A 71460-nucleotide genomic window follows, 5' to 3' on the forward strand; every position below is an offset into this window, starting at 1 on the left:
CATGCAATGTCGCTTTTGTTCTTTTCTATTCTCCTCTTTATTTTACGCAACTGTGATAATTTACAGTTTGCCTTTCTTGGGATTTTCCTTTTAAATTAATAAATTGTCCTGAGTTTCTGTTTGAGTCAGTCTTTGTCCTCCAGACTCATGTATCTTTTCTTAAATTTTTTTATTAATGAAACTATGAACCTCAAAAGTAGATCCTGGCATCACATGATGGCTCTGTTGGAACTTCCCAATATTTCCTTCCTATCCCCACCCCCAAATTTTGAAATCTTTGGAGACACTGAGAGGAGCTCAAAGGCTGCTTTGGGTGCAAAAACCCATCTTCTAAATGTGTAAAGTGAGGACATGACCCCTCCGAGATATGGCTGAAGAGAAGGTTTTTGTTGTAGATGTGAGGGAAAGTACTGTCAGTGGCGTATGGAAGAGTCCATAGCAGGGAGAAATGGTAGTAGATGAAACATAGCCAGAAAACTGAAGTGAGCCATGTGAGAAGAAATTGGGGGTGGAGTGAGAGGAAAAGAGCAAAGAGGAGAGAGGGCCAAGAGAGAGGGGCAGAAGAGGACCAAGAAGGCAAAGAGACTGAGGGCCAAAATGGTAGGGTTATATAGGAACAAGAAGCTGTGGGAAGGATGTTGTGGGTCTGGGGTTGCTCAGAGCTTCATCATGACCATGAATAATTTTAACAAATAAGATGCTTTATTAAAGACTGGTACCAGGTCTGCACCTGAGAGTTGGGATTCTCACTGTTCATCACCTAGCCATCTTCATCCTGGGCTTCTAAAAGAAGAAACCGTGAAGTTCCAAAGTTACAACTTTAGGGCTGTCAAACTATCTCACATCCTGAGGTGCCTAACTTTTACAATAGACATCATGTAGATGCCTCAGTTATCTACAGCAAGCAAACTCTTTTTACGTAAGCAAAACTGGGATTTAGTCCCCGGGACCCATTGTCCTGCAAGAACAATAGAGGCAGTAAAATTTACAAGGATAGGCAGTTTCTTAAGATTAGCCCAACTGCTCATTCTGGGAAGTCATCTATCTTGCGCAGGTTTGCTGACAAGATACATTTCACAAACTAGTAGTGGCTTACAAGCTGGACCGATTTTTCTCATGGATTCCTTAAATACCATAGTGTTCAAATTTTGAACGTGTTATTCACTATCACAGGGAAGCCCATGAGCTGGAAAAGTTTAGGGTATGGGGCAGGGTCAAAAGAGAGGAGAGGAGCCACATGCCTGCCAGCATGGATTCTGTAACAGGTACATGAGATGTTGGGAAAGCCTGGATGCCAACATGTCCTTTGGCACCACAGCCATTTGTCCCCAGTTTCTTTTGGATCAGAAGCCAAGTTCCTCTATGGAAGAGAAGTGATTTAGTAGCAATTCTCCTAGAGCCCCGGATAACAGGGACCACCACCACCACCCACTAACTTGTGAGAATGAAACCAGCAAGCATACTGTTGTGTTCTTCAGACTTTGCATTATTGAGGTCTCTGCCACCCATTCAGGCCAACATTCAACCTCCCTCCCCCTATTTATTTCCCTATCCCACCCTTTTCTCTCTTCTCACTCCTGCCTCCTTTCCCACCTCCTTTTGTTTCCTTCCCAGCCCCTGATTCTTCTCTCCTTCCTTCATTTGCCTTCCTTCTTTTCCTCTTCTCTCTTTCACCTGCCATCCAAAACTGTCCTCTCTGCTTGCTTTTCTCAGAAGACAGTATACTAGGCAACAACAGGGCGAAATTGCTTCAATCCACCATGATATTGCCTAAGTCTTTCAGTTGCTCAAATGTTAAAAAAAAAAAGGTGGGTGTTGATCTTATAAAATAATACTTAATTGCTTTGAAAATTATAAGATACACACAGAAGTGCTCAACAGATGGTCTCCTCCAGTACAGTGCTCAATGGTTTCTATCTGCTTGTTTTATTTCTCATCCTTTCACTTCCTCCTCACCTAAGTTCAGGGTATTGAGCAAAGGGAATCTAAAAGGTGAAAGTCTACGGCAGCATCACTCTGACTCTTAAAGAAATATGTCCTCTTCAGTCTGATCTTAGCATCAAATAATTAAAGATCTGTCTTAACTAGGTCCACTACACAGTGGCCATACTACTTGACCAATCAAGATTCTATGACCATGTACGAAGATGCCTTTCTAGTCCTACAAAAGTTAGCAGTGGATGCTCTGATAAAAAGCAAGCGGTTTGTGTTGGAGGGCCTTGCTCTAGTTGCAGAAGTTATTTTCTTATTGTTTTAGTCGGGGGAAATACCAAGTGTTAGAAACAGCCAAATATTTTTTATAAAAATTGATCAAAGATAGTTGTGGCAGGACACAACTGTAATCCTAGGATACTAAGGCAAAAAGATTGTGAATTCAAGCCCACCCTGGACTAATAATAATAATAATAATAATTTCAGAATTGGTAAGATGTGCCAATCACTATTTGGCACATTAGTGTGGTCAGAAGGGGGAGACCCCATATTGTTTGTGATCAGTTCAGAAATTGAAAATGCTTCTAAACCTTTTCAACACTTTGGTATTGTCCTAATTGACAAGCTCTTCTCATTTGAGAACCCAGCAATACGGATGTCCTATTGAGTTGCACGAGGCTGGAGCTGCTTATTGGTAATGCAGAAAGGATTCACTTGCTGGCCAACTAAACACTGAATGGAGATGGGTAAAGGACTGACCCTCTGCATTAAATAGATTGAAAATCATGCTGTCGTTTTATATTGTTAAAGAGTTCATCTGTCAATATTCAAGGGTTAATTTTTAAAGTAGAAACATGTTTGTATATTTCTCAGGAAAAAAAAAATGTTTTCATTTTTGCTCCTCCCCATCAAACCTCTGGCTAATGGAATGTTGGCGCTAAGCGGTCATCTTTGAGAGCTTTCTGCCATCTTGTGGTTGTAGATGATGGCTGTCACAGATTGTCTTAGCCCAAAGCGCTTAGATAATCTTAGCCCCAGAGCAAGTGCCTCAAAGAAGCCTTTAAGTTCATTTTCAAACAACGGAATGGACTGTGGAAACAGGAGAGAAAAACAACTTCCCCTCTCTCAGCTCATCTACTTTTGAGATTGTATCTCAGACTGGCCTGGAACTCACTGTGTAGATCAGGATAGCCTCAAACTCTCAGAGTTGCCTCAGCCTCCCAAGGGCTGGGATAAAAGGTATGCAGCACAACGCCAGGCTCTCCCAGCTCTTTAAACATCTGCTTGATCTCAGTATACTCTATAGATGCCTTTTAAATAAATCACTTTCTGCCTTGCTGTATGGTAAGATCATGGGAGATTTGAGCCCCCATCAGTGGGTACAAAACATTCTCGTTCAAATTACGAATAAATGAGGATGTAGGTTCGAGCACATTAACTTTGCCCGGTTTCTAAGGGATAGGAAAGTATGCAGTGACTAGACGACTGAGAAGGGGAAACTACAAACCCCAGAATGACGAAGCAACAGCCTACAACTCCCAACATGCCCAAGGGTCAACACGGTTACGCAGACCGGCGCGCGGGTGTTCCTGGGACATCAGCATGGCGGCGTTCGCCGATTTGGACTTAAGAGCGGGCTCGGACCTGAAGGCTCTGCGCGGACTCGTGGAGACTGCTGCTCACTGTGAGTCCACTGGCTTCGCGCCGCGGGCCCTGCCCCTCGCTGTTCCCCATACCATCCAGCTTTGCCCGCTAATTTTTTCAGGCGCCATTCCGTTCTTTGGTGGGGTCAGCCTGATGTGTGATAGCTGAGTGTTGGTCCTGATCCCCAGTGTAGGAAACTCCGCGGCTCTTGAGAAAGCGGTTGTTGCTCGGTCTTGCCTAGTCATTCATGCAGAGGGAGAAAAAAAGAGTCCAAGGGGTCGAGGCACAGAGCCTGCGAGCTGCTGAATGGTAGAAACCGGGACTGGACTCCAGGTGTACAGTTCCCTAATCCGGTGCATTAGGATCAGTCCTTTTTTACTCACACATCTGTCAAATACGGAAAGCTGGGTCACAGTCAGGAACTGCTGTGGAAGCTTAAAGAATGGGAAGAGTGTTACCTTGTTTCTCTCAAGCATCATTGAGTTCCTTGAGGGTGAGCATTGATCATATGTGCTCTCCACTGGCAATAAGGCCTGCCAAATTATGGATGCTCAGATTCCTTCGAGAAAAAGGAAAGTAGGGAGTTCCTGGGCTGATAGGAGGAAGGAACTACCATAAATTATCTAATATTAACACCCTATCCTGTCGGTATTTAGACAACTTAAAGAGTCGTGATTTAAATGTATTGGGGACAAGGCAAGTGTCCAAGTAGTACTAAGTGTTGTGATGGTAAGGCAAACGTCTAGCTTTCCTTGTCTCTTGTTGACAAGTACCTCAAAAGAGGTGTGAGGGAGTCATCACTCCATTTCATCGTAGGAAAGGGAGGATATATAGAAAGGGCATTGCAGAAGAAATGAATGCTAGTCAAGGTGACAGAAATACATAAAAACTTGATGGAATAAAAATGAACAAAGGGACAGGAAATCCCAGGAATGTTGTTTGGAGAGCAGAAGCACAGTTTTTAGCATTGTGTTAACATAAATCACAGCCTAAATATGTGCCTGGCACTCTTCTGAAATGCAAGTGCTGTTTCACCTAGTTTTCATGCCACTTGAAAGTGCCCTCTGCTATTAACATCACTTGGCAGATGAAGAACCTGAAACCTGACATTAAGTAACAATAAACAGTGGAGCTCAGATCTGCCCTCTGCCCCACCCCTTTATTTTCCAGATCTGGGGGCTGGACCCTGAGTGAGCACTCTGTATGCTAAGCAACATCCCTAGCCTCATCTCATACTCTTGAATCTAAGATCGGGATGCTCATGACAAACAGAAAACTATTTCTAAAATAATCTGTTTTTCTTTTCAGTGGGATATTCAGTTGTTGCCATCAATCATATTGTTGACTTCAAGGAAAAGAAACAGGTAAAATGGGCTTTCTGGGGCTAAATAATTAATAAATATAAGTATTTGTAAATATTTGTGTCTGTTGGGAATATGGGACTAGAAGCAAGTATTATATTAGGTGCTTTTCTTGTTGCTCTGACCACATACCTGACAAAAGCAACTTAAGAAGGAGGAGTTTGTTTTGCTTATTCTATGGGGGTACAGTGCAGCAGGGGCATGAAGGGACTGGCCACCGTCCTCTTCTGTTGGGAAGCAGGAAGAGATGAATACTGGGGCTCAGCTCACCTTCTCTTTAGTTAGTTCGCTCAGGACCCCAACCCAGGAAATAGCACAGCTCACATTCAGCGTGGGTCTTCCCTTCTGGGTTAATGGAAACACACAGAGATGTGTTTCCATGGTCCTTTCCAAAGTCAGCCAAATTGGCAGTCATCATAAGCATGTTTCTTTTGTGAGACAGTATCTTATATGTCCCAGTCTAGCCTGGAACTCACTGTGTATGTTGCCGGGGATGACCTCCTGCCTCTGCCTTCCAAATGCTGAGATTGCAGGCCCATAGCCAAGGCCTTCTGCGTTTTAGAAAGTGCTCTGCAGACTGAGCTTCATTCCCACCCCTCAACTGTACTTATTAAAAATGCACCCTATGCTTATTATTTTCCTTCAGCAATTGAATTGGTATGTATTCATACAAATGATTTTTGTTTTGTTTTGTTTGTGAAAAACTCTAATCCAGCATAAGGATTCCTAAAGTTGAATTTTTATTAAGGAAGTTACTTTTAAAGATGTTTAAAAGTACTTTGCTGTTAAATGAACTGTAACTACAGCATCTTGTTTACTTTGTTGCCTTGGTCTCATTAACTGGTTGACTGATCTCTCTTTAATAGACAATCAAATATATAGTTTCTTTTTAGGCAAACAACTATATATAGGTCATTTCTGTCTTTAAATTTTGCTTTGTTTTTGGAGATTTTTTTGTTTGGTTTGGTTTTAGTTTTGCATGGTTTTATTTGTTTGTTTGTTTTGGGGGGTTTGGGAAGTCTTTTTTTTTTTCCTTTGTTTTTTTTGTTTTATCAAGACAGGATCTCACTACATAGCTCTGGCTGTCCTGAAACTCACAATATAGACCAGGCTGGCCTTGAACTCAGAGATCCACCTGCCTCTGCCTGTGAGTGCTGAGATTAAAGGCGTGTGTCACCACAGCCAGGCCTTTATTCTTATCCTCTGATATTCTCTGCTCTTTAGTTTCTTTCCTTAAAAAAGAAAGAAAAAAGCTATTTAGTACATTTGAATACCAGAAAGTAGCTTTTTTGATTTTTTTTTTTTTTTTTTTCTGTAATGGCCTTAAAATGTTTTGTTGTGCTTCATTCATTAGCATGTAACCAGAGTGGCTGCTTTTCCTTTGTTGTAGGAAATTGAAAAACCAGTAGCAGTTTCTGAACTCTTCACAACTCTACCAATTGTACAGGTAGGCAGTTTACTGTTTAAGTGTAGTCTCTATTCATGTAATTCAGTCGTGCCCACCTTTTGTGGTATTCTCAAATTCAGCCTGCCTTCTTCGGCCGGTTTCACCTTCCCATCAGGGATCACCACCTCATCAGCTTCTTTCTGTCCATCTGTACTTGTTTGATACCTTTCCTTCCTGAAGTCCTACAGCTGTTACGTTATCTTATCCAGTTTGTACATAGTGTTTTCTTCAACGACAGGACTAGTATGTGTTGTTGATTTTTACTGTCCTTTGTAGCTTTTACTATTTTCCACTGGTAAAAAGCCAATGAATCAGTTATGTTTTATCTTTTTAATAATGTTTGTTTGTTTTTTCACAGGGAAAATCAAGACCAATTAAAATTTTAACTAGATTGACAATTATAGTTACAGATCCGTCTCACTGTAATGTCTTGGTGAGTTTATTTTTCTCCATTTGCCTTCTAAACTATACTAACTAATGTTAATATTGTCTGTTGCAGAATATTTGATCCCATTGTGAACCCTGAGATTGTGAACTGTAAAAACCTGTTTCTTCTTGGTTCAGCCTTAACACACACCTTTAATCCAAGAGGTTTCTGTACACCAGATTTAATAAGAGTTAACCCCAGGTCAAAAGGCAGAGCAAGAAACCAGCTGACAGGGATCAAGGAGAAAGGAGGGACTTTGAGAAAAGAGTATTTAAGACAGCATGGAGAAGGAGGAGGAGCTTTTTGGCTTGTAGCTTTTGGCCTTTTCTTCCCATGCCATCAATTGAGCCAGCAAGCTTTTAGCTTTGGGAGTTTTGGTTTTTTCTTTTTCCTTTGGGACATGAGCTGAGTAGGAAGGTCAGCTGAGTGCTTTCTTAGCAAGTTTTCACTCCAGTGTCTGGCTCCTGAGTCATCATTGGTAAAATCCAATGAGTTGGGATTTTCTTTCATTATAACAAAATCTGTCATATTTCTTCCCACTCCATTCTTTCATCCACTGTATCCGTGAAATTCATGACACCTGCCTGCTTCCCCTGTGCATAGAAGCCACACAATGTAATGTGTCTCCTCCAAAAAGTTAGAAGTTGCTAGGAGATGGGGAAATATCATACGTTATTCCAGCATTCAGAGATTGTCCATTTTAAATGTATTTTTCCATTCTCGTGTACAGTATCGGGTTTGAGGTTTTCCTGTTAAGCAGTAACTGTTTTTATTGATGCATTCTCCCATCCTAGCCAAAAGTATTTTCTTACATCTGGCATTTTAGTTTATATTGAGCAGTGTTTTCATTGTGAAATGAATGTCACAGTCAGTGAATTACCCACAATATGTGAAACAGCCTCATCTAGCTAGGAAAAAAACAAACAAACAAACAAAACCTAAACTAATTCCACTGAGGGCTGTCTTGGTGTTTCTCTTGTGATAAAGCACCAGGACCAAAAGCAACTTCGGGAGGAAGGTATGTATTTCAGCTTACAGTTCTACATCATGGTCCATCATTTCATTAAAGTCAGCCAGGGCAGGAACTCGAGGCAGAAACCTGAAGGGACGAACTGGCGCAGAGACATGGAGGAATGCTACTTACTGTCTTGCTCCTCATGACTTGTTCAATCTGCTTTCTTATAGCACCAAGATGGTGATCCTATTATTGGCACTGCCATAATTAGGATAATTGACAATTACATCAATCGTCATTCAAGAAAATGCACCACAGGCTTTCCTGGAGGCCAGTCTGATGGGGGCATTTTCTCAGTTGAGAGTCCTTCTTCCCAAATGCCTCTAGCTGTCAAGCTAACATAAAATTAGCCAGCATAATTGAACTCTTGTCAGCTTGACACACAAACACAACACTATTAAGTCATAACCTTTGCTTTCTCATTCATCCTGATATCTCATATATGTAATAATATCAGAATAAAAGGCATTCTAACTTTTAGAAGTCCCATAATCTTCAAAAATTCAAGTTTAGTCTCTCCAGACTATGTTGGCACAAACCTTAAATCCCAACACTCAGGAGGCAGAGGCAGGTAGATCTCAGAGTTCTTGACTAGCCTGTTCTACAGAGCGAGTTCCAGGACAGTCAGGGCTACACAGAGAAAACCTGTCGCAAAAAACTAAAATAAATAAAGTTCAGTCTCTTGAAAATGACCAGAGTCTCTTTCAAAGTTCAAACTCCTTAAAAATATCCAAGGTCTCTGTCAAGTCCCAATGTCTGCCTAGACTCAGAGTCCCTTGACTGTGGGCTCTGTAAAATAAAAAGTAAGTTACATTTTTGTTCTGAACCCAAGAACCTGGGCATTAGCTGTCTCCATGTTTCCTTTCCCACACACACCGGCAGGCTGATAGCTTCCAGAGGTTAGTTCATGCACATGTGCCTGGGTTGACGGGTCATCTCTGCATGTATTCTTGTTCTAGTCTACAAAACAGGGAATCTAGCATTTCTCTGCTTGGCTTCAGGTCTGGGTTTAAAAGGACCTTTGTTGAATCACAGAAATCCAGCCATGACCAATGACATTTAAGTTTACGATTTCCTGTGTCAGCTTTTGAAACACAGGGACTTGAAGCCAGATATAGTACCTGATAACCCAGCACTCAGGAGGCTGAGGCAGGAGGATTCGTTTGAGGCTGCTGAGTATTGCTAGATAACCAGCATCTGCTTATATATTTTATTACTGTGTGATACCATGCATTTTGTCTTACAGAGAGCAACTTCTTCTAGGGTCCGGCTGTATGATATTGTTGCAGTGTTTCCGAAGACAGAAAAACTTTTTCATGTAAGTGACAGGTGAAAAAGAGAATAGTGTTTCCTTATTATGTAAGTCTCTTGTTATACCAGGTGTCCTGTTCCTCCCAGTTCTGCTTTCATTTCTGTTGTTGTGATAAAATAACCAGATAAAAAGCAACAGGGGAAACCTGATTAGTTACTGTCTGTCATTATGGGTAAGTCAAAGCAGGAATTTCCAACAGCTGCTGATAACATCTATAGTCCAGAGCAGGGAGAAATGCATATGTGTGTACTTGATTGCTGGTGCTAAGCTCAGTTTCTCCATTCTTAAACAATTCAAGACACCACCATCACCACCCACCCCCTGCCTGGGTTCTCACTTCCCCAATGCTTTGACCCATTGGTACAGTTCCTCATGTTGTGGTGACGCCTAACCATAAAATGATTTGCGTTGCTACTTCATAGCTGTGCTTTCGCTACCATTCTGAATGTACTGTGAATATCTGATAGGCAGGATATCTGATATGTGACCCCTGTGAAAGGGCTGTTCAACACCCCTAGGGGTCCCGATCTACAAGCTGAGAACTGTCAAGGGGCATATTGAAGGGGCATGTTGGTTCGTTTGGTTGAGTCACACTGGTGGACATTTGCTGAATTCAGTGTGAAGTAACTCATGACTTTTCACCTGTTTCTTTCTCTGTGCTTTGTTCATGTGAAATTTCTTCTTGGTAAATTTATCTTTCCATTCAGTTTCTGGCCTTATCCATTCCTGCCTACAATAGAAGAAAAGGGCAAGCTCCTCTCTGGTCCAGCTTCCTCCTTTGCAGGCTCTGAGATGTAACCCATATGCCAGTGTGAGTGTCAGTCCTTCATCTTTCTGAAATTCCTCAGAATCAATCATACACCAATATGCCTGTGTGATTTTCAGGACAGGCTTTCCTTGGCTGTCCCAGACTCACTTTGTTAACCAGGCTGGCCTTAAACTCACAGAGTTCTGCCTCCCTCCAAACCTTCCCATATTTCCTCTCTGCTTTCTTTCAAATCTGTGGCCTATTTTTTTATTAATTTCTATTGCATGTATATATGTTTCTAAGTAGAAATTGTTGAGTCCATACAATGTTACTTATATGTATGTTTTCAGGACAGATCATTTTTTTAAGCAAAATTTGTTGTAAAACTGTATACAGATCTTTTTCCCTACGTTTATCCAGTAGAGGGAGCCATTGAGTAAGCGACTGGTGCAGTGCCTCTGTGCTCGGCATAAGCCGCTAATTATGTTACCAGAGGGAAACAGAACCGGAGCCTATCCAGAATGCCTGTGTACACACACCACATCACCCTGTTTTGGTGGCTGCTTTTATGAAATGCATGATTATATTAATTCTCAAGTATTTAGTGATAGATTAAGGAATGATTACACAAGTAGTTAGTCACCAGAGACCCCTGTGGACCAGGTGTGGTGGCACAGGCCCTTACTATCAGCACTCCATCACCAGTGTTTTGGAGGCGGGGTCAGGTGGATCTCTGTATTTGAGACCAGCCTATTCACATAGTGAATTCTAAGACAACCACCACCACTGGCAAAGAAGTAGCTTTAAAAAGTTCTGGTTTGGGCCGGAGAAGTGGCTCAGTGATTAAGAGTACTCATTGCTCTTCTGAAGGTCCTGAGTTCAATTCCCAGAATCCAAATAGCAGCTCACAGAAGATAGCTGTCTGATGCTGTCTTCTGGTGTGCAGATGTTCATGCAGGCAAAGTGCCAATATACATAAATAAATGAATGAATGAATGAATGAATGAATGAAGGTATTTTTTAAATGTTCTGGTTTGTTCTGCCCCCAAAGTCTTTTAAACCTTGCCTTTGCAGGGCACTGTTGTAGAAGGTCTTCACACATCTTTCAAGGCAGCATTCTCAGGAGATGGTCTGAGTCTTTCAGCTTCAGATTTACTTGGGATAATTATTAACTGCAGATTATTAGGTCTTAGTAAAATGAATCACTGGAAATACAGCCTCTCCAGCCCCACCTGTGGTAGTTTTTAGGTATATATATAATGTCTTTCAGCAGTGAAAGACATTCAGGGTGAAGCGGTAGCAGTCCTATGCTCAAAATATGCATGTGTTTGTCCATTTTTATGGGGACGAACTTCTTAAACCATCATAGATGTTTCTGTCCCCTCCCAAAAAAAGATTAAAGATGGCTAAGTAAATTCACACACAGTCCACCAGTTTCCAGAGAAAAGGGAGATACTTAGCTCCAAAGTGTTTTAGACATACCTCAATCATTTTAATGATTTGGGGAATATTGGATTAAGCCTCCCCAGTGCTCTGAGCATGGGCATATGCGTCATGTAGTTCTTTGAATGAACCAGTTGAACATTTGGATTGGTGAAAAGTTAAATCAGCAGGTAAATTCAATTTGAAACATTTTAAATTCAAGATGTCAGAGGAGCCAAGTGAAGCTATCCTCTGTGGCTGAAGCTGAAAGGTCCTTAGTGTGTGTGTCCTTCAACCAATGTAGATCTGCAACCTATGTGGAATTTATAGTGATAGAATATACTTCTAGAGTCTCTATAAAATATGTCTCTATAGGTAATAGTGCTGGTCCGAACATATGAATTTTCAGTGGTTACCAGGGCTGTGGTTCAGTGGTAGGGCACTTGGCATTGTCAAGATCCTGGTCGGATCCTCAACAACATGAAGTAAAATGTTGGTGTTACAAAAAATAAGCAGGCGCTGAACTCAGCTCAGTTCCTCTTGAGAGCTTTCCTCATTCTTAGCAAAGTCTCAGGTGCTCTTTTGTGAGTTGGACAGTTGAGATGGGGCCAAGTGTTTCTGCCAGAACAACGTAGTTTCCCCAGGCTTACTATGTGACGGTCTTCAGGCCAAATGGTCTCTGGTCACCATCGGGCTGGGGCCAAAATGACTGAAGCTGGCATTCTGAGGGTACAGTGTGACATCTGTCACTGCTAAAGAACTGTGCCCATCCTACAAGTATTGCCAATACTTTGTTTCCCCCTTTCCTCCCATGTTCATGCTATACATTGGCTTACCAAGTTTGCTCATGAAGGCAGCATACATCAGCACTCTCAGTAGGGGTGGGTTTTATTTATTTTTCTTATGTGTATAAATGTTTGCCTGCATGTGAGCATTTGTATCACATTTGCCTAATGCCCATGGAGGCCAGGAGGGGGTATTGCATCTAGGCCTCTCCTGGCAGTATCTTCTGTCTTGCACTCTATAATCTTCCCACAGTTTTACCTTCCTCCCTAATTCTTCTGTTTATCCTGGTTGCTTTATATGTTTTCATTTATTTTTTTATGTGGTTTATACAAGTACTTTCAAAACTCTTTTAAGAGGTAAGTACAGAGAATTGGTCAACAAACGATGCTAAAAATGAATGCATTCTCATTTGAATTCTCTCAGCCCTGCTGTAAGCCTTTGTTGAACTGTTTCTGTTACATACCATTTCTTATCCACAGTATAATCTGGTTGGAACTACAAGCCTGGACAATTCCTGGCAGAAAGGTGTTCAGTAAATGCCTTATGGTAAAAATGAATTCATTTTGGCTTTTTAATTTTTTGGATTTCAGAACAGTTAACTTCTGCTTTCTGGAATAATTCAAAGTCCTATCTACATACTGATCCTAAATCACCAAATAGTCATATATAAAAACCTTTATGAGTTAGAAGGCCTTCAGGCCCTGGCTTTTGAGAATTAAGCCATCCAAGCCAAGCCTGAAGACTAGTAAACAACTGGCCTGTAATTGGTTTCTCGCAGTTTAGACAACCATCATGACACCTATGGAGTAAGCCATACTATTTGTGTTTCTGCATGTTGAGCATGACCGAGTCTCTCATTCCAGTGAGGGCCAGTCTCCTATTAATCTACTTTTTCTCCTTGGCAGGTTGCTTGTACACATTTAGATGTGGATTTAGTCTGTATAACTGTAACAGAGAAATTACCATTTTACTTCAAGAGACCCCCTATTAATGTGGTAAGTGCATCTCTTTCTGTTCTGAACTTGGATCTGTAGATACTTGGATCTGCAGACTGCACAAAGGAAAATATCTGAGCTGATTGTGTCGGTACTCCAAACTACTTGAGGAACTTGAGCCAGAGGTCCAAGACCAGCAGCAGCAACAGTGAGACCTTGTCCCAAAAAAACAAGAAAGGGTTCAATTAACTATCAAGATGAGTTTTGAAAGGCTTAGGAACTTAAATTTATGAAGAATATTTGTCAAGTTGATACTTAATAATGATAGATACTTAAAACATTGATATTAAGATGGAAAAGAAAAGTAAAGACACCAAGAGTCCTTGAGACAGCAGAAAGTTGAGATACAAAAGGAAATGGTGTGACCTCACCAGGGAGTGGAAAACGAAGTTACGGTATGCTAGCTCCTATAGGAACCCGTACAACAGGGTAGCCATGTGTTCAGAATCTTTTTTTCCCTCTTGACATACTTTTTCTCATTACCCTACTATATAATTTTCTCTTTTTACTATACCTTTCATCTTCCATCTGCCATATTGCCCTCTAAGCCTCACTTCCAAACACACCACACACACACACATACATACACACATACATAAAGAATCTAGCCAGAACCTAGGAATATTGTTTGGCGTAGTAACCTCTAGAACTCAGTTATGTTAGTAAAAAGCATTACCCAAGAAAAAAGATTTAGCAAGCATTCCAGATCCCATGTTAAACTTATTCAGGATTCAAATATTTTTTTCTTTTTTGTTTTGTTTTGTTTTTAAGATGGAAAATTACTTGTATTTGTTCTAAGGAGAAGGGCAGAGTCTCCTCAGAACTTCTGAAAGTGCTTCTTGGTGCCAGCAGCCTTGGTGACTTTGAGCGTGTTCAATTGCATGATCTTGCTCAAAGGTCTGCCCTCTCCCACGGTGACAATGTCGCCTATCTGTGCATCCCTGAAATGGGGAAACAGGTGCACAGACATGTTCTTGGGTGCTTCTCAAAGCAGTTGTACTTCCGGATGTAATGGAGTTAATCCTGGCAGATGAGAGTGGTCCTCTGCATCTTCATCTTGGTCACCACTCCAGACAGGATCCGCCCTCGGATGGAGACATTACCAGTGAAGGGGCATTTCTTGTCTATGTAGGTGCCCTCGATGGCCTCTTTGGGCATCTTGAAGCCTATACCGATGTTTTTGTAGTACTGTGGGAGTTTTTCCTTGCTATTTTCTCCCAGCAAAACATGCTTCTTGTTTTGAAAGATTTTAGGCTGCTCTTGGTAAGCATGCTCAGTCTGAATGTCTGCCATCTTCCTGGCAGCCTGAGAAAAACAGAGTCAAATATTGTTTTCAAAGTAGACAATTCCCTTATTCTTTACCCATTGAAGAATTACATCTTTCTCACTTTTTGCCTCCCTTTTCTCCTAAGGGATTTCTACTTGATCTTGGGTATTAGGGACAACAATGAGAGGAGTAAATTGTCAGTTTGGTATGGGAAGATGTTACATGACTTATGTTCTAACCCTAAACATATACTACTAAGATGGTTTCTGAAAAGTGCAAAGTATGTGTGGGAAACCGATAGAACAGCTCTTCTGAGCCTGCTGCTGAACCTGAGCCCCACCGTGTTGGTGACAGCACTCCTAAATAAAGAGAACTTTCTCAACCGCTCATACATCACAGTTGGGGATCTCTGTTACTCAGCAGTTCACTTATCAAGTAAAGGCTGTCAGGTCATCCAGCTTCAGTCACAAGCTTTGGACAGAGCTGATTGCTGCCTGACCGGTAAGACCTCTGTGATCCACACATGGGAACAGCTCCTAGCACTTGGTACTTAGGGACTGTTAGGTACAGAGGACCTAAGTTTATGGCCATCCTGTTGGCCTCATGTATTTATTTTTTCCTGTGTTGAAAAAGCAATCTCTTTCTTGTAAGTTTGACTCAGCTTTTTACCAGCCTCAGACTGCCAGTGCTTCCCACAAAACTGCATCTTAGGAGTAGATAGCATAGCCACTGTGCATAATTTTTGGACTATTTTCATCGTAATAACCTAGGAAGCCCATTTTCTAGACAATTTGTGTGAATAAGCTTATGTATGGTTCTGTGTCCTGGCTGGGAGGATATGGTGATGCGTACGGTCAAAGTATGGAAAGGAGCAATGCGCAGCATATAATTCCTTGCAGCACATGACAGTGCTGTGGAAAATTGGTTACTAATATCTATTATTAAGCCATATAATGGTTACGGTGGTTATTCTTTAACTCACTACCATATCAATAAAGAACACAGACACCTGTTCTGTTTTTCATATGCCTTAAACCTGGGGCTGCATCTCTCCAGGCTGATCCTCAGAGCTATGTCCTCCCAGCCACATGGTTCTTTTTCGCCTAGCCCGTTGCACCTCCCTTCCTTCTTCTCTCTTGTCCCTGTCTCTCCCCTTCCCGTGATCCTTCTGCTCTCCAAGCCCTTGAACCTTGGCTATATCTACCTCACGTCTGCCCTGCCCAGGTGTAGGCATTTTATTGCTCAAATGGCTATTTGGAGGCAAGGTTACATAGCATTACTTGGGGTATGCGATGGTCTGCTTGTAAAAGAGAGCAAGCAGACCTCGGGGAGCAAAATAATTAACAATCAAATACAAAGCACCAGACCATGCTGTTACATGACGGTGGTCAGATTCCTGGAGACTTGCTTTAGTGAGGGTTTCTAATTAAGTCTCTTGTGAGCATGTTTTACCATGAAAGCAGCTCTTTTCCAAATACCCAGTGCTAGCCTATAAGACCTTCATGAAATACACCATTAAATCATTGTATCTACTTTAGTGTGTATCTTGGGAAGTGTGGCCAAGATGCTTGTTATTATTAGTCAGTAGTTGTCCGCGTTGGTCGGAAACATGCATGAGGGAAGTGTGGTAATAAGAGTGGCCCTGTAAACAGGCACCAGGACACCGCCGCCTGCCAGTTCCTTCTAGAAGTGCAGAGAATTTGCTGTTGAGTATTTGATATTTCTGGCATGATTCTCACATTTTCAGTTTAAGAGTTCTGAAAAGTAAAAAATTTGACAAGATGGATATGCAATATTTAACACTGTCTTTAAAAAAAAAAACTCTGGTATGAACGTTTTGCATATGTTGCTTAATAAAAAGCTAGACAGAAGTGTGGATGGAAAGACTGCACAAGATTAAATTTAGTCTTCATGTGGTATAGAAGATTGCAGTGTGAGCTGGCCAGGAAGCAGGAAAATCCCTATTAATTTATTCATTTACTTTCATTAAAGAGAGAAAACTGAAAACAGGTGCCCATGTTTTTGTTTTCGGCAAATTGTACTATGTAGCTGTGTGAAGTGAGACAGTCAGTACCTCATGGTAAAAACTGTCACAATGCATGCATACCACATGTATATTTATACTTTAACAAAACAACAGTGCTCACTTCATGATGGCCTGGAAACTGAAAGAAAATGTGCTGACATTCTTCTCAGTAGCATACCCCTAAAGACATTTCTTCCTTCCTTAAGGTTTGTATCAGTTACTTTTTATTGTTGAAAGGCAGCAAACACAATGCCATGGAGGAAGGATTTGTGTTGGCTCGCAGTTTGTGGGGATACAGTCCATCGTAGTCGGGAAGGCAAGGCAGCAGGCAGCTACATGGTGACAACAGTGCAACATCTTACCTACAGATGCAGAACAGGAAGCAGGGTAGTCTAAAGCCCAGTGACTCACTTCCTCTAGCAAAGTTCTACCTCCTAAAGGTTCTGTACCCCCAAAATAGTGCCACCACCTACCGACCAAGTGCCAAACACATGGGCTTACGAGCAACAGTGCAGCATGGCTGCATGTCTGAGGTCAAGGTGTGAGCAGCCTGTACTCCCTCCAGAAAGGGAGCCTTTCTGTGGGTGTTCCTGGCTGGTGGTGATTTGTTGACCACACTAGCTCATTCTCTGTCTTTTTCAACAGCGTGTTTTCCCTGTATGTTTCTGGCTATCTTACAAGAACACCAGTCATATTAGGTGCCTACCCTTTTTAATGTGAACACCTCATTTCATCACACTGCACTGACTTATCTCCAGTGAAGGTTACACTCTGAGATACTGAATTAGGAATGAAGCATAGCTTTTATGGATGGGGACACAATTTGGCTAACAATACCCAGCTGTCCCACTCTAGTGTTTATCCTGCTGACAATCTGAAATAGCCCACATCTGTTAGTAAAGGCTTTCTAAACACCGTACCTGCACCTCTACAGTAAGAACTAGGCAGCTGTAAAAGAAATTGAAATTACAAGTTGGCATGGAAAAGCTTTCAAATCAGACTATAAGAATATAGCAAGCAACCTTTTAGGTTTGAAAAGGGAAAATATGGCACATATTCCCAGTCGCCTATGTTTGTATGAAGAAACCAGAGGAATGCGTGAGAATAGATGAAAGTGATTACAGCAGGGGGCCAGGCAGTGAGAACAGACATAGGGAGGACTCCTGTTTTCCTGTGCAGGTTTGATCAGTGAATCAGGAGATGATGAGATCTTAACAAATGATGTGCTGGAAGGCTGTCTATCCCAAGTTCAGAGTAGGCACTGAGTCAGCATGCTGCCCTAGAATCAACTTTTGGTTTCCATTATTCCTTCTCCAAAGCTTAGCATAAATTTTCAGTACTTGGAATTTTATTACCAATATCTTCTGATCCAAGTGTCACACACTGCCCTTGGTGACATCGTTGTGACTATTATTTCTCCGTAGTTAAAAAAAAAAAATCTCATCATATGCCTATTCAGGCACTTCTGTTCAGACATGAGAACAAAAGCCAATCAGGAAGACACTGTAAGACATTATTATGAACAATCATATGATGAGCTTATAGCAATTTACATAAAAATGCTCTTATGAGCAGGAGACCAGGTAATGACTGTGTTTTATTCATCTAAAATGATAAAGTCTTATGAAAGAAATGCTCACAGCCTTCAATAGCATTTTATCTTTAATTTCTTTCTCAAGAGTTTTCCTAGTAGTTTTAAAGTGAACCTGATTAATGTACCAAGACCAGAATCACATGTGAAAGAAATTAAGCTGGCAATTCTCTCCTATTCTCTCTATTCCTCTCCCTCAAAGGCAGTTTTGTTTGCTGTGATTCCCAAACAGGTTTAAAAGTTTAAGCTCACTCACCTAGAAACACTTAGGGATGCCATCATCCAGTGCCACATTGTTCACATCCTGCATCCCTGTCTTCTTCCTCCTGCCCAGTGGTTTACTCATTTACTTCCGCAGCTAGAAGGGTGGGGGAATACGAGTTGGGCACCTTTGTGTAATTAGGAGATAACTTGAAATCACCAAAGCACTGTTGTCATTTATCTGTGGATTCCCTTCACCAAGTTCATCTCAGTTTCTAGATGGTCCATAGAGAACAGCATTATCCCATGGCCTCTTCTCCACAAGCTATGGTGCATTCACTCAGAACATAGTTGTGTGTGTGTGTGTGTGTGTGGCATTTGGATTACAAAGAGGAGCTGTTATAGCAGTTCTAAGAAGTAAAAAAAAAAAAAAAAAACCCTAGGCAAGGAAATGAGGTGTATGTTTAATTATAGTGCCAACACCGAGGCAGCAAGTGCTGTTCCTACAAAGAATACAAATCAGTGGCTTAAAAGTGGGGAAAAAAGATGTCCAAAGAGGGGAAGTAGTATATAAATTTCCAGTTAAGCCTAGCGATGTAGGAAAATCTAAAAGCTCAAAATGAAAGAAAGAAGGTGGGGGTGAACACGGAAAAAGAAATGTCAGGGAAGGAACAGAAGGAGCCTGTGGTGCATACCTTTAGAAGACTTTAGGTCTGCAGCGTCAGTCCGTCCACTCCCTGGGGACTGTGAGCAGTGAGGCCCATAGAACCTCACCTGCAGAACCTGAGACCGTCCTGCCTGCGCTGAGCCAGCTGGCCCCCCTTGCTTGTTCAGTGGGCCACTATCATCTATGTGAGTTGGGCAAGTTCCTGTCTGATTCTTGCCTCCATGCTGAAACCCCTCACGTGTTTCCCCTTGCTATGAGGAGAAACATGTTAAGCCTTGTCACCAGTGGTTAAGATCTACAAACTGGTCCTTCCCACTCTCTTCAGACTCCGTTCCCACCACAGGACTTCTGCTCATTCTTCTCCACCTCAGGCCTTTTCTACATGCTCCATGCCCAGAGCCTGTTTGTGTTCTTTCTTCCCTCTGAACATGCTCTTCCATCCACTGTGCTTAATTAAGTTGCTTAATTTCTATTTGTCTTAACCTCTCCTTGCTCATGAGGGCATGAGCCCGAGCTGTTGACGAGTAGTGGGTGGCCTAAACCATATCTGCTACGAATCGACAGACACTGAACCCCTGACCAGGGGGGCTGAATATGCACTGGTGAATCTCAGTCCCTCTCCCGTGCTTTGCAGAATTTCCTGTCTGTGGATCCCACACATTGAGAGTACACTAAGTGAGAAAGAATTGTTTCATCAAAAAGACCAAGCCCTTACGGCAAGCAGGGCAAAATCCTGAAGGGCCCAGCTCTCTTTCGCCTTTTTTTCCTGAGCTGCAATGAGCCTTTAACAATGTTACTTACACAGAGTGCGGTGGGCACATGTGAGTCTTGGCCACAGTTCTTTTCTAAGTGGCACAGTTCCTCCTACATAGTGTTGAGTCAGGCATGGCAGTTAGTGCTAGTCAACTATGTGTGGAAATGACTGAGATGTGAAGCTCCCCACTCTTGTTCACAGGCCCCTCATATCTTCATCTCCTTCATTCTTCGGTCAAGCTGCTTGGCTCCCTGTTAGCGTACAGTTTCCCTGCATGTGGGAAGCACATCCTTTTCCTTGGACCATTCACAGAGTAGTAGCTCTGTGCATCTCCACACCACACTTGGCCTTTGCTGTCCTCAGCCCCTGTAATTCCTTTTTACACACTTAGCTTCCCATCGCTGGCATAAACCCTGTCAGTCAGGTACGGCCTCCTGTCTGCTTTTCTCACTTTGGCTGGGGTACAGAGGTGTGGGTCTGTCTTTGTGTAAGCCAGTCCCTTGCCATGCAGGAGACATGCATAGAGGAGAAGAGGGAAGGTGAAGAGAGACCTCAGTGGGAGTGGTTAACTTACTTGTCTCTGACAGCTTACACTTTGTCCTCTTTTTTTCTGGTGAAGGCAATTGACCGCGGCCTGGGCTTTGAACTTGTCTATGGTCCTGCTATCAGAGATGCAACGATGAGAAGGTACACAGTTTCCAATGCCCTCAATTTGATGCAGATCTGCAGAGGAAAGGTATAGTTCCAGAGCCAAGGCTGCTTTCCACCTCTGGCGGCATAGTAATGTGTTGGTGCTGTCAACTCGATCCCTTTGCCTTAAGCAGAAAATTCTCAAGACACTAAGTTCTTCTTTCTCAGTGAGCTTCACAAGGTCTTATAAAAACTGCAGAGGGAGGAGTAAGAAAGGAGGGAAAAGATGTGCCAAAAGCCTTTATTTTTGATAAGGGATTTGCAGTTTGTCACAATGAAAAGACTCCTATAGAAAACAGTTGTTTATGTATAAGAGTTAATTAAAGTTACAGCTTTTAAACTTAATTTATCTGTACCAAGATTTGTTTAGAAAGTTTATTCTGCTTTTTGTATTGGCTGTCCTAAGTATGACATGAAAGCTTTCTATATTTTCACATTATTTACCTTATCTTTAAAAAAAAATCTTGGTATTTGAGCCTTAAATGTTAAAAGGGAGTTGCTGGTCATTGGTTCCGTACTGTCGTTCAGTTATTTTATTAGTTATCTAAGATTAATATTGCCCCCTTTCTGTTTTATAGAATGTAGTTCTGTCCAGTGCTGCAGAAAGGGTAAGTATAGCATGTAGCACTTGGTCTTCGTAGTTACAGAACTTCACTGCGTTTTTAGAACAACTGAAATAGCAGTGTAATGCACTGCCTGTCTGAGCCTTTAACTGCATTTGTCTGTAGTAATTGCTAAATGTATGCCATTCATCTGAGCTTCAGGTTTTACCTATACATGTTTGTATTTGTGAATTAATTAGAATAAAGTAATTTTATATTTTGTCTTTACCTTGTTAAAAATGCTTTACATGATTTATTTATATTTTTAGAAACCCATTACAACTATGAGATCTTAATTTATGAAAAATACTTATCTTTGGATATTTAGTTGTATTGTATTTGTTGTAAATAATTAAAATGTTATTAACATCTCATTTTATTTTTCATTTTTCTTATTTTAGCCATTGGAAATAAGAGGACCATATGATGTGGCGAACTTGTATCCTCTTAGTGTTCTTTTTAAAAATCTATGTTTGTTTTAGGTGGAGGGGAACATGTGTTGATCAGAAAACTTTCAGGAGTCAGTTCTCTCCTTCCATCTCCTGGGTCCTCGGCATCAAACTTGAGTCATTGGGGTTGGCAGCAGGCAGCAGGTTCAGCACTGTTACCTGCTGAACCATCACACTGGACTAGAATTTTCCCTTAGAAAATTGAATCAAATGTAGTATTAGAGTTCTGATGTTTTCTTATCCTTTAGTTGTGAGTTTACTGACCAGTAGCCAGCTCAGAAGCACATTGCTACAGGTTATAGGCTTTTTTATGCTTCTGGATTTTAGGTTAAGCAGCAGAAGTCTGATAAAGCAGACTTCTCAGAGGCGTGTTTCCATTGGGCTAAGGACTGCTTGAGAATTAGTAGAATTAGTCTCTCTGCCACAGTGACCAGTGAGCTGTCGTCTTCTTTGTGTTGTCTCATACCTTTGGCTGACTCTGGGTTGAAATCTTTAATGACCCTATCAGAGGGCTGCTGTTCGGGCTATCTGAAAGTGAAGGCAAGGCTGCCGTGTCAACAAATTGCCGAGCTGTATTTCTCCATGGAGGTGAGCATGTTCCTATAGTAAAATCTGAATGGTCACGAAAGAGCAGGTAATCATCAATAACTGACACATAGATGCTTTTATTATCCTTCCTACAGAGTTCCTATACGGCTGTCTTCTTGTCTTATCCAACCGTAACCATACACTCTGCTCTCTACCCTCACTTTAGGCCTTATTCTCTGTAGTGTGTACATTGTATATAGTTTGCATTACAGGAATGATTATTGAATGTGTTCTTTCAAACTACACAGTGTCCCCCGCCCACATTTTCAGAGGCTTTTAACATCCCTCCTGCTTGCTTTTCTCTGATCTTGCACCCTGCTTTAAAAAAAAAAAAAAAAAAAAATAGTTTCAGAAACAGAAATGGGATTGGTGGTGTTCGTTTGACAAGGGTACAGAACCACCTAGCTGCAGGATCACCTGTGAGGGGGTTCTGTTAGCCCCTGAGAATGGAAGGGTGTGTGAGGACGGAGCCGTCCCCTCGGTATGGCTCTTAGAGTAGCTAAAATGGAGAGCCGCAGCTGTGCGCCAGCACTCATAACCTTGTGCTTCCTTGTTGGGAATGTGGTGTGGCTGCTGCAGGCTCTGTCTCCTTGGGCTCCCCACCATGATGGACTCCACCCTTGAGCTGTGTGCTGAAATAAACCCAGTATTTGCTAAGTTGCTCTTTTTGGAAGTTGGTGGGCTTTGGGGTTTTGATTTTTGGTTTTGGGGTTTCTGTTATTGTTGTTTTGGTTTTTGTTTTTTTGTTTTTGAGACAGGGCTTCTCTGTATAGCCTTGGCTGTCCTGCACTCACTTTGTAAACCAGGCTGCAAAGTAACTTTATAGACAGAGATCCACCTGCCTCTGTCTCCAAGAGTGCTGGAATTACAGATGTGCACCACCACAACTGGCTCTAAATAGCTCTGATCAAGATATTACAGAAACAGAAAAGTAACAAAAACATATAACTCAGAATATTTCTTGAATTCTTGTTTTGGTTTACGTGTTCATTTATTTACTGATACGTATTTCTGGGTGGGTTTTTCCCAGGAGGGGTGGTGGTAGTGCTGGTGGTATTTGGTTGGTTGGGCATAGTCTCCTCCACTAACCCATATTGGTTCCTTTGTGCACATCTCCCCACACTACCCTACCATTAGCCCCCTTTGTTCCTGACAGTTTCCTCCAATTCCTGGACTTCTCGTTCCATGAGGTCTGCACATGTAGGATTTATATGCCTGCACAAAGTGTAAGGCCCACAGTGAGGCGCAGCCCACACTTCCTTGCAGAGGCTGTTTTTCCTCCTTTGTCTCCTCACTGTGCCCTTTCTAGTACTGTCACTTTTCGTGTGCTTCATTAGTTCATCCAGGAAGTTGATTCTCCTGCGTGCCTTCACCCTTTTTTTAATTTATTTTTATTCATTTTATATCCCAATTGCAACCTCCTCCTTCCTCTCCTTCCCATCTCACCCTCCCACAGTCTTTCCCCTTTCTTCACCCCCTTTCTCCTCAAAAAAGGGGAGCCACACCCCCACATCCCTGGTTGCAGCATGCCCCAGTACATCAGTTCACAGCAGGACTAAGCGCATCCACTTCCATTGAAGCCAGACAAGGCAGCCCAGCTAGGAGAAAGTGAGCCACAAGCTGGCAGCAGAGTCCTTGTCAGAGACAGCCCCTGCTCCACTTGCTAGGACACCCACATGAAAACCAAGCTGCCTATCAGCTACATTTGTGCCATGGGCCTTGGTCCAGTCCACACATGCTCTTTGGTTGGCGCTTCAGTCTCTGTGAGCCCTGATGGACCCTGTTAGTCTTCCTCTGGAATTCTTCTCGCCTCTGGACCCCTCTACTCTTCCTCCCACTCCTCTGTAAGACTCCCCCTAATGTTTGGCTGTGAGTCTCAGCAACTGTTTGCATCCACTTCTGGGTGGAGCCTCTCAAAGGACGTTCATGCTAGGCTTCTGTCTGCAAGCGTAGAAGAGTATGATTAATAGTGTCAGGAGTTGGCTCTCCCCATGGGGTGGGTCTCAAGTTAGGGTAAATTTGGGGTCAAAGGTTTTGTGGGTGAATTGGTGTGCCCCTCCCTCCACTGAAAGTCCTGCCAGGCTGGGAGGTGCCCACTTCTGTCTCCATGTCCCCAGCTGCCAGGAGTCTTGACTAGAGTCACCCCCAATATCCTAAGAGCATACCGTGTCATAGGTCTCCAACTTGTCTCAGATATGTTCCCTGTCGGTTTCCCTTCACTCTTAATATGTCTGTTTTTCAGTGTCCTTATCCCAGCATTTAGAACGTTTAAAACCACTGTTAGGGATTTTTTTATTCTGCTAATGACAGTGCCTGGCCTATTAACATGTGTTTAAGACAAGCTGACTAAATTTAAGTTCACTCTGCTGCCAGAGTAATAAGCATGCAAAATAATCTTTTTTCCCTTCATGATTAATATACATAAGGGATTGATAAGCATGAGTTTGATTTTTAAGTGTTCTCTCAACAAGCATTTGTTAGACGGCTGTGGTATAGCAGGTCATTGTTGGTCAGCACTGCACAGTTGTTCAGAGGTGCGTTGATAATCAACTGAGAGCGATGGCAGCTGCTATAACATGAGGTCAGCACAGCCTTTTCTGTGGGATCTGAACAAGTGACTCCTGCGTCTGAGCTTGCGGTCTGTCTGTCTTTTACCATACATAAAGCAGTTGCTAGACTGGTGCCTCTGGCTGCTCTGACAGCATAAGAAGTCGTGGAGAGAGCAATGGAGAAGCCCTGCTCTGCACTTTAACCTAAGAGGTAATCCTTAGGAGTGAACTAGACATTAAAACTACTCCTTTTTGTGCATGTTGGGAAAAAATAATGATCATAAATGGCATCATCTCCTGTAAGAGCGCTCTATGGTTTTCTTACTTACCATGCTATAGGCCAAAGAAATGGGGTGATGCTAGTTAGCTAAGGCAGGAGGATCAGAGCAGGCTGGACTGTGAGGAGTCAGGGCCAGCCTGGGCTACATAGAGCCTGCCTCAAAAAAATCACAAATAAGTAAAACTGTGTCTTATCTCCATTCCATGTGATTTTTCTTTTACAGAAACTAGAAAAACTGCTTTTGGAATTATTTGTACAGTGAAGAAACCTCGGCCATCAGAGGCAGATGATGACTCTCTTCCAGCATGCAAGAAAGCTAAATGTGAAGGCTGAGAAGGCCGCAGTCTCCATCAGCACAGCCTTCTTCCTTCACAGCTCATCAGTCACAGCAAAAACAAACCTCTGCTGAGTTGATATTCTCATTAAACTAGAAACCAGCAGTCTATAAAAACAGCCTTATATTCAGACCATTAAAACAGCAAATAAAACCCAGTGAACTGTTTTTTAAAGACTAACCATTTAATTAATGTAGATATACTTTAAGAGAAAAAGTGTTTCATCCTTTATGGGAGTAATGAATAACAGTAGGTAGACTGAAATAAGATGTTTCAGTATTTTGAGACATTGAAGATGAATAAACTACCTTTTTCTATTTGATGGATTTTTTAAATTTTACTATCTAAAAAAGTTATTTTGAAGTCTGAAACCCTATTATGGGGGTGACTTTTAGCCAATTGATTATTTTCTTAGCCTCTTTCATGTATTAATTGAGATAAATCTTCCTAAAGGACTGCTGAACTTGTAGAAACAGAAGGGACACTTTCATGAGATTACTTGTCCCCTTCATTTACTACCTTCTGCCTTCAAGCTGTACTTAGAATGTAATCCTCCCTTTAGTTAGAAACTTCTCAGTACCTTATAGTGACTTTTTTGTTACAAGGTTTAGAGTATTTGACACACACACACACAAATCCTTTGGAAATAATTTATTTTTACTAACAAGTTCATCAGACTGTGTGGGTAGTCATTTATGTAAATATCGGCATTTATGCTGTATTGATACAAGGGCCTCAAAGATGTAGGGAATTAACTGGGGGAAGAGAATGAAGAGCACTGTCCTGAAGATAGGAAGTGTTTAAAAGAGTACTTTATGCCAGTCTTGCAGACATAGATAACTGTGATCAAATATTAGCAAGCAAGCAGATGATAAGCTTTCATCCAGGAATGTAAGAATATCTCAGTTTTGTAAATCAGGAGATACCAGTTCTTTTTAGTGCATTGTGCTTTACCATATTAATAGGAGAAACGAGAGGAAAAAGAATATTGAAATAGATAGCAAAAACGTGGTAAAAGTGTATCTGCCCTTAATATTATGTGTTATGTATAATATAATCCTTGACAAATTCCAGTCATGGTGGTTCCTAGCTATGGGCTTAAGCAGAAGGACCACAAGTTTGAGGCCAACTTGACCTACATAACTACAGCAAAAGAATAGTGGAGGAATGCGTGGATGAAGAAACTGGTTGTTAACATTAGTGGTCAGCCTGACAGGTTCTACAGTCAGCCGGGAGACATGCCTGTCGACATGGCTGGGAGTCATTAGACGAGTTCATTGAGATGGGAAAACCCACCCTGCATGTGGCACCATCCCATGGCTGAAGTCCTAGCTCCTCTCCACAAAGGGGGGAAAGTTAAATGAGCACGGACAGGCATCCATCACCTCAGCTTCTGACCGGAAGCAGCTGGCCAGGAGCCTCACGCTCCTGCTGCCACACCTTCCCCTCCAAACCGCAAGCTAACCCTTGCTTTCCTTACATTGCTTTGGTCACATACTTTGTTGCAGCATTGATTAAAAACTAATGCATACAATGGCATTTTACTCAGCCATATAAAAGACTGGAAGCAGGGCTGGCCATATGGGTCAGCAAGTAAAGGCACGTGCTGCTAGTCCTGACGGTCTTGCCGAACGCCAAGACCCACCTGCTACAGGGAGAGCACTGATTTGTGGCCTCCACATGTGCGCCATGTCCCTCCCCCCAGTGCCATGTATCCATATACAAGTGGTTTTTCTTCTTTTGAAAACAGATTTTTTTCTCACATAATATATCCTTATAATAATTTCCCCTCTATTCCCAGTTCTCCCCCTCTTTCATCCCCTTCAGTCTCTGGATGGAAAACAAACAGGCTTCTAAGAGATAATAAGACATAAGATAAAAATGAACACATCAGAATAGAACAAAAGGAGGAAAAGAGCCCAAGGCACAAGAAATAAAGGCACAGAGACCCACTCATTTGCATACTCATATGCAATTTGCATGCTCATGTATATGTGTGTGTATGTGTTTAAAAAGAAAGATTCCTGACAGAAGATTATGACATAAGTAACCTCCGAAGATGCCACTGAGTTCATTTTTAGTCCTCTGGGCACTCAGCATACCCTTAAGAGTAGTTTGGTTTGGTTTGTTTTGTTTTGTTTTTATCTCATCTGTATTTACCTTTTAAAGTAGAATGTGGTTGGGCACTATTTCCATTCACAAGCCTTGCTGAGTTACAAGACCTAGGGAAGAAGCTTAGGGTTTGTTCTCAGTACTTCGAAAAACAAGCCACAAGGGGAGTTTGTTTCTCCCTTGAAGAAACTAATTCTTCATTTGCAAGTGGCTGTCAGTTGGAGATAGCTTCTGGTTGAGAGATGGGGGCGTGTATCCCTTTCTTTTAGTTCTAGGAGCCCTATCTAGCACAGACCTGTGAGGTCCTGTATGTGCTGCCTCCGCCTCTGCTTTCACAGGTGCATCAGTCTTGTGTTCAGACGGCCTTGTTTTCTTGGTGCCCTTTATCTGCTCTGGCTCCTACACTGTTTCTGCCTCCTCTTCCTGAGCCCCAAGGGGAGGGATTTAGTGGAGACAAATTTAGGGCTGAATATTCCAAGGTCTTTGCATATTGTTTGCCTGTGGGTCTCAAAAGGCTAGATATTAAGAAAACAACCTAATTAAAATGTTTTTTAATTAAATCATGATATTTGAAGGAAAATGGAGCTGGAAATAAGTCACACATGAATACCACGCCATTCCTTTTTTTATAATTTCAGTTTATTTTCTTTACATCCCAAGGGTGTCCCCTGCCTCCTCTCCTCCAAGTCCCTCTCCTTCCCTCTTCCCCTTCCTCTTTCCCCCTTTCCTTCTCCCTTTCCCCCAAGAAAAGGGGAGCCTCCCCCCCCCCCCCGCGTGATATCAACCCTCCCAGCACATCAAGTCACATCAGGACTGAGCATATCCTCATCCCCTGAGGCCAGGCAACACAGCCCTACCAGGAGGAAGTGATCCAAACACAGGCAATGGAGTCCATGTTAGAAACAGCCCCCGCCCCCCAACCTCCACTTGACAGGCGCCCCATACAAAGTCCAAGCTGCCCATCAGCCACATGTGTGCAGGGGGCCTAGCTCCAGACCATGCATGCTCTTTAGTTGATGTCTCAGTCTCTGAAAGCCCCCATGGGACTGGGTTAGTTATCTTGGTTGGTCATCTTGTGAGGCTCCTGTCCACTCCAGGTCCTTCCATCTTTCCTCCAACACTTCTAAAAGACCCCCAGAGCTTCAGCCCATGTTTGCAAGTCCCAGCATCTGTCTTGATCTGCTGCTGGCTGAAGCCTTCCAGATGACAGTCAAGTTAGGCTCCTGTCTGCAAGTTGTTCAGTTGAAAAAGTTATACACTAAAGGGACAATACAATACATACAATGTGCACAGAAATAGAAAGCCATAAAATTGAGACTATCAGTGACAGGTTTCTTCATTTTTCATTTCTATTATTTAAAAAAAAAAAATGAGTATTGTTAAGGAGAAGAAAGAAAATTATCCATTAAGGAAAGAGATGTAAAAGCAATATAATAAATATGGCAAGGGGCAGGATGGGGGTGTGTGTGAAGTACAATAGGAACACACCTGACGGAAACTCGCAGAACCTAAGAAAGGGTTCAGCAGGCAAGAGTACTTGCCTCCAAGCCTGAGGAACCCACATGGTGGAAGCAGACTGACTCCCACAAACTGCCCACTGACTTCCATGTTTGGATGAGGTGCTTGTAAGCACACACATAATCAATATTGACAGAAAATGGATTCCTAATCCAGGTCTAGAGGCACAGGCCTGGAATCCCAGCTACTCAGGAGACCAAGGTGAGAGCGCAGCAAATTCAAGGACTGCCTGACTGCAGAGTGAGTTCAAGGCCAGCCTAGGCAACTTAGGAAGATGCTGCCACAAAAAAGAGCAACAGAAAACAAAACAGTGCAGAAGAGTGTGGGGGAGGTGAGTGTACAGCTCAGACTTGGGACACTTGCCGGTGTACACGAGGGCCTGGGTTTAATCTCCGGCACTTAAAGTAATAAAGAATAGCAACAGTCAATTTTTTATATTTTATTTTTTATTAATTACAGTTTATTCACTTTGTAGCCCAGCTGTAGCCCCCTCCTTCTTCCCCTCCCAATCCCACTCTTCCTCCCTATTCTCTACCCATTCCCCTCCCCCAGTCCACTGATAGGGGAGGTCCTCCTCCCCCTTCCATCTGAACCTAGCCTATCTGGTCTCTTCAGGACTGGATGCATCATTTTTCTCTGTGGCCTGGTAAGGCTGCACCCCCCTGAGAGGGAGGTGGTCAAAGAGACAGCCACTGAGTTCATGTCAGAGACAGTCCTTGTTCCCATTACGGGGGAACCCACCTGGGAGACTGAGCCGCCATGGGCTACATCTGTGCAGGGGTTCTAGGTTATCTCTATGCATGGTCCTTGGTTGGAGTATTAGTATCTGGGCCCAGATTTTTTGGTTCTGTTGCTCTCTTTGTGGAGCTCCTGTCTCCTTCAGGTCTTTCTATCTCCCCTTCTTTCATAAGGTTCCCTGCACTCTGCCCAAAGTTTAGCTAGGAGTCTCAGCATCTGCTTTGATACACTGCTGGATAGAGTCTTTCAGAGGCCCTCTGTGGTAGGCTTCTGTTCTGTTTTCTTGGCAGTCAAATTTTGAAGATATTTGAATGCAAGTTAAGGAGTTTGTGTTTGATCCTGAGAGGAATGGGACACCTCTGAAAGTTTAAAAGAGGAGACTGACTAGATCAGATTTGCATTTTAGGAAACAACCGAATAGGGGTCAGGCTGGAGAGGCTCTCAGCAGTTGAGAACACTTGCTTCACTCCCAGAAAACCTGGGCTCAGTTCCTAGTACCCACTTTGGGTTACAAAACCTCTTGTAACGCCAGTTCCAGGTGATCCCACGGCCCCTCTGGCCTCCTTAAGCTCCTGCACACACATGATATTCACACTCACACACACACATACAAATAAACAGATCAAAAAGAAAAAAATGCCAAAGAGGGATGTTTGGATTATCGTGATGTTGCAGGCCTTTCGGAGATTGAAGGACACGGATTAGAGAGCAGACTCTACACAAGATGTCAGCACGTTTGATAAGACTTGATCTCTGATCAAAGGTGGTGTGTGACAATGAAGTCAAGAACGACTTCCAGAACTCCCCATTGGCCAGTGATGAAAGGGAACACAAGATAAAAGACTATAAGCAAAGAATTGGTTCAGGGGGAGACTGGAGCTTCTGAAACTGGAGCTGTGTGATAGAAATGGAATTTCCCCCTTAGGTATTTCTTTTTCCCACTCACAAAGATGGAGCCTGTGCCAGCCTTGATCTAAGTGCTTTCATTCTTCACTGTCTCCTGCGCCCTCTGCTTCTTTATCAATACAAATATTTAAATGTGGCAATGCAACATTATTTTTAACTCTTTTCTCCTTTTAATTAACCCCTCCAGCCCTTGGGGGCAAAGAGGCTCAAATGAGACACTTCGGCCACATACTAACATACCCAAGTTATGCCAGGCAAAAGAAACACTTGCTGGAGCCCATACCTTAGACCAACACTTCTCAACCAGTGGGTCGCGCCTCGAAGGACTCTTTCCCAGGGGTTGACCATCCGAAAACACGGGCAGTTACATTACAACGCATAACAGTAGCAATATATATATACAGTTACCAAGTAGCAACGAAATAATTGTATGTTGAGGGTCACCACAACATGAACTGTATTAAGAGGGCTTAACTGTATTAGGAAGGTTGCGAACCACCGCTGTAGATCTCTGAGCCCCTGAGTGGGGATGCTAGGGGGAAGGTAGAGGGTAATAAAAGGAGTAGGCGGGAGAGGACTGAGAGGATGAATCTCTATTCAGTTCTCGATGGGAGGTGGGGAGCTTTGGGGCTTGGTAAGAAAACAGACGAAAAGGAGCCCCGAACATTTCAGATGCCCCCAGCAGCTCCACATGTGTCCACGGCTGGGTGGTTGGAAGATTCTTGGTTACAAGCTAGGCCTGTTTTCTCCCACAGAGTAGGAAAGGCGTGTAAGAGGTTGATGTATGCAGTCCAACTTGGCACGGGTTTCAGGAGCGCAGGGCGCTGCAGTGTGACACAAGTCTTTCCCGGATCACGTGTCTCAGGTTCCGAAGATTACACACACACACCGTCGAGCTTGTCCATACTCTCCTGCTGCCTGCAGAACTCGAGGCTTGTAAGGGATTTTTCATTTTTCAGAACCTCCCTCAAGCTTGCCACCTCCAAGAAATCATAAAACCGCCCTTCTCCACTACACATGGGCCTCCACATCTGAGACCCTCAGAGCATTCTAGAGTGCCCCGTTTGGGCCTAAGATAGACTGATATTATATATTTATTTCTACATACTCCTCTGTCCAGGGAGCACAGAGACAATCTCTTTTTCTCACCAGAGGTCTTTAGCGCCTCACTCAGCACTTGGCAACAAAACTTTTCCCATTGTAGGTCAAAAGCCGGTGACCCAGAATGTTCTCTCCTGGGAGGCTTTTGACCCTGTCAGCGCCTGTCCACAATACAATGATTGATAAGCCCCTAATTAGTGAGCCAAGAAGCCCTGTTTAAGAAGGGCTTGTTTAACCTGCAGTGAACATTCTTCCCACTAGGCGTCTCTTTTTTCCACACCATTGTAGCGAAGCAACAGCACTTTTTTTTAATCGTAATTCAGCCTCCTATCCCATTACGATTGGCAGGAGCTGGTCAGAAATGCAGATTCACAGGCCCCACCTGAGACGAACTGAGGACAATTCTTCAGTTTATCAAGATCTCTGGGTGATCTAGCATCCCATAAGTACTGACGCTATGGTTTCTACAGTACATTTCTTCCTCCCCCTTCCTCCTCCTTCCACTCCTCCTCCTCCTTTTTCACCCCATTCATTTTTTTAAGCTTTATTTTATTTTAAATGTGTATGAGTGTTTTGCTGCACGTATGAATGTGCACCATATGCATGCCTGATGCCTGTGGAAGTCAGAAGAGAGCGTCAGATCTGGGGCTGGCTTCATGGATTGCTGTGAGCCACCATGTAGGGCTGGGAGCCGAACTCAGATCCCCTGCAAGAACGGCAAGTGCTCCTAACCATTGAGCCGTCTTTCCATCCCCCTAGATTTCTAATCTGAAAAAAGTGGAAAACACTGACGAATGAACCCCTTCCTAAACGGCCCTTTTCACATGAGAAATCCCTACCTCGGCACTGACAAACAGGAGCCTTAGAACATAGTTTAGATTTGTTTGTATTTATTATGGATATAAAATATACATACAACACAATATACATTTACACATTTACAAGTGCATTTCCTTTCACCTTTTCCCCCCATGGAACTCAGTTTTACGTGGCCCCGCCCACTTCCTCCTCCTCCTCCTCCTCGCACTTACACTCGACCTTCTCTTCACCTTGGGACACTGTGTGACTTGGTAAACAACCAAATCAAATCACACTTATGGCTGAATGGCGGGCCTCAGTGTCTGTCCTGAAGGATCGCTTCTGTCCCCTTCTGCATTACCTCAGGCCTTCTGTTGCTTCATTCATTCAGCAGTGAGAACTCAGAGAGGGGCTGCAACGATCACCCTTGCTTTGAAAAATACCTTCAAGAGCTTTATGCGAGCGAGGACACAAAAGAATGCAATTAGACACCATCCACCCACATGGCTTCAGATCTCTGGGAAGACTGAATGGTACATACAGAAGAAGTTCTGCTCCCCCCACCCCCCCAAAGATGCTCATGAAAGCCTGAATACCAGTGTCCTGGAGCAAATAAATAAATAAATAAATAGGAATAAATAAAGGTGGAGAGCATCACTAAAGGAAATATTAACACCTATCGCCCAGCGCTTTCCTGAAGCTTCCGTAGGTATATCTCCCTAGTCGCCTGGCAAACAAAAGCTGGATTGTGTAGCTGGTTGCTCTTCTGTTTGGGCGATGCTTTGAAAACGCCTGTGAACAGCTCCTGTGGAGTCTCTTTCCTTAGAATGTAGCTATGCGAGAGTTTTTGTAGGCAGTCTCCTTGAGGCTGTCAAATATTGCTTTGGTTCCATTCTGCCAGTGCAATACCAGGTCCATGGGGGTCTTTCCAGCCTACAGAAGAAAGGGAAATTTGACTTCCAGGTGGGAGGCACCTGTTAGTTCACACTCTGTAACTATGCTGATGAAGTATATTATCAAAGCATACGGTTTTTACTATGAGTGACCTGTGGTTTATCTAAACTATCGTGTCATTGCTTTTCATGTTATTTTTATTGGCTTCTCCCTCTACCATGCATGGAACTATCCAAGGTATTGGTAAAAATTCCTTGTCCCTAGGTACTAAAATAACACCCCAAGCCACTGTGAAATTCAAAACTATCTGTTAGTATTTCCAGGACCTTGCAGAAAGAACTCTGAGGATGCATTGTCTCTCCTGAGCCCATGGATCTAGAAGTCAGTTCCTGACTCCATAGTAAGTACACTGCCACCAAGCCGCCGGTCAGTCAGTTCCCTCCGGCTGCCGACTGCACCACAGGTTTTTCAAATTTCTCACTGGGGCTTCTTATGCAGCCTGCCACGTTCTTTGAAACCGGTGTTAGTAACATAAATAAGTAATTTTTCAGGCCGAAATTTGGTCTCCCTTATGCACAGTTCTCAAGATATCTGCACATATTAAATCACAGCACTTTTCAATTCTTCTTGTGAGACAGGAGAAGTCCTAAGCATTTCTATCTGCATTCAGCTCAGGAGTGCTCCGGATCCCAGAGGTTGTAGGCTGGCAGCTTTGATATGCTAATCAACACAGAGACTTGGTTTTGCTCAGGTTTAGAGGTGGGGGTTGGGGGAGAATGAGAGCCTGGAAAGGCTTGTGACCCACAATGCCTCAAGGTACTGGGCTGGAGATGATCCATGCACACATGCACAAACAATAGTAACCGCTCATTGATGCCATTCATGTGCCCACCTGGCCCTAGCGACTATATGCGTACCATTCATTTCTGCTTAGAGTCTTCCATTGTTTGTAAAAATAAATAAATAAATAAATAGATAAACCCTTATCTTCTGCAGCTATGGGAGATGATGTTTGTCTGGGAATCGGAGCCATGAAGGAAAGTTGCTTACACTGCCTGAATACAGATGAAGTTAAATTAACATGTACTTATGCAGAAATTCTAATGTAGGAAATTATTTTGAGACGTGTGCATATACGTCAAATTGGAAAATGAATGGTAGTTATCTTTTTTTAAGAAAATCAGAAAATGCATGGTGACGCTTAAAAGCTATGGCGATATCTTACACTGTAAGACTACTTGGGACTCCCCAGGCAATACTGACTGATTTCAGTCTCTGGGTGACTCGGGGTTATTTTGGGAAAGGTTGGTGTATGCGTTTCTACCCACTGCGGGCTCTGATCTGCCAGGTATAAGCAAGACAGATTGGAATTTGCCCAATGTGCTTCTTATTTTATTTATTTTATTTTTTTTTTTTAAGATTTGCTTCTGTATTGCATGTATATGAGTGCTCTGTTTGCATGTACGCCTGCACACCAGATGAGAGCATCAGTTCCCACTGTAGATGGTTGTGAGCCACCATGTGGGTGCTGAGAATTGAACTCAGGTCCTCTGGAAGAGCAGCCAGGGCTCTTGCCCACCGAGCCATCTCTCCAGCCCCACAACGTGTATTTTAAAGGTGAACAATCTGACCATCTTTTATTCAAGACCAACCTTTCAAAGAACTATTAGGCTCCAAGGCCTGATCAGAAGCCCGAGTTTCCTTCCTGTCTGACCCTGTAACCCGAGTTCTTGCCAAGAGTCACCCTCTCCTGGAAATAGACTCATTTGAACCATCAGTGTATCTCAAAGGTTACTACCATGGGAATAATACTTTCAAATAGTTGAGAAACTCCGGAAACAAGGAAGCCCACCAGTGGAGGCCTTGGTTCGACTACTTACACAGTTCTTGACGTTGAGATCCGCCCCGAAGGTCATTAGGAGTCGAATCATCTTATAGCGATTCAGCCTCACGGCGTCATGCAGCGGGGTGTCCCCTTCCTAGAAGGAGAAGCAGTTGTGGTAAGTGGGAGGCCAGGAGGTGGTTCCCAGCAGGCACCCCAGCCTGCCTGGGTGACTTCAAAGAAGCTGATGGCGGCTCAGCCTTGTCAGCTACTCACTCTGTCCTTGGCGTTGAGATCCGCCTCACAGGCGATGAGGTGCTCGGCGCACTCGTAGTGGCCAGTCCTCACCGCCACGTGCAGCGCTGTGCTTAGCAGCTAAAACATCAGAAAAGAACAGAGCGGGTGAGAATGGACACTGCATGAGACCTCCAGGCATGTGCAAACGGGGTGCGTGGCTGAGGTGTCCATAGAATAAGGACTAGCCGAGGACCCTCCGGGCATGACCCGGAAAGAAACAGAAGCCTGAGGAAGGGTGGGGCAATTACCTTGTCTCGGGCACTGATTTTGGCGCCTTTCTTCAGCAACAGTTTCAGGACATCCGGGTTTCCTCCACGACATGCCCAGTGGATGGCTGTGGATTCAAGCTATTTGGGAAAGGGAAAACACAAGACAAGACAGTGTAATGGAGAATCTTGTATGGGGTTGGTCTGACCCCAGTCCAGAATGTCTTAACCTGGGGCTGACACCTCACTCCAGGTCCCTGTTTTTCTTTGGCTATCTCCTGCTGGCTCTGCACTGTTGTTTATACAAGCACAGGCTAGGGACCTCAGCTGCTAATCACTGTGGTCACTGTCCACTCTTCGAAGAGAATGTTACTCTCTGCTTTGTTTGGTGCATCTCTAGACTTCCAGAATCCAAACTTAGGGGTTCGGATGTCTCTTCATCCAAAATTTCTTATTATTGGTTTCTTAATTTTTTTTTTTTCAATATTTTGTTCTTTGATTCAATTCAGGCTCAGTTCTTTGGATTTTTTTTTTTCCTTTTCAATTTTACCATAATGTCAAATAGAGCTGCATAAATAAATGGAGCATTTTTCCAGTTCTGTCTTCAGGGTATAAAGTATATTGCATACTGGTCTTTACAGAAATCGCAGCCGCTGAATTGTTAAGGTGTGACAGCAGCCGCTCTCCTTAGCTGTGATTCATTTCATATGCAGCCCAGCTCCAAATCTCATTGGCGGCAATTGGCATCCGTCATATAAAATAGGCAGCTAGGGCATTCTCATGCATTGCTGGCACAGAGGGGCCAGAAGCAGGCTGCACTGTCTGCTGGAAGCAGTGAAGGAGCGGGGTGTTGAAAGGCCAGGGATGCTACTGAGTTGATCATGACCCAGACCTCTGGTGAGGTCACTGAATTCTGCTCTACCACTGCCTCTTCCTCCTCTTCCCTGCAACACTCCTCTCCTTTTCTGTGTGTGTGGAAAATACTTTCCAGATGACCTCGTGTCATCGCCCACTTCCCCCTTTGTTATGGAGAAATGGGCTTTTGACTGGTTTTCTCAGATCAATTTTCAATCCAATTGAGGCAGCTTCTCGTTGGACGTTTTCCTGAGCTTTTCAGAGATGGTCTGCTTATTTTGGCTCATTTCCAGGCAAAGAAATATATTTACCATATCGCGGAATTCAATCTGGGCCCCAGCCTCCATTAACTTCTCCACAATTGCCAAGTGTCCTTCCAAGCATGCTCTATGGAGAGCAGTACGTTTATACTGTCAGAGATTAAAAGGAGAGATAGCGGTGTGTGTAAAAATGCGCATAATCCTTTAAGAGCTATGAAGCCAGGACTATGATGACCTAACTGATAAAAAAAAAAAGCCAGCATTTCTTTATGAATCTGAACGCTGGGGCTCACTGGAATTGCAGGATCAGAATAATTATCTGACAACTAGAACCCAAGCTTCCTGTCCTTAGACCCTTCCTAAGTGCTAAAGGCCGAGACAGAGGGGTGTGGACTTCAAACCTCAAAAACTATCTCAATTCTGAGACCTCCCCATCTGTATTTGCACGTGCCAAGTGCATTGGATGGTTGTCTTCCATGCAGAATTGTTGCTATATTGAATATCAAAAACCACTAAAGTCATTTTAAAAAGTAAATAAAAAACAAAACGGAAACTCTGCTTTGGTATGAGCTGCCATATCAGTTCACCAAAGAAGCAATACAAATTCGAGATTTTTGACAAGTTGCTTTATATTAATGAGCCATTAGGCTGATAGAATGAGACTGGGCTTACAGAGGCATTGAGGTGAAGACAGCTGTTCCCAATCAAGTAGCCAAATGGCAGAACTAGACTGGGATTTCCACCTTGCCCTTCTACTGTTGGGGTATTTGGCTGTGCTCAAAGATACTGCTAATAATATCTTTAGCCAGCAGTAATTTTTTTTCGCCTTGCCTTTATGGAAGTCTATCCCAAGGATAAAAGAAGTTAAGGATGAACTGTCTTCATATAAACCAGACAGAATTATAAGAACAGGAAAAACCCCATGCAATCCATCATGCTAATCTCGTACTGGGAGGTTGTGGGGCAGGGCAGAACAACGAACAGCTGGAGAAACTTTTAGGTGGAAGACATCGAGACTGTAATTTGCCAGCCTACAGGAAGGCAGGAGACTTACCTCATCACACACATCAGGGCTGTTCTTGTCTGACAGGAATTTCTCAACGACTGGCAGTTTGTTCTCCAGGGCAGCTTTCAGAAAGCTCGGCACATCCACAGGTTCAGTCTAAAGTGAAGAAGGAGGAGGGAGAGGAAGAGACAGACAGTGGAAGTGAAGGGAGAGGAAGAGGGTGGTAAAGAAGTGGAGGGGAAAGTGGAAGGGAACAAAGGGAAGGAAGATTGAGGGGAAAAGAGAAAGGGGGAAAGAAAAGGAAAGTGGTCATGAGCTTTGCAGTGGCCTTCCCTCCATGAGGCTCACCCCTGAACCTCAGCCCTGGAAAACCAAACGGTCCTTACAATAATTTCAGGTTCTGGTTCCTTCACAATGGGGACTTTAGTTTTCTTGTATTTTTTTCTTTTCTTCAGTTGAATGATTAGTTCAAGGTCTTCTAAGTTTTCAAGCTTTGATCTTTGTTCTAGTTTTTTCTTTTTGAGCTAAAAAGAAAAAGAAATGAAATATGGTGAGTTCTACCTACAGTGATAGCTAAACAAAACTGCAGTCTGGGCAAACTCTGTGAGTGGTTTGAGCAAAAAGGAAATTTAAAACACTTTAAAGTAAGTGTCTGACTTTGGTGTTTTTTTTTTCAATTAAAGTTATTGGGGTCTAATTTTAATCCAAGTCATAATTACTGTCTTTTTTTGTAGAATTAGCCCTTGACTAATTGAATGGAGACATAAGGTAGTGCTCTTGGTGATCATTTTGTAATTGGCACTGTAAGTCCCAGATTTCTATAGAACTCATTTTCTCATTCTGAAGAACTAAAGTATGTTTTACCAAAGGCCAAAAAATAAATATAAAGTTCTCAAATATTGATGCCATTCTCTCTCAAGTGGCCCACTATTCAGTCTCTGAGGCAGAGATCATTACTAGCTATGTTAGTAACATTTTATGTTAGTAAGATATAAAAATTCAATAAATTAATAAATAAATGTCAATACAAAGAGCAAACTTATTCTATGATCATGGGCCACAACTCATGTTATCAAAAAGAACAAATCTCCTTGGCTCAACATTAAGTTCACAGTTTGTGGCATTGGGGCTTCCCTGGTTACCATTGTCTTTTGATCAGAACATGGCTGTAGCAGATCAAATCATTGATTCAGAATCCAGAGATCATGAACTCAACCAGGAATCATTTCCCAAGTCATTTTCTTGTGTACTCTTTCTTTGCATCATGTGGTTCAAGTTTGGTGAAGAAGCATCTTTAGAATGCTTTTATTTATTTCCCTCTTTCGTCCCTTCTTCCTCGGGGACCTCCATACCCCAGCCCCACTGGTAAGTTCCATGAAAGGTCCTCACCTCTGCCTCTCGCAGTTTCTCACTTTTCCGTTGTTGCTCCTCCAGGTCCACATGGTGGGCTGGAAGTGTCTTCAAATCCTCTTGTTTCTCCAAAGCAACAGCAGCTTCATATTCTCCATTTCTGAAATCCCCAGGAAGGAATTCCCCTGCGGCCCCATTGCCGTTCTTCTTCCCTGTTACCTGTGTGTGAAGAGGATGGTAAAGTCACAAGCAATGCTCCCCATCCTAGGGCCACTCTCCACAAAGGATGCTGCAGGTCGCCAGTCCTTCCGGGTGGTGACAGCCACCTCCAAGCAGAGTCAGAAACATAGCTACAGACATCCCAAGGTAACCTTCAGACACCTACCTGTCTTACTCTCTCATTTAAATCAAGGTAGCTATTGGGTTGGCATACATAAATTTACTTTTAATCCACACACGACCAGCTTCTCTCAGGAAACTCACTAACCCCCACCCCATTCATTTTTCAATTCTTTCACTTTAGCCTCGAGTTATAAAGTGCCCAGACATTTATTTTTGCAATAAACCTACCCTATATCACAATAACTACATGATTGCACGCCATAGTAATAAAACCCATGGAGAAGACAATAAACAGGAAAAATGCAGAAGGGCATCGCTGTCAGCTCTGGGTATTTTCCCACTTCCACTTATTCCATCAAATAAACAAACCCTGTCCCATGCTTGACATTTGCAGACTTCCCTTACAGTATTCCTGAGAAAGAAAGGGTATCTAAACTTTCAAATAAAAGCTAAGATGAACCAGGTTTTGCCAAGTTTAAAAAAAAAAAAAAAAGACGTTTTACATACCAGCTCCTCTACTCTCAGCACCATCATGTTGTCAGCAGTAGCCCGTGTGTTTTTCTGTCTTGTGGATGCACCCTTGAGCTGGCCCTGTGGAGCCCCTCCACACCAGCTGGTTATATAGCTGTGGCCGGGTGAGATAATCTTCCAACCTGGGAAGCCAAATCACACCCCTACCCCCACCGATGGCCAACTAAGAGGCAGGTGAATTTTCATTCCAGACTCAGTGTCTGGGAAGCCCAAGGGGGAGGAGATGACAAGTTGGCCACAGTGTGTGCGAATCAGGGAGAAATGTGAGAGGGTCATTCCTTTGGCAGTGACCGCACCGCTCAGCAATGCGAGTCATCCTACTTATCGGGAAGCCAGGGACAGCTGTCTGTTAATATTGCACCACATCGCTGCTCTTTTTCCTTCTTTGTCAGCTTTCATATGACTAATCTATCAAGAAAATGCAAGCACTGCGCATCACACTCACAGCAATATCTTTCTGATAACTGGACTTATCAGCACTCCAGTTGGGAGGGGGGAAGTGTTACTTTAGGACATCCTATTCCTGCAGATAAACAGCCCGAGGGGAAGGAGATGGGCCTCGGTGCCACTTGTCTATATCTGTTTGGAATTCTCTGGAGTGATGTCTGGGGCTAAAATGGCCCCATGACATGCCACCTTACCATCATTACAAGAAATTGAAAGCATTCAGTAATGCACTTTTACTTCATGGTGTCACCGGCCATAATTAGCACATGGGCATGCTTCCTGTGTTCTGAAACAGAAAGCTAATCAGAGTGTTTGCCTCAAAATGAATCAGAGTGGTCCAGAAACATTTATGAGGCCAGCTATTAGCAGAAGCACAACCTCAATGCTTTCGGTAAAGTTTTCAAATGCTGTGGGGAAAGCTTGCAAGAGCCTGAGGAAGGAGATCTAAGGGCTCGGGACAGAGGATCTGCCGAGATGCACGAAGCTATCATGTTCTATCCCTAACACTAAGACAAAAAGGCCCCAAGCTTTGCTCTTGAGAGAGACAAAAATACTTGTTTCTGGCTTCTCATTGCTGAGATCTTAAATTATGAAAAAATACAAATATTTAGGTCTTTTTATACTTCAAGGGAAAAACTTTATCTTCAAAGCCACTTACAAGACGTTTTTATTTTTGATGAAAGAGGAGTGAAGGAGGGTGTCGGCATCAGAGGGAGGTGTTAATTAGGATGTTCTGTTTGCTAAGCTGAACGTTGCATGACTGTCCCTCCTCAAGCTCATAGAACATGGCTGCTCTTCTCATCTTCCCCTCCCCTTAAAATGTTTGTCTAGTAAATTGTGTTTCTAGAACCTTCAGAATGAGACATTGCCTGAAAACCAACACACTAAGACTTTGACCTCCACGGCTTGTCCTCTCTTCTGTACTGAGAGGACAGGTCTCTCCCTTGCTGTGGTTAACACTGTCTTCTTTGGTCCCTTGAAGTGAGAAGCAGCTGTGTCTGCTCTTCTCATCCCTGTGGCCTTGTGTTACAGGTCTGACTCAGAGCTAAGAGGGTCTTGGGAGCGTCTCTTTGAGGAAGAACTCTAGGCTGTTGAACAGTCTTGAATCCTGAGCTCCCAAGTTCAAGCAAGGCTTGAAGATAGTGAGGCACAGAAGCCCTGGGCAACTTGGTAGAGACACACACAGCCAGACAATGAAGGTGAGTCTCGGTTCACGCATGAAGAGCAGAAAATCATGAGACCAGATCAGATTTCCTGGCGCAGCTCCCACTCAGATGCGCTCAGAACCCCAACAAAACCGACTAGATGCTCTCTCTGAGCACGTCACTTTGAAGAAGGCAAAATAGGTAGGAAGGCTTTCCCAAACCTTTCCCATGGCGCCGCTCAGGTGGTTCCTCCGACAGCAGTGCTGGGACCCTTTAGTGCAGTTCCTCCTGGTGTGGTGACCCCCAACCATATTATTATTTCATTGCTACTTCATCACTGTAATTTTGTTATGTATCATAATGTGGATATCTGATATGCAGGATATCCGATATGCCGCCCCTGTGAAAGACTTGTTTGACTTCCAGAAAGGTGACGACCCCCAGGTTGAGAAGTGCTGCCCCAGAACAGGCTGATCCTGAATGGGAAGGAAATTCTCATGAACACTTTGTGGAGGACAGGGCTTGAAGAAGTGCTGGAGTGGGCAGAACGTCGCAAAGGGCATGAACCAGGAAACATTCATGGCTGGCAAAGCCACTGTCAGGCAGACTTTTTCTCTGGGTAGGTTTGTCATTATTAAAAATAATATTTAATGAAGATTAGAAATAAGAGGATCCTCTTTTGATCCTTTGTTCTGGTTTGGGTTTGAGGTTTTCGCAGTGCTGGTCATGAGCAGAAGGCCTCACGCATGCCTATGGAAGTGCTGTACCACTGAGACATACATCACTCCCAAGAATAGGGTTGGTTTTTTTTGTTTTGTTTTGTTTTTGTTTTCGTTTTGAGCCCAGGTTCCTAACAACACGTAAGAGAAAATTGTATTTTAAAGCATTTGTATTCATCACAATTAAGGGAAAAACTTCTCAACTGGAAGAGAGAAAGCTCCCATCACTTAAGGAGATTTTTTTTTTTTCCCCAAAAAAGTTCACATAGTAGATAAAATCAGGTTTGTATGTTTGGTTTTATCAAACCTCTGGAAATAACCTTTTTTTTTTCCAAGATGGATTAAAGAAGCAAATCTCTTTAGCTGACTCTACAGGCATTTAGCACCACAATATGAAGCATTTTTGAGGAGAACCAGCAAGGGAATGACCCCAGAACTCAGCTTGTGGGACTGTGCTTGCAAGCCTTGCCATTCCAACTCTTGGAATTTATGCATTGATGAATGAAATGACAGATGATCCGAATTATGGTCCTCTGCACAGTAAGAGAGTGTGCAAGGGGGAGAGGCATTCTCAACTGACACCCAGCACCTGAAAGGAGACTCAGATGCCACTCAGGTTCAGGTGCTATATAATTCAACTCTAAGCTAAGTTTGTCTTTTGGCCTAAATGCCAAATATTTCATTTACACACATCTTGTTCTATTTTTAATTGCATAGGTAACATGCATATCATTTTAAAAGATCAATAACTTAGAGGATGTTGCTCACTTGAGCTCTTATTAAAACATTAATTTGATGTATGACTTTTCCACTTATTAATAGGCCTTGGAGATCATTCTCTACCAGCACAAACAAATCTACCTCGTTATTTTAAAGAGCCGGATGATTTGGAAATTCATATCTTCTTTGACTACTCTCTTGGGCAGATTTTTACAATGGTTGCTTTTATTTGCTATAACTAAAGGCATTTTATAAAGCACATCGACTTTTATTGTTATTAATATTCCTTGACCTTAAGAAAACCCAACTCAACAGTATAAGGAGAGTCCCAAGGACTGTAGCCAGATTCTGACTTAGAAAACATCTTGTTCTGCTGTAGCATTTAAAATTGTTCCGTTGCCATCCCCCTTATTAGCCTCCAGGTCCCAGCCCTGCTCACCTTCCTTGGCGCAGACAAGTGCCCCGAATCCAAGCATCACAGCCAAGGATGACTCATTGGAAAATGCCAAAGGGAAGTAGGCAAAGTAAACAAACAAGCTTTAAAGTTGTTTCCCTTCACCTGCCAAAGAGGAATGGAACTATTCCTATGTGAACCACAGAAAAGTCCTGGGGACATTTTGAGCAGAGCTGTGGCATCCACTGTCAAGGGGCAAGCGTGGAGACTGAAATTCTTCAACCCTGGGCTCTGGAAAGGACTGTCCTGAGGGCACAGAGAAGACTGGAGAACTCCTGACACTAGGTAGGAGAAGGCTGGAGGTCTGATCCCCAAGCCTTGATATAGTGTACAGGAAAAAAAAATCCCAAACAACCTTCCCCCCCCCCCCAAAAAAAAGTGATACATACAATCTAGAAATGATGCTACAGTCTGGACTGGGTTCATTTTCTCTACTAGTTAAAGAATTAAAAGGAAGGAGAGCCTTGACACTCAGCAAGCTGCAGAAGTCCTCCCACAGACAAAATCAGCAGGTAAGGCGTTTGTCAGGAGTGAGGAAGCACACACATGCAACAGACACACAGAGAAAAAAAAATCTATTCTCTCCTCGAGGCCTGTGGTTTTCAAAAACCCTCAAGTTTTCCTTCCTTAACCTAGGGTTGGTCAGTTTGAAGACAGGTGGGATGGTTGGTTGGTTCCCAACTCTTGTGTGAGATCCAGACTTGCCTGCTGGTGGGACACAAAGCTTTGGTTTCAAGTCAGGAGGTTGAGGAAGAAGCTGGCCTCCTTAGAAATTCACCACCTCTTTACCTAGCCATGACCCCTCCTCATATGTCTGTGTACAAAGGAGTCTGTCTGACCCCTGCTCTCCCAGCCTGACAATAAGTAACAGTAAATAAAGCACCCGGGGTTGACTCTGCTGTTCCTATGAATTCATCCCAGCCAAAAGGCACCAGAGTCAGGGAAGTCCAGGCAATGGACAATGTCCCTCACAAAACGTTTACTCAGGGCAAACTCAACTAACTCCATTCTAGTCATTGGCTTCCTCTGATTGTCTGGGTGACTCCTAATGTTCTCTGAAGGCCTGGGACTTCAAAGCCATAGGCAAATGCTAGGCACTCAGTGGGGCTAAATAAATATTTAGGTGAACTCCAGTGGGATTCTTAAATTCATTTCCAGCCAAACCGCATAACTTGAATTCTCCTTTTAGTGAGAAATAAATTGCACCATTTCTCATGGTAATTGGCAGGTAATCTTCTAGTAGTAAAGGAAGTTGCAGGTACACGCAGGGGCTAGGGACTCTGCAGGGTAGCGCTTCGTCAGGATCCTTCAAATGCTAATGCACCCTAAAGAGTGCAACCTCGCAGTTAGAGCCCCTGGGATGTAAATTAACACTTCCTAGGGCCGTGGTTCTGAGCTTTGGTGCACCTTAGAGGGCTGTGAAGCCTAAACACAAGGCAAAAGAAAACAAAAACAAACCAACAAAAAAACCTTACACCGAAGACTCCAGGTAAACAAAATGCAAATCCCTGCACTACAGAACAAGTATTGACGTTTAAAAACATTTTCCCCCCTGGTTTAATTTCCACTCCATTCTGAGAACCTCACACCAGGATGCAGACTTACATGTGGATATGCTCTTTAAGTTGTGCTAGAGAGGTCAGCTATCCTGATCTTGGGTGTCTCGGGATTTGATGTGGGTGTTTCACAAAGGATGTGAGAAACAATTAACAAATTAATAAAATGGACTCATTAAATTCAGGCTGAGCACGTAGCATGGTGGCAGAGTTCTCACCCATCCAGTCCAACCTAAGTCTTGTACTGGCATCAAGGGGGGGGGGGATTACTCATCTAATGTTTATTTAGCCCTGCTTGTGTGTCAGATACTTTTATCCTCCCCAAAAACAACACAAAACAGACTCCTCTGTCCTTGTGGGTTTTATAGGTTTGCTGAATTGTTTAAGGGGAATTACAGTGCAACACACTTCATCTGCCTCAAGTTGAGGAAGATGAAAGAAGGCAGAAGCTGTGGGGCCTGCGAGCACCTGTGTGAGAGTATGTGTATGTGTGTGTATGTGTGTATGAGAGAGAGAGAGAGAGAGAGAGGTTTCATTGTGAGGCCCATACTGGCCTTGAATTCAGAATGCCCCCCCTTCTCTAGTGTTGGGATTCCTGGTTTCCCAGCTGTCAGTCCTCCGCCTTGTTGTCTCTGCTCTGACCCACCAAAGCGCTTTCTTTTGTGATAAGTGGTCAGAAGTGACTTTTTTTTAAATAGAAGTGACTTTCTATTAAAATTCATATTTCCCCTCAAATAATAGGCTATTGTTTAGGCTTTTTCTCTAATTTCCAAAGTTTTAGAAAGGAAAAACCCTTAAGGATCATCATTCTCAGATCATGATAAGGATGACTTTACTATCCATTACAACTTCAAGAAGAAGCAGTTAAAATATGATTGCATAGTTATTTCCCCTCAGCTTTTTGAAAGGCCAAACTTATTGTGGCTGGTGGAGAATTGGTAATGAAGCTAGGCTGGTTTTTGAAAAATTATTTTTCAAAAGAAGTCCAATTGTCATAGCAACGCACTGAAAAGATTCTGATGCAACTTTGGAATTACTTCACACTCAATTACATAGGACATCCGTTTGGGATGAGAGATAAATGCTTCTGTGAGTGCAAACATGGGAAGAAAATCCATCTTAACATTTCTAGCCATTTATTAAAGCAGGGGAAAATCATTTTCAAAATGCAATTTCTGACTTCAAGAAAGATTATTGCAAAAAAAAAAAAAAAAACAGAAACTACCACAAGTTATCTTCACCGTAAATTCTTTTACAATCAGGAGACACTGACCATCAGGAATACACAGGGGCAGGCGGTAAACACCCAGGACTAAGACTTTTGTCACAGTGGAACTGCGACAGTTTCTTGTGGCTGTTTGTCCCATCCTAACACCAGGGAATTGTAACACCATCGATAGCATTTCTTGAGCATTTTCTGCAATGACTTCTGCTAGTCAAAGGTAGAGAAGCAGCTGAAAACTGAAGTCCCTGCCATTGAATCTGTGTGAACTACTTCGCTCCTTCCAGAGAAGCAAAACTTTCCTCAGAGGTTGTTAGGTTTTGGAAGCTAACAGGGCTTTGATATCTCATCCAGTCTCCTCATTTCACACCTTGAAATAAGAGACTCCTGAAGAGGTCGTATTGAGACAGATTATGAATTCAGTAAATGTGTGTTTACTTAACTTGTCCTTGTCGTATTTCCCCAAACTAAAAGTTTCTGAAAGTATGGCAATCGGAAACATGTGCTATCACTTACGTGAAACCCTTGCAAAAATGTCTAACCTGAATCTGATCATAAGGCAACGTGCAGACAAGTGTGGACTTCCAGACATTCCCTGGGCAGCCAAAGTGGGTTCTTCAAAATGCTCGGTAACAGCAAACACGAAAGAGGGATTGTTCTAGACCGAAAGGAGCCAGAGGCTGGGAGCATCAGCTAGATCCGGTCACTTAAAACACAAAGGCTATAAAATGTGTTTGTTGGACAGCTCAGAGCTGTGAGTGTCATTGTAGACAGCATGGTTGACCTAGACAGAGCCCTTTGTTTTTGTTTTGTTTTGTTTTGTTTGAGATGGGGTTTCTCTGTGTAGCCCTGTCTGTCCTGGAACTTACTCCATAGACCAGGCTGACCTCAAACGCAGAGATCCACCTGTGTCTTAGTTAGGATTTCTATTGCTGTGAAGAGACACCATGGCCACTGCAGCGCTCATAAAGGACAACATTTACTTGGGGCTGGCTTTCAGTTCAGAGGTTTAGTCCGTATCATCATGGTAGCATCCTGGCAGACATGGTGCTGGAGAAGGAGCTGAGAGCTCTCCATCTTGATCCATAGGCAGCAGAAGCAACTCTGTGCCACCCTGGGCATAGCTTGAGCGTATAAGCCCTAAAAGCCGACCCCCATAGTGACACACTTCCTCCAACAAGCTCGCACATACTAATAGTGCCACTCCCTATGGGCCAAGCATTCACACACATGAGTCTATGGGGACCGTTCCTACTAAAACTACCACAGCCTATCTCTGCCTGCCAAGCGCTGGAATTAAAGGAAGGGGCTACTACCTCCTAGCCAAAGAGAGCCTTTTTTTTTTTTTTCTTCAAGATAATGGTTTTGCTGGTTATGAAGAAGGAGAATCTTCTTAGGCTTCCAAGACGTATTCTGCCTACTTAGGAATAGGGTACTAGTGCTCTAAACTTTCAGAAAAAAGAAAAGTGGGAAAAGACTGAGCGCGCATGAGCACCACCACCACCACCACCACAACAAAACGAATATAATCACAAATAATGAATGGAGAAGATTGTGCAGGGGCTCTTTACATGTTTCCTTCAACTTCCTACATGTTTCGAAAAATTGACGTTTTTAAAGATAGGAACCTAAGGCTTGGGTCCCCTGGAGCAAGAATGTCGATTTCTCTGCGCACCACGTTCTTACAGCAGTCCTGGCGCTCCCTAGGCGCGAAGAGTTTAAACTAAAGAGATCCCGCTTGGATCACCGGAAGGGACAAGCAGGGAGCAGCCCATCCGCTTGTACAGTGCCAGAGGCTGCTTTCTCGGGGGCTTCACGGAGCCACAGCAACACCCGGAATGAGGCTCCTGTGGGCAATGGGCTGTCCAAGTGGCAGAGCAGCTGGGCCTGGTAAGGAAAAGACACCTCAGACCGGAAGAGCTTCGCCATGACCCGTTTTCTTGTCACTCAACGGGTCTATGAAGTACATTACACCCCCTCCCCGCCCCCAGCGAAGAGGGTCGGACTGACTTCCTTCCGCATTTTGTAACACCTAAAATGACATCTTACCTTTCAAAACGTGAGTTTTCTGAGGTGGTTTCCGGGTTAAGGAAATATGTATTTTAAAGATTTATGTATGGATCCACTATTGTATGTGAGTTGCCACGGGAGGGCAGCGCCCGCAGAGTCCAGAAGACGGTACTGGGTCACCCGGGGTTACAGGTGGTGGTGAGCCACCATGCACATGCTGGAAACGGAACCCAGGTCCTCTGAGAGGTCAGAGAACACTCTTAATTAACAACAGCCATCTCTTCAGCCCAAGGAGACGTGTATTAAGAGACTGCTAAACCATAAATAAAATGCCCAGGGAGGAGGGTAACAGGGGGAAGGCAGCTCCCACACAACCAACTTCTTTCCTACTATTTAATTTTTCTTTGCCTGCACCCCTCTCTTAAACAGACTTTCATTGTGTAGAACAGGGTGGCCTTGAACACAGAGATCAACCTGCCTCTGTCTTCCAAGTGATGGAATTAATTTCTGCTGCCCCACCTCTAATCTGCCACCTCGGCACTGGCAGGGCACAATAGCCTTCCCTGGGAAGTGGAATTATCATTCACCCTCTAATGATGACTGGGTTCAGAACCTTTTAGCTCTTCCCCTCCTGCGGCCATCCCCGGCTTTGTCATTTATCCTGTGCAGAGATGAACTTGTCCCTCCCACTGGAGTAGCCTGCCTGAGCCTCCTAAACTGAATTCACCCAAGAAAGGGAAGGGCCTGTTTGCAAACACAGACTTTCCTGAGCCAGGAGCAAATGTTTCAGAAGTAGGGAGCCTGAAGCCCCTTGGGGATCTCTGCATTCCTCTGGAGACAAAGATCTTGGGTTTCAGAAAGGAATTTACAGAGCCATGGACCCCTCAGGGGTTAGGTATGCTGGGGGCTGGGGACTAAGAGCAGAAGGAGAGCCAAGCACCCATCTTAGCCTGGGCAGGCTGGAGGCTGTGGTTGTTTATCAGGGATGAAAAAATGTCCTCTCACTAAAAAGGAATGCTTGGCAAGGAAATGGCCCCTGGAAACACTACCAAATGGCTCCCCGGGGAGCCAGTTTGGGTTGGCAACAGATCAGAACCACCAACCTGGGCTAGTCACACTGGGTGGGGCAGGGTCACCGGAGCTTTGGGAAAAGACAGCTGTCCTCTTTTCTAGATAAATGACGTATGGCAACTGGAGAAAGTAAGAAACAAAAGGTTAGAAATCATACAAAGAAACAAACAAACAAACAAAAGGGTTTTTGACTTGCTGGTTTCCTTGCTTTACCTCTCAGCTCCATGCAGCACCTACATCTCTTCCAAACCATGTTTGGGGATGCTGCCATGAACGAGGCACATTGCTGGGCTCACTGGCATGCGCACCGATAAGTAGGGAAAATGATGCCCTTCCTTATTTGGTGGCCCTCAGAGCCACCATGCTTCTGCCTCTCCCCAGAACAGCAGAGGCCTCTGGCGCTTAGCACTTCCTTATCTAGGAATTCCAAGGCCCACCACGGTTCCCCCGGATGTGCTTCAACCAGTGGCTAACCACTTAGCCCCCTCTCATGATGACAAGCAGACTCCATAGCTCACATGCCTTCTGCATACCAACCAGGCCCCAGCTCTGAGAAGGAAGCTGCCACAAATGGAAAGCCAAGCTTGGTGGGTTGTTTTTGTTTTGCTTTTGTGTCTTTTGTTTTTTCTTATGGATGTGGCTAAATCCTGAATGGAGCTTAGACCCGTGTGGGAGTTGCTTGCTTCTTCAGGTGAGCTCTCCAGTCACTCTGGTAGCATCACAAATGAGGGAATTAGCAGGTGCAGAGGCTAATTAAATCCTTAAACTCACAGAGCAAGTGGATGTGGAGGGAGGAGCTACAATTCAAAGTCAGGCTGACTCCTACGCAGGGCAAGTGGCAGTCACTAATGAGCAGGCTCTGTCAAGTTTTGCCTTTGTTAACTTGAAGACAATGCTCCTTTCAGATACTGTATCGAAAGGTGCACTTGGGCTGGGCATCCGCGTTGCCATGGTTACAAACAAAATTCATCTGCAGTCCCCAAAGAGCCTGCTTCTGAGAACAAGAGAGTGAAGAAAACATTGACTGAATTTACCTGTAAGGACATAAGCATAACACATGAACAAAGGGGGCAGTGAGATGGGCTCAGCAGGGGGAGGTCGTCATCCGGCGCCTGATTCCCCGGATTGATTTGTGGGAACTACCAACTTCATAAACCCGTTCTCCGATTCCCACACGTGTGCCACAGCACATGCCCACAACACACACACACGTACACTGACCACCACATGTGTGCCATAGATCATGCCCACAGCTCTACCACACACACACACACACACACACACACACACACTGACCTCCACATGTGTGCCATAGATCATGCCCACAGCTCTACCACACACACACACACACACACACACACACACACACTGACCTCCACATGTGTGCCATAGATCATGCCCACAACTCTACCATACACACACACACACACACACACTGACCTCCACATGTGTGCCATAGATCATGCCCACAACTCTACCATACACACACACACACACACACACACACACACACACACACTGACCTCCACATCTGTGCAATAGAGCAGGTCCGTGACTCTACCACACACATGCACCACATACCACCAATAATAAAAAAAATAAAATTTAACTACATGCATTAAAGTGGAAGGAATATAAGACAGACCGTATATACCTTTCTAAATATGAATGTTTAAATAAGCCTCTTAAGTGACAGCTAATCTTGGGAATTTGCAGTTCTACCTCTGGCTATAAACCTAAGATGATTAAAAAAGGATCTTGAATGGAAATTTGTTTAAAAATATTTATTTATCTTAAAATGCTCTATTATTTATGTGCATGGGTGTTTTGCCTGCATGTACACCACATATGTGTCTGATGCGAAAAGACCAAAGGAGGTGTCAAATACCCTAAGACTGGAGTCACAGACAACTGTGAGCCACCACGTGGCTGTAGAGAATTGAACCTTGGTCCTCTGAGACAGCTGAGAGGACCACTGCTCTTAGCTGATAAGCCAACTCTCTAGCCCCTTGAACAGATATTTATACACCCATGTTTATAGCAGCTAGGCTAACACGTGGAAGCATCCCAAGTGCCTGCCAAGAGAAAAATGGAAGAGTATTGCATAGTATTTACATCCAATCAAATATTATTCAGACTTTGGGAAGCAAGGATGTTCCAGCATATGAAGCAGTGTAGATGAAACTTGACAACATTATGCTGAGTGAGGTAAGTACCAAAGACACACACTTGATTATCTCACATTTTAGTGGCAACTTAGCTTAAGGCAAAAACACGGAGTCAGAAAATACAGTGGAATTGGTCAGAGACTGGGGGAGAGAGAAGAGGGCAGTTGGAAAATGGAGTTTGTTCTTACCATGTGTCAAGAGTTATGGAGGGGATCGATGATGATAACGACGGCATATTATGGCTTTAATGCCACTCAGCTGCATACTTACAAAGGGTAACACAATAACTCTCATGTGTATCTTACCACAAAAAAAAAAAATCAAGAGTAAAAATGAATGGAAAACCAGCTAACTTAACATAAAAAAGATACTGTTATTTACTATAAAATAATGGCAACCCAACTCTATGCTGGTTAAGAGAGATACATTTATGCCAGAATGACATTGGGAGGTTGAAAACAAAAGGGTAAGGCCAGGCTTGGTGGCTCATGCCTGTGACCCCAGCATTCAGGGGCTGACGTCGGAGGCCATGCAACTGAGTAAGACCCTTGTCTTAAAAAAAAAAACAAAAACAGATGTAGGATTAGTGAAGATCTTTTCCCAGTCTGTAGGCTGCTTTGCTTTACAGAAGCTTTTCAGTTTCACGAGGTTCCATTTACTAATTGTTGATCTTAGAGCCTGTGCTGTTGGTGTTCTGTTCAGGAAGTTGTCTCTTGTGCCAATGAGGTCAAGGCTCTTCTCCACTTTTTCTTCTAACAGATTTAGTGTGTCTGATTTTATGTTGAAGTCTTCGATCCACTTGGATTTTAACTTTGTGCAGGGTGATAAATATGGCTCTATTTGCATTTTTCTACATGTAGACATCCAGTTAGACCAGCACCATTTGTTGAAGATGCTGTTATTTTTCCATTGTATGATTTTGGCTTCTTTGTCAAAAATTAAGTTTCCAGAGGCTGGAGAGATGGCTCAGGGTTTAGGAGCACCGGCTGCCTTTCCTGAGGTACTGAGTTCAATTCCTAGCAACTACATAGTGGCTCACAACCATCTGCAATGGGGTCTGAAGCCCTCTCCTGGCATGCAGGCATATATGCACAGAGCACTGGCAGGCATTAAATAAATAAATAAATACATCTTTAAAAACACTTAAGTTTCCATAAGTGTGTAGGTTTATTTCTGAGCCTTCGTTTTGATTCCATTGATCCACCAGTCTGTTTCTATGCCAGTACCATGCCGTTTTTATTACTGTTGCTCTATAGTACAGCTTGAGATCTGAGATGGAAATACCTCCAGAAGATCTTTTATTTTACAGGATTGTTTTAGCTATTATGGGTTTTTTGTTTTTCCATATGAAATTTAGAATTGTTCTTTCAATGTCTGTAAAAAATTGTGTTGGTTTTTTGATGGGAATTGCTTGAATCTGAGTGCCAGAATCCTTATGGAAGAAGAGGGAGATAGAAAGACCTAGAGGGGATGGAAACTCCATAAGGAGAACAACAGAGCCAAAATATCTGGGCCCAGGGCATCTGCAGAGACTGATACTCCAACTAAGGACTATGCATGGAGAGGACCTAGACCCCCTGTTCAAAGGAAGCCCATTGGCTGCTCAGATTCCAAGTAGGTTTCCTAGTAAAGGGGTACAGGGCCTGTCTCTGACATGAACTCTGACATGGCTCTTTGATTACCTCCCCCTGGGGTGTGCAGCCTTGCCAGGCCACAGAGGAAGATGATGCAGCCAGCCTTGATGAGAGCTGATAAGCTAGGGTCAGACAGAAGGGGAGGAGGTCCCCCCCTATCAGAGGACTTGGGAAAGGACAAGAGAAGAGGGAGAAGAGGGAGGGAGGATGGGATTGGGAAGAGACAAGGGAGGGGGCTGCAGCGGGGATAATAAGTGAATAAAGTGAAATAAATAAATATATAAATAAAATTAAATTTAAAAAAGAGTTAGAGGGAGAGTGGGGCTGCACGATGTAATTATAACTAAATAAAAAGTCATATGTGATTTTAAAAAGCAGAAAAGAAAAAGAAAAGGTCTGGAAGGAGATATATACTAAATATATAGAAAGGACAGTAATAGTACCAGACAGAATAAAATCCAAAGCAAAAACAATACCTAGCACAAGGAGAGAAGACACAATCCTGAAAAATGTTACACTTGTAGCTTTTTATTTTTATTTTTTGTACATTAAAAAATACAGCATCAAAGTATCTGCCAAATCCATGTAGCCAGGCGTACTAAGAACAAGTAAATATAGTAAAAATTACTGCTTTAGCCTGATGGGAACTTGTTGTGTCTTCCCTTGGAAAAATCTGTCTACAGTTTATTTAAAGCAGGGAGCTCAGGTCCAGATTTGCGGATTGGAAAGTTCTGGGGAATTGTGGGAGGAGTTATTTATGCTGTATGAGTATTTTGCATCAGGGAAGCATTATAATAAATTGATCATGGAAGTCACACAACATCCCAAGGAAAGAGACAAAGAAGGTTCTTGGAGTATCCCTTCAGGAAATCCTAGCACTCAATGCTCTTACAGGGGTGGGGGGTGGGGGGGTGGGGCAAGGTGGAAGGTGGGAGGGATTCATGCCATAATTTTCCTTTAACAAACTCATTTCAATGTCAGAAAAATGACAAGTCAATTGAACTTTAGGGAATTAGGAGCTAGGCAGTTTCAGGACTACAGGGCATGATTTCAGGGGAAGAATTCATGCCAGAAAACCAAACCCTTTCCTGACCAAAAAATGGAAATAAAGACAAGAAAAGAAAATCAACCCAGAAGGTGCTTCATTTTAGCTAAAATGTACCACAGTTTATGCAAAAGAGTTGAGGTGATGCTTAGAATTTTCCTCACATGAGCTGAAATTCCCAGCAAAAGTGAGGCAGGATCTTTGTATTTGAAGGGGTATTGAAGTAGTCAAACTCATTAGTCTCATGTTCTATACACAAACTACAGAAACTAAATGATCGTGTCCAAACTATGTGACAACAGGGGTTAAGGTCTTGCTGGGGCTGCCATCGTCTTTTTTGTTTGTTTTGTTGTTGTTGTTTTGTTTTGTTTTGTTTTTTAATGTATTTGTTTGTTGGTTGGCTGGTTTGTTTTGGTGTGTGAGTAGGTTGAGAGTAAACACATTATATATCAATGGATCTATGTGGATGGATAAGCAGATCCTAAGCTCAGGCGTTTTTCCATCTTTCTACTCCTTACACTGGCCTTTCCTTTCCTTCCCTCTGGTCTGCATGGTGGTCTCTGGGTCTCGTTTCCTTTGTACCTGTGACAAGGGTGTTCTTTTCTCTCCACTGGGACTCACTGTATTTCTATCTCCCTGGCTGTCTGCCCCCTTTTCATCATTTTTCCACCTCCCACCTTCCTTTCCTTGCCTTCTGTGTTGGCTGTGGCTGCTGCCTGCTGCTGCTCAGTGCATTTTCTGTTGATGGAGTGAGCATTAAAAAGGCCCAAATATGGTCAGAGGTTTCAGTCAGGGCTGAGATCACGGTAGATGAGCAATGCTTGCATTCTGCCCAGAACTGAGGAAACAAAGTGTTGTCAGAAACACTGGTCCACTGGAATCCAGACACCTCAAGTCAGGAAGGAGAGGGAAGCAGCCAGAGCCCTGGTTATAAAAGGCCACAAAGTCTTTCTGCTCGCAGCTGCCCCTTGGTGAACTACACCCGTTTTCTATTCCACATCAATTTGCATTCCTGCCTCCATTATGATCACTTTGCTCTGCACTGGCCATCTTCCTTAGTTCCCTATAGACTGTTGAAGCAGGCACTACAACGAAACTATTGAAAGATATTTTTTTTCCCTGACATACTCTCCTTTGAAAGAATGTCCAAAGAAATTGACCACCTCGAGGTTCTGAAATGTCAAAAATCCCTATTATTTCCTGCTGCAGCTATAGCCAAGAACCTTCTAGAACACTGAGATTTCTTATTCCTTGAAGTGAAGGGTAAAGGATAATTTCATTTGCCTGAGATTTAACCCATATGGGAAGCATTTTTCCGTGGTGATCTTTGAGTAAAAGGCTGCCTGAAAAACTTCCAACGGACCTATGGGGAAGTGACCTTTCTATCAAAGTACTTTGATTAACCAAGAACTCAGAATGTAGACTGTTAGGATGTACAGAAAACCTTCCTGGACTGAGCCAACTCCAGCCACAGCAGACAGCTGCCTGCTGTTAAAGGACATGGGAGAGAGGCTGCAGAGCACTGTTTCTTCTTCTCATTATTATTACTGTATGTGTACATTTATTCATGGGTGTGCTTATCCTTGTGAGCACGGGCAGGCCAGAGGTGTTTTCTTTGTTGCTCTCCATCTATGATGCTGCTGCTGCTGACGATGACGATGATTATAGATAGATAGATAGATAGATAGATAGATAGATAGATAGATACATAGATACATAGATACATCGATAATACACACACACACATATATATATAACCCTGGTTGACCTGGAACTCAATTTATAGACTGCCCTCAAACTCTCAGAGATCTGCCCACCTCTGCTTCCCAAGTTCTGGAATTAAAGGCATGCACCACTATGCTAAGCTCACTTATTTTTTAAAAACAGTGTCCTTCACTGAATCTGGGTTTGACTGGCTGGTCAGCGAGCCTCTGGGCTGTACCAGCCTGTCTGGTTGCCACCCTCAGTCCTCAGTGCTGGGGTTAAGGCTCACACTGCCAGCAGGTGCTTTTATGTGTGTGCTTGGGATTCAAACTCTGGTCCTCGTGCTTTCACAGCAAGCACTTTAACCACCGAGGCATCTCTCCAGGCCACCACCCCTTGTTTTCTGCTTATAATTATTCTAGGGGAATCCACACCAGAAAAGGAGAACTACTTTTCTCAAATCCATAGCTTATGAAATTGATTAAGGAAGGTTTTAAAGTCTTCAGCAAGGCTCTGTGGGATGTGAAAATTTCCTCCCCCACCCCAGGACATAGTCTAAGCAATAACGTAATAAATTGAGAGTGAACAAATTCTAAATACTGAGACTTTTCCCAGCCCCACCCATTTAATATCATTGATGGCCACTTGCAGTTGCCAAGCTCTGGGACATTTGATGGTTCATTTTAAGAACCTCAGTGTCACTCTTTAGTCTACTGAAATTTCCATTTTACAGATAAAGAAACTGAGTCCAATGCTTCAAACTGGTTTTCTCAGAACCGCACATCTTTAAACACTGGTGTTCCAACTTTGCCGTTTGTACATTCCATTTACACATTTATGACTAAACTCCCCATCCTGAATGCAGCTGGAGAGAAAACTGGCAACAAATGCCACCTATTTAATGAGCCTCTACAGGCAGTCTACACAGCACGCATTCTGTGCAAGACCTTGGAGACCACAGGAACAAGAATTGTTCAGACGCACCCAACCCCATGCCATTTGCAAAGCCTGATGTCTATGGTCTCAGATGGTCACTTTAAGAAGTAGGAAGGGATTATTTTTAGATTTTAACAGAAAAGATGACTAAGAGCCAGGGTGGCTAAGGGATTTGCTCCATGTCACAGGGCAGCTGACAGAGCTGAGACTAAGGTGTAAGATGGGTCAGACTCCCCACTCAGTGCCCATTAAGCTCGTTTGTGGGTCATCTGGGTCAATGGATCATGAATGGCTGGAAGCATCATTTTGAAAGAGTCTCAGAATGTGTTAAGACTTAGTAAGAAAGGTATTGTCATTGATTAAGTTTGTGAAGAAACACCAGAACTGGGAGCAGCACGCTTCCCACAAATATGTCAGCTCTGATCTGTTTTGTGCAGCTTCATCATCTTATAGAAAGAGAAATGGAGGCCCACCTCAGACGTTTGGAAATTTTGCTACATTCTCTTAAGAGTTAATGGCAGAGCAAACACACACACACTCTCTCTCTCCATAAGCAAACAAAACAAACAAACAACACCCACAATATCCCCAGTAGTTTTTGAAATGTCCAGATCACTTGCCATAACATTTAAAAATATGAAGCTCAGGCTTTTCATGGTTTTGCTCAATTAATCACACGTTTCACAGTCTCTGGTGTGTGGTAGATGGAGGGTAGAAATAAAACTGAGCTAGGGTACTTCCAGGAAGGAGAGAGGTTAATTTCACAATTCTGAGCCTTTGCCAAACAGTCTAGACCCCCTTTCTCTTTTCTTCTCTTTCATTGTCGCCAACACTGACCGCCCCCATCCTTGGCTTAATCCTCCTGTCTTTAAAGAGTTGTAGAGCCGTGAACTGACCAGTCTCCAGACTGTTCTGAGTTTTGGCTGACCTTGTGTACTTTCTTACTGACTTGCGTTAAGTCCAGCCAGGGGTCCAGCATGATGATCCATCTTATAAAGACATTTGTTACCAGACCGGATGACCTGTATTCACTCTCTGCCACCGACATGGTAGAAGGGGAGGCTCAACACCGACAAGCTGTCTTCTCACCTCTCCTCCTGTTTTGTGGCAAGAGTGCCTGCGCGCATGCACGCGCGCACACACACACACACACACACACACAGAGAGAGAGAGAGAGAGAGATGAGAGATGATTATTTGGTTCATAGTTCTGAAGGTTCAAGAACTGACATTGGGTGACAGAAATGGGGGGTGGTACGTGTGTGTGGTGTGTTTTCAGTGTGTGTGTGTGTGTGTCTGTGTGTGTGTGTGTTCTGATCTGTTTCTTCTTAGAAGTTCAACAGAATTTAGTAACGGGGGACCCATCCAGGTCTTGTCTAATCCTACCGACCTCCCAAAGGCATTATCTTTAAATACTATAGTTAGATTAAATTTGCTTAATTCTGACACCTCTGTATGAGCTGTTGTGTCATATTCCAACCACAATAGCGAGTTAAAGCAATATTTGATGTTTTCATTCTGTGGTCCAACTGGATTTAACTCCCGAGATGCCTTTGTTCCACAGCAGAAAGTGGGCTGAGTTCAGGATCTGATGATGAGCTTTGCCCACCTAATCAATTATGAGTGCTCATGAAAGTCAACATGCTTATCTATAAAACTGCAGCAATAAATTTTGCTGTGCAAAATGAAAATGAGAATAGATATGTTTTTTTTTTAAAAGATGCAAAAACAAAAAAAAAACAACTCTAAATTGAAATAAACATACAGCATGACTTTTCTGGGTTGTCTATAAATGATGAGGAGTCATCTGAAAGAGAACCAGGCAAAAAGATAGAGGCATTTGCATAACCCAGTTCCAGTGAGTGACCTATGACTGGAACTTCCTGGCTTTATAAAAGTCATGCATTTTTAAAACGTCCTTTTCCCCCCTCAGCTATTAAATGAAATAACACCAGATGTGATCAAATGCCATTTTCTGAGCCCTGAATATTTTGGTTTCTGGCTGTTGGTTTGCTTCAATTTATGTGTTCTTGTGTTGGGAGGGGGGATGTAAATTAAAATCATGAGTATTATTGCTTGGTCTTCTCTGCTGGAAATGTGTGAACTCTGAGCATTCCCAGCTGATGAAGTCTGTGGCTAGCACACACAGTCTTTCTGAGCAACACGCAGAATATTTTTAATCTGTCAAATGATGGGAACACAAGCATGTTGGTGCTAAACTCCAAATTGTCAGTGTGGTAAAGCCAGCCCCTGGTTTCTGGCTGCAGCTGGTGCATTGGCTACCATGACGAAAGCACACATTGCAGTCTTCTCAAAGTCTGCTGACTGGAAAGCTGGAACCAAGATGTAACTGGAGTTCTCTCTTTCTGAGAGCACTGACAAGGAAGGCCCTTTCCATGGTTTTCTGCCCACTGAAGGATGAACTACGGAATTCTTGCTTTGAAATCCTAGCCCCTTGTGCTTTAGAATGTGAACTTATTTGGAGATAAAGGTAGTTACAGGGTAAAGATATGATGAAGTCATCATTATATTGATTATTAAAGAACTCTAATTCAATATAACCTTAGACATCCTTCTCAGAAGAGATAATTTGAATACAGACTCATAAAAGGAAGGCAATATAAGGATGTAGGTTAAGAGGTTGAGGCAGGAGGATTGCTTAATGCCAAGCATTGGAGGTCAGCCTAGGCAAGATACATCAAGGGTGTTGGGGAACATATCTCTCTCCAGAGAGGTCAGAAGAAGCACCTTTTGATACCTTGCCCTCCGCCTTCCAACCTGCAGGACTGTGGGAAGATAAATTTCCATTGTCCATCCTTGTATGGTCCTTTCTTCTAGTAGAGCTACCATACTAGTAAACTCGCAAGATTTCATATCCCTGGCTTGTAACTGCATCACCTCCATATTTACCTACAATTCATAGATCAGTTCCTTATATGCACAACTGTCTACAAATGACCTTTCTGCTTAGTCGTGTTGATTTGGGTCCGTGGGAGTCTGGAATGACTTCATATTAACCACTAGCCTATGCTACTAATCTTTTTTTTTTTTTTTTTTTTAAGATCACACTCATTTTTGTGTGAGAACAGAAGATGGGACAAAACTCCATTAGTGACATTCGCTCACCATAGGAGACAGAGGAACTCAGCATAACGTTATGCAGCTCCTCTCAGCTAAAGGGGCAGTCAGGTCCTTTCTTCTCTGAGCCAGACTCATGGCTTACCCCTGAATCAGCATGTCATGGCCATGTTGAGTGTGGGGAGGGGGTGTCAGAGCTTTCGTCTCAAAAGTTTGGAAGCTTCTTCCTTCCCATCTTAGAATGCTACCTAGAAACAAGGAACAGCAGTTTCCAGGATTCTGGAAGACACGGGTCTTTGTGGAGGGGACCAAAGTTGGTGCAATAACCAGCAGGCACAAAAATAAAACCATTTTATTTCACATAGACATGTATATATACATACATGTGGATATATACACATACGTTTATAGCTATCATACTTACAAGAATCATATTCCAGGACACATGATGACAGCATGCAGTTCCAGTTGTAGACTCCACAAATAAAGCATTCTAAGAACACAAACTGTTCAGGAATTGTGTGTGTTCACCCCTATGTGATAAGGCAGATGAGAGTATTGGCTGCAGAGACTGGGGCAAACAAAACCTAAACTACAGTCTGCCTTCTGTATCCTTGGTAACCACAGAATGAAAATACCAAGAAAAAAAAAATGTGTCAGCACTGAGCATATACAGAATGTCCTTCTTGCCCCCAGTTCCTAAATGATGGAACCAAACAGCTGACTACCGTACTAGATCAAAGTCACCTACAGATTATTTACGTATGTGGGAGAGTACACAAGTCATAGACAGACATGATGTCGATTTACATGATGGATCTGAGGATCTATGGGTTGAATACATGTCTCATTCAGTCTTTCACAGGTGAGGTTTTCCAACCTCTGTCCTACACACAGTCAGCTCTTCAGCTTAACACAGACACACTAGCAGAACATAGAGGAACATGTCAGGGGGTATTCGGCCAACCCAAGGCTCAGGAGGAAAGTCAGTCTTGCTTTAAATGGCTTAAGTTTAAAGATTTTTTTTTTTGCTATGCAATGATAGAGAATATTTTTTCATAGATTCTATCAATTTGTTTTTAAATTTTGTATTAGTTTATAAAGAATTGAGTTTTATCATAGCATTTTCAATCAAAAATTGTATTTTTTTTGTCAGAATCTCACTATGTAGTTCTGGCTGGTTGGGAGTTCTCTGTATAGATTAGGCTGGCCTCAGTCTCACAGAGATACACAAAGTCAACACTCTCCATGGGCTGCATTCTCAGCCTGAGAGCAAATGGCTGACAGAAAGAAAACTCTCCATCAAATGCTGTTAAATTCTGTTGTTTGCTTTGAACTTTAGTCTAAGCCCCAATTTCTGAATTTGGTGCTATTTGGCTAGTGGCCTAAGATTTGGACAAGATCTGGAAACTTCTTATAATGACCTCCTTGTACACTGGAGATGAGGTTGAGCCACACTAGGATGAACCTATAGGGAGACATGAATTGTGCCATTTTGTTTTCTGAGCTACAGTCAACTGACTTCCTGTGTAATGGGCATAGCTATGGACTAACCACAGAGATGGGCAGTTGACAGTGAGAACTGGGAACCACGAGATCTGAGAAAACCTGGGCCTGTACCTTCTCATCTAACCTGGAGGCCATTTCGCAATCACAGCACTGAGGAAATCACTGAATTAAGAAACAAAATCCCCAAGTTCTCATCTCGTGCCACCTGGCCCTCACAAACCAGGCGAATGATGGTATTTGACCCATTCTTTATCTGCTGAATGTTAACAATGTGAGAAGCGTCATGGTGGAAGTAAAGCTAACGGCAAACCAAATCCTTGTTTCTGTGGAAGAAAATGAATTTGACAAAGTGTGTGTGTGTGGAACATAAATGATACTCTATAAACAAAACTGTAATGTAAACTGCGAAAGTCCCATGAAGGAAAAGAATGCAAAGGGACAAAGTTTTTGTTGTGGTTGTTGTTGTTTGTTTGTATTTGTTTATTTTGTTTTTTTTGCAACATGAAATGATATAAGAGGAACCACAAGAGAACTGAATAGAAATTGGCATGCCGATCTGCTGACAGACCCTTTAAAATAGAGCAACAGCATATGAGCAATCCCAGAGGCAGAATCCCAGAAGTGTGCTCAGGAGGCCGAGAACAGCCAACAGGCCAAATCATGCAGAACTTGCTGGATTAGTAACAGTGAATGCATGGATTATTCGGAAGGACAAGACAAACTATAAAGCATAAAAACAGAAGTGGCTTTTTTTTTTTTAGTTGAATTGATACTTTTATTTAAGTGATGCTTAAAGATTTAAAGGATCTTATGTCCTCTATATTGATTATTGACTGCAGGGCAACATGGACTTTGGGAAACAACTGGAAGGATATTAAGGTAATCCAAGTGGTGTTGTGACTGGGTAAAACAGACATGTAAAGGGTACATGGAAAATAGGTATGCTAGGGTAGAACCTAGCATTCTTAGATGGTAATCTGGTAAGGTGCAAGAAAATGAAGAGAGTCCAGGATGACATCAAGTTTTCATCCGAGCCATTGGATAGAGACATGAGACTGACATTTATCAAACATGGAAGACTTTGGGAAGAATGTGTTTCCTGTGAGAATAAACTGGAGTTTGGTTTGGGCCCTGTGAAGCTAAGGCATCTATTAGACATCAGGAAGATATGGAGAGTACATATTTAAATTTGAGAATCTGGAGCTCATGGAGTAGTTTGCACTGGGGAGATGCTTCAAAGCAAAGGGTTAAAATTTGTTCCTTAAAAGTTTCCACTTTATTGGGCTGGTTGCTATTGTGAGCATCTGAGTCCCAATCCTGGCAGAGTAACCCTGACAGCTGTGTGTCAGAAAGTGTGTCAATTGTCTAAGAGTGGGATAAAGGGACGGCCATGAGCTCTCATTCCACACTGGCAGGGCTGAACCACAGGCTGTTGTGGGGCTGAGGAGATGTGCAACTGGGGGAGCCAACCTAGAGCAAGAGTGAAATCAAGGCGCGTCCACACCCCTGAAATCTTGAGACTGGTAAGAGTAGGACTGCTCCCTCACTACCCTGCTCCTGTGTGTCCCAGCACACGTAGCCTTCAGACCCTCACTTCTGCCATTTAGAGTACTGAGAAGGACAAATGTGCGAACAGATCATATCATGTTTTCAGCTTTTCAGTTTCACTAAAGACTGTTTCCTGATTAAAGCAAAGGCAATAACAGTGGGGGAAAAATGAGTTCTTGGCCACGAATAGACCCCATTCCTCCCAAAAGACATGGATCTCTATCCCAAGCAATTAGATAAATTCCTACTGACAGAAGACACAGAGAAATGTTTCTTGTTGTGATGTCAAGACATAAAGGGTAAAGTCACTAGGTTGAAAAACCCTTTCATCGACAAGGAAACCTGAAAGGACTCTCGACCTTCTGAAAATCCATGTCCTGAAACATAACCAAGAACTGAGTTAGTTCACATGATTTTCTCAAGCCGAGATTTTAAGGGTTGAGATAGTGGAATGTGCCAATGTTTTTATAAGTGTGGTGATAATGGAATGTGCTGATGTGTTATAAGTGAAAGAAACAAATAAATGTTATATAAATAAGTGCGATTTGGAAATCCCCTCTCAGCTTGCAACTAGAAACAGGATTCAGATTTTAACCAAAGAGGATCTTTCCAATCTCTCCAAACATTTACCATTTACTCTTTGGCTCACTGCTTATATTCCATTATAGATCAAGCCAAATGCATTCTGGCCTGATTAAATAAAAGGAAAATTGAGTACCTTAAGCAGGTAAGTGAACCCAGAAAACTGGAGAGGCTGGGATAGACATCTCCACAGATCACAGGGACAATGTAGGACTCCAATGACACATGGATAACAGCAGAGTGTCTTTGTCTATTAAAATGACCAAAAGACTAAAGGCGTATTTGCTGGAGGGTCACATAAGGTCTCCCAGAACCCAAGAGCTAGCAGGGCAGCAGGCACCATTGGGGTTGGCACAGTCCTACTGCTAGATAACCAGGCATGTAGTCTCTCATTGCTACCTCTTACCACATATCTGCTCCCCTTGTGATGAGGGGCTGTGGGTCCTGATGGCCAAAGTGAAGGAAAGAATTGGGAAAAAGTGCAGAAATCCATGGAGGCTTTGTCAGAATTACATCAAATCTTTGGGTTTAGTTGTCCATGGTTCTGCTGTTAAATGGAGTTTGCTGTCTAAGTTGTAAGCTGCCAAGTGAGTACTGGGAATAGAACCCAGGTCTTCTGGAGAACAGTCAGTATTCTTAACCACTGAGCCATCTCTCTAGCTCCAGTGGCCTGATGCTTTGCTGCTGGAGAAAAGGCTAGGAGTCCTGTATCCATTCCGCTTCTGATCTGTGCCTTTGCTATGTAACTTAATCTTTGGGAAGCGGTCTTTAAAGACCTGCATCATTTGCTTCCTTTTTTCTTGATGTGTATCTTCATTTCTCCTGTATTGTAAGTCTCTCACCCATACTCTCTGTCCCATAATGTCCACCCATATGAGCACAGTGGCAGGATGTGTATAGGAAGCTACACCCACAACACCTCCCCATCATGGCTGTCCAATCATGAGCTGAACAAGGACGACACCATTAGGCATGCCAAAGTGGATGGGAAAAGTCCATGTGGCTTCAACCCTACCCAAAGAACTACAGCAACTAAGGAATGGCGAGAACAGGAAAAATAGTCTTCCCCAGGGAAGAGAATGCCAAACGGTTATCCAATGCCAAATGCTCAGCCCTAAAAACGTGTAGACAAGTAACATTATATAGATTGAGCAGGTTCTATGTAGGAGTATATATGCATATACATAGATGCATGCAATAACAATTAATGAAAAAGGGATCATGATTTGAAAGAGAGTGATGAAGGGCACAGGAGAGTATGGAGAGAGGAACGGGAAGGAAGGAATGTAATTATATTGTAATCTCAAAAATTTTAAATGTCATTTTTTTCTCAATGTTTTGCAAAAACATTACTAATTCATTGAAGATCTATTCTGAGCAAGACAGTGGTTCTAGTTACTGTGACAGGGAAAAGGAGAAGAAGAGTAAGGCATAAGCCTTTCCTTGAAGAAGGTTCAATCCCGTGTGGGGCAGGCGGTCGACGACTCACCTGCCAGGAGTCTTTCCTCTCCTCTCCCACAACGTGTGACTGTAGGCAACAATTTGGGGAACAGAAACCTCAGGACTGTTGGGAACAGAGGTGTTTTCTGGGTGGACAACGCAGTTTCCTAGTGGGCCACAGAGATATGGTCACAACTACCACGTGTGCCTTTTAACTTATAGAAAGCTCTGGACATCAAGAAGTTATGAAGCCCTATCCTAGAAGGCTCAATTATTTTCCTCAAAGATCCTGGGGGGAGCAAATAGGAGGCAGGCAGGGAGGAGTCTGAGGGCTGCTATCCTGCCCTCTCCTGTTCCCTTGAATCCCCTAAAGGATTTAGTCCTCATGAGGGCACCCATTTTCCCTCCCTCTTGTTTCTCTGGCCAGATCTTGCTGATAGTCCAGAGCTTATGCATGGGCTGCAGGAAGCAGAGCTCTGGGTCTGTGGATGAGCACAGGGGAGGCAGCAAGCTAAGGATCGGATGGAGGAGGAGGTGGAGACAGATTTCCATTGGCCAGGCAGGGGGTTAACCTTCTGCTGGTAATACCCCCCTGCATGCAGCCTGGGCGAGGACTTTTCCTTCTGAGCGAAGCTTTGGTCCTGTTTCGTGGGAAGCATTAGTTCTGGCCCTATCAATAGCTCTGCCCCCTCACTGTTCAGGGTTACTGTGAGGCTTCCTGGTGACATAAAGGACAATGATGGATGCCACCATCCCTGATTTCTCCTCCTTCCCAGGTAGGTGAATGAGGAGGTAAGACAGAGACTGAACAGTCTCATAGTAAGGAAATACAGTACTAATGTTAATCCCAGCAAGATCTTTCCAGAGGTGTCCATGGAGACACTGGGCCCTAGAAACTCATCAGGGGACATCTGAGTTCAGGGGTGATGATGCTGCCTTCTCCATGAGTTGTAAAGAAACTTCTCTAGCTATTCTTTTGTACACATTGGGTGCACAGTACATTCCCAGTTGTGACTCTTCATTTATTTCTTCTGTTCCCTGTGTCCACATACCGTGAATGAGTTGGTAGTGTAAATACTGTCCCATTACTACCAGCAGCAGGGAACAGAATACCTAACACCCCCACACACACACCAAGCCTGGCACACAATGTTGTTGTTAAAGCAATCCTTTGCTTCATTGTGATATTTTAGTGGGCTCCCTACCCCTCTCTTCTCTAAGCTGTTCCCAGTTACACTGTAAAGTCAGCCCAGGACTGATGAAGCAGGATATGAACAAAGACAAATAAAAGGCAGATTGTCTTCCAGGCTTGCAGCAGGAAGGGCAAGGAGCTCTAGCTCCATTGACACAGCTCCAGCTGCGCTGTAACTATGGAGGGTGGAAGAGCTGAACAACAGTAGCTAAGAGAAAGGAGAGCCCAGGGACCAAGAAGCTGCTGCGTGTCTCCCAGCCGCACCAAAGCCAAGATCTGTTTCTGCTTGAGCAGACAGATGATGGTACTCTCAGAGCTTGAAGCCATAATATATTTGAATCATACACTTAACTCCCTGTGTTCTGACCTCATGCTCACCAAGCGACTGGCAAGTTACAGTCTGATTTCCCCATGCATTTAACAGTGGCCCATGTTGTGGTTAAAAGGTTATATGTGGCTTATCAAATGTATCCCCTCAGTCTAAAAGATGTAAGTGAACAGAAAAGGATAACATGGGCTTGGGATTTGCCTGTCTCAATGCCACTTCGCCATTATATATCTCCCTCCCTGGGGAAGCTGCCAGGTGGAACTGACCATTGACTCACAAGTTCCTAGTGGAGAGTGGCACCCACGCCTGACCAGTCTGAGAATGACGTGCATCCTCTCACAGAAGCTTGGCAAACCCGCTCACAGAAACCCACCTTGAACAATTTGTCTGAATTTGGGGGTGAAAGAAGCCTTCCCCTGGAATTGTGCTCTACAGACATCCCCAGCATCCTGGGGGAGAGGGGAAGTCAGGGTCCGAGACTGAAGCAAAGCCAGCTTACAAGAAAGCCCCAAGGAGCCTCTTTCTGTCCTCACACAGGTGTGTGCCACCTAGCTGAACATCTTACACAGTGCTAGAGACCTGGACTCAGACCCTAATGCTCAGCCAGTGTTCAGCTGAGTCATCTTCCCGGTTACCTGGGCTGGAGTTGTTGAGCACCCCTCATTTGTTTGCACCCCTCAGGCCATGTTTTCTACTGCCTCCTTCAGGGCTTGGTGAACCTGTTGGTGCCGAGCACGGGAAGTTCATCTACCTCATTGTTGTGCCTTTAAATAAAACTACAACAGGACAGATGAAGAAATTTACCATTAGTATTCTGGGTGTCAACACGAGCTTCAGTCACGGTTGGCCGGTTTTAACCATTTTTAACATTTGTCACAGGGAAGGTCCATGCCATGGAAGATAGTCAAACTACAAGGTTTTATCTTGAATATCCTTAGCAAATGCCTGGAGTTTTGCAAATTCACTTCAGCATTCTGCAGACCATAAAGGCTCACTCAAACAGCAAGACCCCCATGGCCATCAGGTACAAATTGAGCCTAGCTAGTGATTTCATAGACTACTGCTTTCTTATAAAACAAATTAATATGGTGTGTCTCTTGATCTTTACCAGTTTTTGAAAGCAGGAACTGGTATCCCAAAATTGTTCAGGGCTAGGGTCCACAGGGTCCATGCAGAGGTATGGTGCAGGGCTCTGTGTGGACAACAACCATGGTTTCCTAATTTTCTGTTATTGGAGTGGCATCAAAGTTTGCAGAGTTCAAATTATATTACAGAGCCATAGTAACAAAACAGTATGGTACTCTGCCAAACCAGACATGCAGACAAACAAAATAGACCATAGAACCCAGAAATAAGCCCACAAAACTGCACCCATCTTGTATTTGACAGGGATCTCGGATACACTCACTGTGAAAAGAGCCTCTTCAACAAATGATGCTTGGGGACTGGATTTCCACATGTGGGAGAATGAAACTATGTCTCTGTTTCTCACCCTGTAAAATTCAACCTACAATGGGTCATAGGCCTCAATGTAAGATCCGGGACCATCAAAGTTCTAGGGAAAGCAGAGCAAAATGATTGAAGACATCACCTAAGCCATGGACTGTTTGAGAAGGGCCCTAATAACTCAAGACACACTATAAAAATTGACTGGGCTTGTGTGCATTTAAAAGCTTATAAAGAGCAAAGGAAACAATCACCAGAGTGAAGAGACAGCCTTCAGAATGGGAAAAATCTGCCAACTATACATACATCTGACAGGGATGAATATCTAGAATCTATAAGAGCTGCAAAAGAAAGCATAAAATAACAAATCATTCAATCAGTCAATAGACCACTGAACTAAAAAGTCAGTTCCCTGAGGAAGAGATACAGATTTCAAAAAAATACTTGAAAACATGTTTATTCTCCTCATCCATCAAGGGAATGTGGGTTAAAACTACATTGAGATTTCCTATTCGTCTTAGTCAAAATGGCTGCCATCAAGAACATGCCCCTTTGATCCCAGAGACAGAGGCAGACACATTTTTGTGTATTTAAGGTTTGAGGTCAGCAAGGGCTACATTGTGAGACCCTGTCACAAAACAAAACAAAAAACAAAAAACAAAACAAAACAAAACAAAAAAACAAACCTGTTGCAAACATGATGTAGGAAGAACCCCGATAAACTAGTGTGGAAATGTAGGCTAGTATAGCCACTGTGGAAGTCAGTGTGCGGGTTCCTCAAAAAACAAGCCCCCTATGTGACCCGGCTGTACCACTCCTGGGTGATACTCAAAGGATCCAAAGCTGGCACACCACAGAGATATTTGCACACCCATGTTTCTCGGTGCATTGTTCATAATAGTAAAGATGTGGAGCCTTCCTTGAAGTGCTTTTTGCCGATGGATGGATAAAGAAGAGTTGGCACGTATATGCAATGACAATTTATTCAACTGTAAAGAAGAACGGAAACTTGACATTTGCAAGAAAATGTTTGGAACTGGAGATCATTATTGCTAAGCAAAATAAGTCAGATGCAGAGATAAATGTCATGTTTTCTCTTAATTATGGTATCTAAATTTAACTTTATAGATGCACATGTGACACAAAGATAGACATAGGACTGTGAGAAAGGAGGAAGAGGTCAAAGGGGCAGTTAGTGAATTATGAAAGTGGAATGGCTTAACCAGGTCTCTGTATGTTTTAACGTGGAGGAACCTGAGCTCGGGTGTACTGGGCAGCTGGGCTGGAGCGATGCTTTAGTGGGTAACGTACTTGACCACCAAGCATGAGGGCCCAAGTTTGGATCCTCAGCATCCTTAAAATCATTTCTGTAACCCCAGCAGCAGGGTTGGGGGTTCGGGGGTAGAGCCAAGTGGAGGATAAAGAGACAGGCTGAACCACTGTGTAAATACTACGTTTTCTTTATGCATTCATCTGCTGACAAACACCAGGCTGATTCTATACGGTGACTATCGTAACTAGTTCTACAATGAACATGGGTGCACAAGTGTGTCAACAGCATGCTGATTTTAGAGTATTTTGGATAACTAACCAGGAGTGCTGGAGCTGGCATATAGCACTTGAAGTTTCAAATTTTTTCTGAGAAACCAAAAAAAAAATTTTTTTTGAGGAAGTTTTAGTGATTTCTGTAAAGGCTGGACCAGTCTATAGTCTCATGGGCAGTGCACAGTGTCTCTTGCCCTGCGTCCTCACCAGCATTTGTAGCTGTTCTCTTTCTGAAAGCTATTCTCACTGGAGTGAGATGGCATCCTGGTGGAGTTCTGATTTTCATTCCCCTGACGCTGAGTGCGCCTTCATGTGCTCATTGGCTATTTGTACTCCGTCTTTCGAGGACTGTTCATTTCATTAGTTCATTCCTTGTGTAGGGCGTTTGATATTTGGATTACCGAGTGCTTTTTAAAGTGTGCACCTACATTTTCGTGCTAGGGTGTACATGTGGGAACAGAGGAGGATGCGTGGGGATCAGTTCCCACCTTCCATCACGTGAGTCCCAGGGATTAAACTCACGTCATCAGGTTTGGCAGCAGGTGCCCTAACCCACTGAGGTATCAAGATCCTCATGGGACTTGTAGTTCTTTATATATTTTAGATATTACTCTTCCGTCAGATGTATAGCTGGCAAAATTTCTTCTCATTCTATAGGCTGTCTCTTCCCCTGATGTTTTCATTTACTGCACAGAAGCTTTTTTCATTTCATGCAATCTCATTTATTGATTCTTGGTTTTAATCCCAAACATTTGGAGGATTTTCAGTAAGTCCTTGCCTATTTCTAAATCTTGAAGTGTTTTGTCTAAGTTTTTTTTTTTTTCCCAACTACTTTAGAGTTCCAAGTCTTATATTAAGATTTTGGACCAACTTTGAAATATATTTTTATAGGAACATAGTTATAAATGTAGTTTCATTTTTCTACATGTAGATATCATTCCCCCAACACTATGTTTGTTGAAGAGCATTTGTTTTTAGCATCTTTGTCCAAACTTCGATGGCTGTACCTGGGTCCTTTATTGTTACCCACAGTCTGTGTCTGTTTTCATTCTAGTGCCATGCTGTTTTTGTCATTAGGCTCTATCATATGACTTGAAATCAGGAATTGTGATAGCTCCAGTATTATTTTTTCCCTTCAGTACTCCTTTGACTATCTGGAATTTTGTTTTGTTTTGTGTTCTTGAGAAAGGGTTTCTTTATGTAGCCATAGCTGTCCTGGACTCACTTGGTAGACCAGGCCAGCCTCAAACTCACAGAGATCCACTTGCCTCGCCTCCCCCAGTGCTGGAATTACAGGTATGCATCACCATTCCCGGCTTATCTGGGATTTTTTTTTTATTGCTTCTATATGAATTTTAGATTTTTTTTCTATTCATGTGAAGAATATCATTGGAGTTTTTATAGCTACTGCATTGAATCTATAGCTCACTTTTATATATAGCCACTTTTGTGATATTAATTTTTTTCAGCGCATAAAAGAATTTCCTAATGTACTCTTCAATTTCCTTCTTCAATGTTTCAAAATTTTCCTGTTAGAGGTCTTTCATTTTCTTGCTTAGGTTTATCCTTAGCTATTAAAAATGATTTATTATTTTAAATTATGTGTATATGCGTATGTACCTTTTGGGGGTATGTACGTGAGTGCTGGTGCCGTAGGACAGAGGAGTCAGACCCCCAAGGAGATGGAATTATAGGCAATTGTGAGCCACCAGAAGTGGGTTCTGGGACTCAAACATGGGTCCTCTGCAAGAACAGCGCACACTCTAAACCCCTGACCCATTCTTCGATGTGCCTCTGTGGTTGGTTGGTTGGTTTGTTTTAAGGTACTGTGAATGTGATTTTCTCTGGTTTCTTTCTCAGCTACACATCTCAATAATTTGATAAAAGTAGTCGTCTGTTCTAAGAGTTTTCTTCTGGTGGAGCCTTTTTAAAATACAGGATCATGTTTTCCCCAACTAGAGATATTTCACTTCTTCTTCCTTCTGGGTATGTTTTAGGTCTTTCTTCTGCATTATGGCTTTGGCTAGGAATTCAAATTCTATGTTGAATGACAACATAGAGAGAGCACCCATATTTCATTCCTGATTTTAGAAGAAATGCTTTCAGTTCTCCCTGTTTTGTCTAAGATTGGATACAGG

At 43.1% G+C, this 71460-nt stretch overlaps 2 protein-coding genes, 1 long non-coding RNA gene and 1 pseudogene across 3 annotated transcripts; 1 reads left to right on the plus strand and 3 right to left on the minus strand.

Annotated features, from left to right (window-relative positions):
- Window positions 1-3484: 3484 nt before the first annotated feature.
- On the plus strand, window positions 3485-25255 carry Rpp30 (ribonuclease P/MRP subunit p30). Its single transcript, XM_021631289.2, has 11 exons — window positions 3485-3616; window positions 4885-4940; window positions 6328-6384; window positions 6743-6817; window positions 9073-9144; window positions 13000-13089; window positions 20215-20331; window positions 20864-20893; window positions 21289-21326; window positions 21845-21924; window positions 24977-25255. Exons 1-11 carry the CDS (start codon window positions 3535-3537, stop codon window positions 25084-25086), a joined length of 807 nt encoding a protein of 268 aa, XP_021486964.1. The 5' UTR covers window positions 3485-3534; the 3' UTR covers window positions 25087-25255.
- On the minus strand, window positions 13907-14382 carry LOC110545288 (small ribosomal subunit protein uS17-like; annotated as a pseudogene).
- A 7081-nt stretch (window positions 25256-32336) lies between the features above and the next one.
- Ankrd1 (ankyrin repeat domain 1) lies at window positions 32337-40007 on the minus strand. The gene is made up of 9 exons (XM_021631265.2): window positions 39801-40007; window positions 38991-39170; window positions 37988-38125; window positions 37650-37757; window positions 36647-36745; window positions 35523-35621; window positions 35254-35352; window positions 35036-35134; window positions 32337-33194 (listed from the first exon to the last, which is right to left on the minus strand). Exons 1-9 carry the CDS (start codon window positions 39825-39827, stop codon window positions 33084-33086), a joined length of 960 nt encoding a protein of 319 aa, XP_021486940.1. The 5' UTR covers window positions 39828-40007; the 3' UTR covers window positions 32337-33083.
- Window positions 40008-47875: 7868 nt separating this feature from the next.
- Window positions 47876-49534, minus strand: LOC132647725 (uncharacterized). The gene is made up of 3 exons (XR_009586119.1): window positions 49382-49534; window positions 49201-49288; window positions 47876-47974 (listed from the first exon to the last, which is right to left on the minus strand). It is a non-coding gene; the product is annotated as an uncharacterized LOC132647725 (long non-coding RNA).
- Window positions 49535-71460: the final 21926 nt, after the last annotated feature.

This window comes from Meriones unguiculatus, chromosome 1, assembly GCF_030254825.1.
Source record: "Meriones unguiculatus strain TT.TT164.6M chromosome 1, Bangor_MerUng_6.1, whole genome shotgun sequence".
Classification (NCBI taxonomy): Eukaryota; Metazoa; Chordata; class Mammalia; order Rodentia; family Muridae; genus Meriones; species Meriones unguiculatus.

Coding starts and splice junctions, on each gene's coding strand:
- Rpp30 (XM_021631289.2), top strand. CDS start 3,535: ATGGCGGCGTTCGCCGATTTGGACTTAAGAGCGGGCTCGGACCTGAAG. Junction 13,090..20,214: donor AGAGACCCCCTATTAATGTG/GTAAGTGCATCT, acceptor TTTCTGGTGAAG/GCAATTGACCGCGGCCTGGG. Junction 20,332..20,863: donor TGCAGATCTGCAGAGGAAAG/GTATAGTTCCAG, acceptor TCTGTTTTATAG/AATGTAGTTCTGTCCAGTGC.
- Ankrd1 (XM_021631265.2), bottom strand. CDS start 39,827: ATGATGGTGCTGAGAGTAGAGGAGCTG. Junction 39,171..39,800: donor TGCTGAGAGTAGAGGAGCTG/GTATGTAAAACG, acceptor CTTCACACACAG/GTAACAGGGAAGAAGAACGG. Junction 33,195..35,035: donor ATCTCAACGTCAAGAACTGT/GTAAGTAGTCGA, acceptor TTTCTTCTGTAG/GCTGGAAAGACCCCCATGGA.